Source organism: Lycium ferocissimum, chromosome 3, assembly GCF_029784015.1.
Source record: "Lycium ferocissimum isolate CSIRO_LF1 chromosome 3, AGI_CSIRO_Lferr_CH_V1, whole genome shotgun sequence".
Lineage (NCBI taxonomy): Eukaryota > Viridiplantae > Streptophyta > Magnoliopsida > Solanales > Solanaceae > Lycium > Lycium ferocissimum.
In genome coordinates this window covers 23,964,884-24,036,972 of record NC_081344.1, presented here as the reverse complement: position 1 = coordinate 24,036,972, position 72,089 = coordinate 23,964,884, and the positions used below count along the sequence as shown (strand labels likewise).

The window sequence follows — 72,089 nt, the reverse complement described above, 5'->3', positions numbered from 1 at the left end:
CTTATGGTTAGAACCTTAAATTGTCCCAAGCGGAGTCGCCATCTGTAGCAGGTCGATATTTTTTTCGATTCGCATTTGCACTTGCCTCATTTAAAAAGGAAAGTGTCCCGGGGAAGTACGGTTGTCAATCGTACCGGGAAAAGGGAAAAATAGACCTCTACGTGATGGTGCTCTAAATGGATATTGTTTAGAGTCGCCCAAAATTAGGAAAACCAATTCGAAAAGGGTTCATTTAAAACGGCTAAGTTTTAAAAGAAACCCAATCTAACCAAAGTACGGGTAAGGGTTCTGGTGATCCCCCGGGGAAGGTGTTAGGCACCCGGTATTAAGGATCCGTAAAATACAGTTGACCTACTGGTTCTAATAGTATGCCTTGTGAATATAAATTGTTTTTTGATAAAAACTGCTTTTGTTTTAGATTCCTGCAATAAAAAGGTTAGTCATTCATGCAAAAATACAACACTTTCAAGAAATAAAAGTGGTAGGGTTTTGCCCAAAATTGGGTGTTTTGGACTTCGGACTAGAACACCTAGGCTAAAACCCGAAGGCGTTAACCTAAGTAGAACACTACGTAAGCCCACCCGAGTTTAGAAAAAGAGTTTTTAGTTTAAGTTTTTCAAAGAGTTTTTATTTAAGTGTAGAAAATAGTTTAAGGCATACTATTATTGTCCATTTGTCAACTATATTTATATTTTTTAGATTTTTTAGCCATTTCTTAGTTTAAGATAGTCCAAGTTATTAAAATAGTCAAGCAGTCCCATAAAGTCTCAAATATGTTCGCCTATCAGTCCATCATGTAACTAATAGTAGTCTATAGGTTTTAAAATGTCCAAATCAGTCCTCCAATTTTATAAAATCAATCGGTTTTCACCCAAGTTATCGAAACGATCTTAATTTTTTGAGAAGAAATTATACAAGCTACAACAATTTCCAAAATTAGTTTGCAAGGTTTATAAAAATCAAGTTTTAGCAACTCTAATTACGTGACAATCAATTGAGGGTTCCAATAAACACATTTCATCAATTTTTGCCAAATAGAAAATAAGAGATAGGGAGTTGGGCATACCAAGCCCAACAGAATAAATGCATATAAAATTTATCCGCTCCAAATGCTTAGTCCATCCATGGTTGAGGTCCCACCAACGGGTTTGGGTGGACAAGGATGCAAATGGTTATACATGATATTAGTATACGTTCACAAATTAAACTAAGTACAAAATTAAGGAGCTATAATAATTATTACAATGCCAAAAAATGAATTACATCAGATTTGGGCCAAGCCTATATGATAATGAATTGCTGAGACAGAACCTAAACAAATATTGATGGCGGTTTTAAAAGTGCGGATAATAGGCCCAATTACAAATAACAAGCCCAAGCTATCTTCTTCTCCAATTTTCTAAGTGTCAAGCTGTGGTATACATAGTATACCACTGATATACTTACTAAGATAGAGAACAAAACCCATGAAAGGCATACCCTCTATACACCTCAATATACACCATATACCCAACACATATAAATCCTCCAATACCAACTCAGATCACACAGGAAATTTCAATTCTACCCAAAGAAATCCCATAATTCCCAAACTTAGATATTTAGCTACTAATTAAGGCTAAACAAACAACTAAAGCAATCTATAACAAACAGTTTCAAGACTAATGAACAACAGACTCAAAACATGAATGTCATAGAGTAATTCAGCTAGCATAGGAAGAAAAACCAAGCAATTTTAAACCAAATAAGTTATGCAGGATCCAAGTTTAAAACAATGTTTATCTTGCAGGACAATGACATAGAAGTGAATTATCACCTAGGACTATGACTAGCAGAGGGCAGATTTAGGCAAAAGTGAGACAAAACCAGTTTAGTCTCAATATGCTTTTCAGTTTTCAAATTTGTTCAAGTTACACTCAACAGGTTTTGAAGGTTCACTTAGACAGTTAACAGGTTAAACCAGTGGTAGGAGACAAGATGTCACAGAAGCAAGTTAAAGGTCTAAGGCTATTTTCTAAGTCAATTTTAACTCAACAGGTCCAGGTATCAAGAAACATAGGTCACATGTTTACAAATACTCCCCAGGTTCTCAAACTCTAGTTTAGGTTCAATCATAGGTCACAAAAGTCTCAACTAAGCACAAGAATTATCTTAGCATATGAACAGTCTCATAGAAGACATTAACAGGACCTAATAGGTTATACTTAGTCTTATTCTCAGAATTTAAATAAACAGGTTCAATACAACTATAGGATCAAACAGGGTCCCATTAGGATATAAAAAGCAATCAAGGCAGGATCTCCAAGTCCACAAGAAAGTAGGAGGGAACATGAAAACTATCCTAGGTGTAAACATGAATTAACTATGGCCATAGCAAGTCACAAATCATAGGAAAACTCATATGGTAGCAATTACAGGTCCCAAAAGGGCCTAAACCATGACTAGGAGAGGTTCATGACACTGTCCTAAGTTCAACACATCCCATCAGACATGTCTTGGTTCAAATAAAGCAAGCAAGGGTGGGAATCATACAAGCAAATAGCACATAGACAGTCTATAGTAAGCACACAACTAAGGATAATGCACATAAATGGCCAAGTGCCCATATGATAAACAAAGAAAGTACATGCTAGCCTTTTTTAGTTTAATTTTAGTTTTTCAAAGCATAGAATAGTTCAAACAATAAGGAGGGGACAAAGAAAACAAGTTTCAAAATTCAAACACATAGAAAGGAAGGGAAAGAAAGTCCTGAGCTATCACTAGATTTAGTTTCAGACTCCCTTTGAGGTTCAATTTTAGCTTTCCTTGTATGATTAACTTCTAATAATCTGGCAGTCAAGGGATATTTAAAGCCTACCTAATCAAAGGAACCTCACAGAGCATACTACACAGCAGCCTAGACAACAAACAAGCTTGAAAGAGAGTACAAGTCACAGTGGGATCACAAACAACACACCACAATCCCAAAGACACTAGCCTAGGCCTCTGGTTCTCAGTTTTAAACAAAGAAAACAAGTTCTCCCATTCCCTATTATTTGCTTCCTATAACAGTTCCTAAAACAAGTGGTTAAACACACACACAAGACCAAACAGGACTCAAACTATTCTAAAACCAACATGACAAGCTATAAATCCATCAAGTTCCTATTTTTTAAACAGATTCTTAGTTTTAGAGGCTTCCAGCCACACTTAGCAATTTCAGAATCTACAAAGCAAGTTAAGAGATTCATTCTCTGCTTTTCTAAGGCTTAACAAGATTCAAAGATGACAAAATGTATACAAGTGAAACAAAACAGTCACAAAAGCACATAAGTCCTTCTTTATTATAGCTTTAATAGTCATTTAGTCAAAAAGAGAAAATCAGAGGTTCAGGTTTTAAAGGTTCACAAGGTTTTATAGCTAGTTGATCTTTTGAAAGCTATTTTTTGCAAATTTTGAAAAGATTCAATCTTTAAAGGGTAGGAGAATAAGTCTAACATAGATAAAACAAGCAAACAGAGATTCAAATACCTTCTAGTCCAAATATATATGAAGAATATACAGAAACAAACAACCAGTTTTTAAAGTTATTTTTAGCTCAGAATCAATCCATAAGGACCATACAGGATCAGAACATATGACATTCTTCTAAGACTCCAAAAATGTGCACAAATAGGCTAACCCAGAGAAAAATCATAGACTCAAGTTCCATTTTTAACCAGTTCTGATTTGAAAGTTTTTTAACCATTTCAACAGGTATTTACATCATTATTTAGACTAGGTTTTAGCTTATTAACAATAAAGACAAGAATACAGATTCAACTTATCAGGTTTCCAAAACTGTTTTAGGCAAAGAACATTTGGCAATCAACCATAAATCAAACTTAATACCTATACTTTTGTCTAAGGATCATTATACCTTGGATTAATGATCTAATTTTAACTTAAAACAAATCAACACAAGACCAAAAGAACACAGAATTCTTAAACAGTAGTAAAACAACACAAAAATGTAAAAATGTGCCTCAGAACCCTCAAACAGGCCAATGTAACGGTAACTAATGATCAAACAAACAAATGTACTTCATTTTAAGCCAGTCTTAACCTTAATAACTACTAGTCAACAAAATCTTTTGAAACTTCATTATATTGTCATCATAACAAGGTAATCTTAATAGTTCTATAAAACAGTAACCAAGATAATTTTAAAATTAAAACAACCATAAACACATCAATACATGTAAATAAGCTAGGACAGAAATGAAATAGGATAGAATAGGGATATTACCTTTTTGTGGGGCAACCTAAAGATCAAAATGGAGGGATTGGATCACTATGCTTCAATACCAACACTCGACCTTTGAAAACAGCCCTTGCTTTTTTTCTTTTTTTTGGTTTTTTTTTTTTGGTAGTATAATGTAGTGTATTTTTTTTTTTTTTAGTATTCTTTATAGTATATCTATATATCTTCTAGTATTTCTATAGTAGTAATGTCTTTATAGTAGGAAAAACTTGGATTCTTAGAATTTAGGTTTCTAAAAATCCTCTTAAATTCTCTCAAAACTCTCCCTTAAAAATGTCACAAAACCCTTCTATTTATAGCACAAAATGATGTTAAGGATCAAAAATGGAAGGCTCTAGGTTCCCCCTTAACCGAATTTCCCCCCAATTCCAAAACCTTATCCAAACAAATTCAAATTCTGTGAAAGACAAAACAAATCGTACTAAATCATGCCTTATCCACCAAATTCTATCAATAATTGAATAGAACAACAAAAAATGCCAACTAATTGTACCTTAAAATCCAAATAAAATCAGAAAATACTAGGATAGTACACCTGGCCAATTATATGACGGATTTTATCCTATTCCAACGGTATAATTGCACCAACTTGTACAAACAAGATAGAATCCCCAAAAAACGACACCTAGGTCCTCTCATTGAGTGTATATAGCGCACAAGTTGGCTAAGGGCTCGAGGCCCCGCCCATGGCAACCATATACATGAGAAAAACCCGAATAATATCCCAAAACGATTCAAATTTTAGACCAACAACTAAAATTTATACGAAATTGAACCTGGGAACCATGAAAGCTCGTAATAGGGCACAAAAGCCCTCTCAAATCTGGCCGTAAATTGCCATTAAAGGCGTAACCTTAGTCGCCTGAAATCACCTCTCATCAGAGGTGAGGGGAAGGGTCGGGGAGAGAATGAAAAATGGGGTGGGGGGGGGGGGGGGGGTTGGGGATGGAAGTTATTTTAATAAACGCCCCCGCCCTCTTTTTTTTAATAAATCCCCCCCCCCCCCCCCCCCCCTCCTATTTTAAAAAAATGCTAAATGAGCCCCTCTTTAAAACATTATACCCATTTTTTAAAATAAACTACATACTCTTAAAAAATAAAATAAAAACGTATTCGTCCAAAACTCCTTCGCAAAAATAACTTTGACAAAATCAAGATTTATAATACATAGTTTTAAAATACGAGCTTTAATATGAGCCCAATATTGACATAGTTCCAAGCAATATTTAAAAATATGAAAATGAGCCGTAATTCATACATCGTCTTAATTAACAATTTTCCCGAGTTAGACGGAGTGGGATACATATCTTCTTTTTAAATCAAATTTGTGAAAGTAAATAACTCGTAATTTTCTTGTAATTGTCAATTTTTTATGAAATAATAATTAAATGTCAATTTTTGCAATTTTCTCGGGATTTTTAAAATTTTGATTTTTAAGGGTGCACCCTTACTCCGTCTTGGACTTGGGAATTTTGCAAATTAAAATACGCATCTTATGAGGTGAAAATTAGGTGTCAACATGTCCCCCCTTATTCTAGACATGCTATGGTACCCTGGTACAAAATTGAGTAATAACCCCACTAGAACTAGTATGATTCAATTCAACATTTTGTTCGTTCGGGTTTGATTATGTCGTAGCTCTATAATTTCGAATTAAATTTTTGGTTGGATGATCTGCATTGGTGATATTCTGGACGAAGTTATTTCATTGTCCCTTTTTTACCTAAAGGATGAACATTATTTTTTTTCATTAAATGCCTCTAAGGTATATACTTAGATTTATTCACCAATGGTGCCTCTTCATCCTTTTAAACCTTTTCTCTTAATTACTGAAATTCTGCTATCAATGTCGTCTGAGACCCAGTTGCCCCAACTTGACTTAACCATTTAACTTCTGATAATAAGAGGAAGACCATCCTTCTTGAGTAAGGGCAGATACTATAAATATTCTGAAATAAGCTATATTGACTGAATGAACTACATCCTTTAAAAATTCATTGATTTTATTTATTATGTTTGCATTTACGGAAAAATCCTAGTTGAAAATGTTACAAAATAGATAGAAACTTTCTCAAATTGCTGAACTGTTTTTTTAATGTACTTGCACTTTGAGTTATGTTTTTCTTAAATTATTCTTTTCTATTCATTATTCTTTCTATTACCAAAGTAACTAACCATAGCAAATGCATATAGCGAAAGAGATCAATCTGTTGTGAAGACCCAATCAATTTCTATACTCTTGATGGAATGGACTCTTGTTCAGGGGCGGAGCCAAGCAATCACTAGGGGTTCATCCGAACCTCCTTCGGCAAAAAATTATCTTGTATGTACAAGGTTAAAATTATTTTTATGCATATATAGTAGACGCGGAACCCCCTTAGCTTATTTGTTTGTTTATTACTTTATATTTTTGAACCCCCTTAGTGTAAATTCTGGCTCGGCCACTGCTCTTGTTCATGTACCAATAGAAGATGCAGCAGCTACTGCGGCCCTACTTTGAGGTGAACTAGCACTGACTGCTAAAAAAATTGAAATTAGCAACGTACTTCGTCGCTAATCGGCAGCTAAATTTCTCGTACCTAATAAAATTTTCTGATAATCCGTTACTAAATAGAATTAGCGACGCATTTTGCTGTTTAGATACAGAATTTGTCCGTTGCTAATTCCTATTTTTTTTTTTGTTAGTGACTAGTTTGATGTCAACCTTAGTCAGTTTGATAATAATTAAGTGACATTGTTAGGCCCAAACTGAGTAATCTCAAGAAGCTTTGTACCTTATGACGGAAACTCCGCTCAATGACGTCTAGACCAGCAACCCCAATCCATATCTTTCTGACCTTCAATCTATCTTTGTCCAGCCAGCTCACAACAAACCGTAAAACCAATCTCAGGGCTAACACACTACTCTGTAAATCCCATTTTCCTTTAACATATAGTAACATACATGTACACAGTGACATACAAGTGATTTATATTGTGTATGTCCTTATATGTTATTATATATCGTGCATATGTCAAGTGTATTCTCTATCAATAAGTGTACATAAAGATAAGAAGTTGTAGAAGAAACGGGAAAGTTTTCCAGCGAATAAGAAAACGTCGATGAAGTAAAAAAGCAAAAGAATATAGTCATTAGATTTTCGGTGAACTATCAAACAGTCCAACAACATGTTTTTTCAGTGATTCTCGATTTTTCATCTCAAATCTTCAAGGCCGAGCACTGAATCGTTGTTTTAAATCATGCCTTAAGCTCTGTACAACAATTCCCACAGGGACTCTCACCTTAAAAAACCACGGCTTCAGAATGTTAAGCTGCAACCTCAAACGTTAAGAACTGCAACAACCTGACCTTAAATTTTGAAATTTAGTACTTTGTATTGTTTGAGGGTTCGGGTTGGGATCCAAGGGCTTAAGGTGAGTTTTGGTAGCTAAACCCTCAACAGGCTGCACCACATTATTCTAGTGCAGCAACATGCATCGTGTTCACTGGGAGGGGATTGTGTTCGTGAGGGTTTAGGGAGTTGGTCAACACGGTAGCGCGAGGTTGACCGCGATCACGACTGGTCCATGTAAGGTTGCTCATCGCGATAGGGTTAGACCTGGTCGCGGTCGCCAAGGAATATGGTGCTGGGTATAAGCTAAATCTTGGGATTATTATTTCATTTTGAGACTTATGTTTTTGGAGCTCGGCCTTGGCAATTTTCAGTGGAAATTTTGACATTTTGAATTGGAGTAAGCCTATTAACTTAATTTTGGTTTTTTTTTTTTTTTTTTTTTTTTTTAAATTTTCATTTGACTTAGATGCTAGATTCGTTTTTTGAAGAGTAAAAGTTGGGATTTCAAAATCTAGGTTAAGGGACTATAAATTGGCAATTTGATTACGAATGAGGTTGTATTGAGATATAGAGCCCATAAGAAATATTCCTTGTGATGAATTTAAGTTGTTAGATGTTGGAAAAACATGTTGCATCTCTATATTTGTAAAAATTCTATTTTACATTGATATGCCTTATACTGTATTGTCTCTTCATTTGCTCCTTGTTTGTGATTTGTTATTGTTGTGGAGCTAAGATGTGAGTATTGGGGATCTGAGAGTCTGATTTTGAAATGATAAGCGAATCGTGTGAGTTCGGATGTTGAGATATTTATATGGACCATACTCCACTTGTTGCACTTCTCTGCAGGTTTGGATCTCAGTTGTAGCATATTTTTGTAGTGAGTTCCAACCATGTGGTAAGACACATGCCTTCCTTTGCAGTGGCCAAAGCGGGCACCAAACACCAGAAACTTACTCAAGTTTCACCATTTGATCCGATTTTCTGACTAGTTCCCGAAGCCATCTACTCACATACCATACACATAGACACACATAAAAATATGCTACGAACGCGCCCGTCGCCTCGGAATTCCCAACGGAAGTCTCGATGACCGAGCTAACCCCCGATGCCTTAATTTCAATTTCCCAACCCAAGTCCCAACATGCATCCGAGTGCATTGGGAACTGAAACAAATACACACACAAGTTCTAAACGACCATCCGGACCTCTCAGGATCGACGGGATTCCGAAAAAGGTCCGTTTACCCAAAAGTCAACTTTGGGTCAACCATTTTTCACTTCAAGCCTATAATTCACAAAAGTTGCCCGAATCAGGTCTAGACGCATCGATAAGTGTGCCAATGGTCCCCTCAGGTCAAAATGAGCTAATCAATGCTCGGGAAAGGGCGAAAATGCCGAAAAGACTATAACGACCAAACGGGTTGTTACACTCAAACACCACAATAGGCTTTGATGGGATTTTTCTCGTTCTGGCCATCTGTTGCACGGTATTGCACTCCTGAATCGGGACCATGATCAACTACTTAGCCAAATGTGAAACCAACATATATGAATCAGAAGGTTAATTGTTCAAAAAAAAAAAAAATCAATTAACCATAGCAATTTAGAAGATACGATAGTCACTAGCACATAGTATATTAACATACTAGAATGGAACAAGTTCACTTAATATTGAAAAGCATATACTCATTATCACTGCCCACCCTCCTCATCGACGCCCTCATTGTTGATGCCCTCCGCATCAATGTTGTCGTCGTCATTGGCTCATTGCCCTACTCCACAAGCTCCTCGTCGTCGCGGCCTCATTGCCCTCAGTAACCTCAAAAAGATCATAATCAAATTGAAATGGAAAATATGCCAATGGATCACGAGAAGACAGAAAATTCTAAAGCCCTCTAAACCTTCCAGCCAAGTCACCCTCGAGACGAATATTGGCACACCCTCGCAAGTCGAGCGACTAGAGGCTGTGGCAGAGTGTTTGGTGTTTCATAGCACTCATACAACCTGACCTCCTCGAGCAATGACAATTTTCGAATGGCTTGAGTAAACTCGACACCTTCCAGATACAAATTTCCCTTAAGCCAAAATCTTCTTAGCCTTTTGACCGCGTTGCAAGGAGATGAAATATCGGTTGTCTATGTGACCGGAGAAGTTAATCCGAGAAACTTCACCTTTGGCTGTGATCAATAGCCAAAATCAGAAATCTTTTCCTAGTTTGGAGTGAGAGGTTATGGGTATTTTTCACATCTATAGTTCTCTACATTGAAGATTGAGTTTTACCAAAAAAATTCCATGCAGGCCATATTCATTGGGCCAGAAACGTGATCTTTTCAATAGTGTCGAATTGATCGAAAATCTCAAACCCACATTTCAATGGGGAGTCCCTTAGGTCCTCCCAAGGATGCAGCTCTGATAGTCCGTAATTTCTTACTCGTTTAAATATGTTTGCAGTTTCTTGATAGGAACAACTTGGTTAATTTAGATATATGTTGTTTATTGTATAATATATTTCAAAAAATTAGGCAAAGAAAATTGAAAGTCACAATATCACTATCTTTGCACAATTAACATCGAATATAGCTTATGCGTTATCTTAGTATAATTAAAAAAATTAAAGCTTGAACCCTTTAGTCATGAATTGCTATATAATAAAAAAAATTGCTCTCTTTCCCCTAAATCAAACAATTACCTTTTAATAGTTGTGGTTGTCTTCTATTTTCACATCATCACATTTAGGAAACACTAAAGGGAATCTTCTTATTCACTAACAAATGAAGTTCAGAACAAAATGTTCTTGCGTTACCAAAATCTGTTATATTTTTTGTTTGAGCTTAAACCTAAACCACACATAGATATGATTCATATGAAGAAGCAAAAAGATTTAACTTCGTGCACACTTTGTCAAAAACCCTCAAGCTAGAGGGTAGGTCTGGGCTTGGCAACCTTAAGAATCACAGGGTTTGGTCGGGCCCATTAGAGGAGAGAAGTGAAACTATTGAGGAGTTTATGTTAGACAACATCAAATTTCTTTAATTTTATAGAGTCAGTAAGATCGAGATGACCAAAGTGACCTTATTTTTGTTGATGTCATGGTCCTTAAAGATATGGATGTGTCGGGCTTAGTGGGCCTATTAATAGGCTTTTTTCTAGCTCAAATGTGAAGGATGCGACGACATTATTGATAAAAATGTTACTATATAAGTGGCATACTTTGCAATAAAAGAAAAGAAGTCAATCATGTAGCAAAGGTAATATATCATGGCTGAAAATGACGATTGACGTGCGATGTGTGTTGTAGGAAAGGAATACTTAAGCTAATTCTTAGATATGGCTCTAACTTCACTGTTAATGATGCTATAGAATGGGTCATACCCTTATGATCATATTTGATTATACATATTTATTGTCTATCTTTTCAATGGAAGTTGGATGCTTGTCATTGTAAAGTCAGTATTCAATTTCTTGAATTCCTCTCTCCATTACTTAATTAAAAAAAACAAAAACAAAAAAACTGTAGAAACATGTCTGCCCAAAAAATCAAGATAAATTTGGTAGGAGACAAGTTTAAGGGGATTTTATTATTTTTTTAAGCAACCATTAAGTAACCTTAGTGGAGGGATATTTATTAATAAGTAGAAAAAAGAAAACAAATAGTCTACAAGAAAACATACATTTGGAAATCATTTTTAGGGCCTGTTTGGAAAGCCACCTGGTAATTGGAATTGGTGTAATTACTAGGGTAGTAATTACCTGTTTGTTTGTCATAACGTAATTACAGTGTAATTACAAGCGTGTTGTTTGGTTGCACAAGTGTAATTACACAGTTAGTTTAATTTAAAAATAAAATTTAATTATAAAAAATTTAAAATTAATATTTAAAATTAATATTTGCCTTATAAATGATATTGAATTAGTTATTTAATAACACATTATTTGTTGAAAATATATTAATTAATAATCATATATTTGTAACTAATATTGTAAAAAAATAATGGATATATATATTTTTCAAATTAATATTATTTAATTTTAATTAATTATAAAACTTAAAAGAAGACTTTTTTTTAGAACGTCATGGATTGGATGTTTGACAAAAATATAATATTTATAAATATAATATCATAATGTTATTCAAATGTTTGACACAAAAAATCCATCAAATACAAGTGAAAAATAAACAAAAAGCAAATAACTTAAAATTGAAAATATAACCTAAATTCAAAATCCAAAAGAAAAAGTTTAACATAATACTCTTATGTCAAATTCCAACATTACATAAGTAAGTTCATTCAAAAGAAAGGGAAAATACAAGTCTATAACCTTATTCACAACGAAATTCTACTTTAATAACGTCACTCGTTATATGCCAAGTTTATTAATGATTCATTCTTTCCAATATTAAGAGGTGTAGTTTTCAAAATTAGAATAATAACATGGTTATGCTAAATGAATAAAATAAAAAAAATACGATCAATTACATGGAACCACAAGAAGTAAAGGTTGGGAATGGAAGAAAGGAAATGAGAAACACATAATATTAAAAAAATACATTTTAAAAATAAAATAATTAAAAAGTAAAAATAAAAAAGAAAATAAAATAATAGAAATAAAAATAAAAATAAATTAAAAACAAAAAGAAATTAAAATAAACAAAAAAGAAACAAATTAAAAAGTAACCATGTAATTACACTCAATTCTCAACCCCCTTGAGAATTGGAGAGTGTAATTACACCCTCTCAATTACACTCAATTCCCACCTAACTGTGTAACTACTTGGTCAAACAAACAGGTCAAACTGGGTAATTACACCCAATTACACCTAATTCCAATTACCTGGGTGGCTTTCCAAACAGGCCCTTAGGAAAGTCGAGAGACATAGGGTTTTCCATCTTCTATGGCAACGCCTCGGAGGTCAACTTCACCACCACCTCAGTTGCTAGCTTCTCTGCTTTGGACACACTTAATCGCACCTGATGCTCACGCCAGGTGCTGTAAATCCATCGCCTTGGAGTTGAATATCTAAGAAAGCTAACACTTGATGTTACGGGTAAAGTTTCTTCCCAGGGCTCCCAATCTCTCCGAAATTCCTACCCGATGTTGTCTTGCTGTAGAAAAATAATCGATGTTCATCCTTTTGCAACTAAAATCCATGTTTGTGCCTTAAGAATGATTCGATCTGATATTCCTTAGCTTGTTGTTGTTCTAGTTGCTTCCGCCCCATACCATGCTATTGTGTTGGTGCCGAAAGGGACTCTATTCTGAAGGAGGTCGTATGAAGATTTAAACTATAACGAGCATGATCGTTTTCTGTTGTGATATGAAATGTCAATATCAGGAGTTTACCTAACTTTATTTTTTCTTTTATCAATTTTCTAACTAGATGCAAGTGGTGTTGTTGAGTGGACTGGGATGTATCATCTTGTTAGACAAGTATAACAGAAAAAGGAGAAAGTGTATAACGAAATATATTATTATCGACCTCAATATATTGATTGATTCTTATTTTAAACATTTATTCTTTGCAATGCGAGTATATGCAAGAGATGATAAGACTAAAACAAGAACCTTACTTATTATTCAACAGATCAGGATGACACACTTTGTCAAAGCCCCTCGTGAGAATCGGTCGATCTGCCAGACCACCTTAAGGATCCTGAATTTGTATCAGGCTTACTTTATTTTTGGGTGTTGGGTTTAGTGGGCCTTTTAATGGATTGATTTTTAAAAATATTATCAATTAAAATTTTCTTTAAAAAGTCATTGTTTTATCGTCTTTATACTTATGCTTTATCTTTAATGAGATAGGGCGGGTTTTTGTTGACAAAGGTGCTAGTTGTTGTTGTTGCAGGATTGCATGTGTGGAAACTGGTAATCATGTTTTTGCACAAAGTGAACTTGCAAGACAAACATGGCAAATCATTACCAGACCTCTGGGGATTAACATTACTGGCTCAACAGTTCAAACAATTCTTTGGCAATGGTGGAGACAAAAACCAAGAAATATTGTTCACAAATTCCTCCTACTTATCACACCAATGATAGTATGTTGGGAAATTTGGAGAGCAAGGTGCACCAAGAAATTTGAATTAAAAAATATTACTGCTTCTAATATATGTTTTCAATCTTTATTTCAGATCAAGGTGGCAATCAGAAAGAAATTCAAATCCATAGACTACACCTGGAACTGGAGCAAGGTTTGTTTACAAGCAGAAAATTTCAAAGCAGTGATAACAAGTAAGATGATCAAGTGGAGCAAACCAACTGGTAACACGTGGAAGCTCAACACGGATGGAAGCTACATGGAAAATCAAAACAAAGCAGGAGCCGGCGGTATTGTTAGGAACAGAAATGGGGATATGGTCATGGCCTTTGCACATCCATCCCAATTCTGCACTAACAATTATAGTGAAGCATATGCAGCTCTAGTCGGTATTTCTTGGTGCGTCAATCATCCCTTCGATGCCCTCGAAGTTGAATTGGATTCCAAGATGGTAGTACAAATGATCGAGGGTTCCATTAAACCTCCTTGGAGGTTACATGGCATCATAGAAAGCATTAAGTCAAAGATGGCTCATAGAAACATCTCGATACAACATTGCTATAGAGAAGGAAATGAGGTGGCAGATGCCCTAGCTAAATACGCAACAAGAATACAAGTCCCTAGAATTTTTTTGATTGAAGGTGACTTGCCGATGGAAGTTAGAGGACCACTCAGAATGAAAAAGCTCAACCTTCCTTCCTTTAGGAGGAGAGTTAAAAAGAATGCAGGTTGGTACTTTGAACCTCCGTGAGGTAACTTAGGCAAAATGCATTAACTTTCTCAAAGTTTCAATGCATTAGTATATCTTTTGTATAGTATTTAATGTAATCTTGTGTAAGGAGGTAATTAAGGTGCCATGTCCCCCTCCAATGTACCTGTATTTTGGACTCAATGTACATGGTAGGGGTCTTGCCAAAGCCCCCATCACTACGATGGTGATGGATTTTGGAAAAAAAAAAAGAGATAGGGCGGGTTGACATGCGAGACTTCAAACAATTCTAGTCCAATACGATCTAATGGGTGGGGAAAAAACCTAGCCAGACCCCCTTTGTTAGGGGGGCGGACTGGTCCATATTAATTGTATGTGTTGGAATAATGGAAAAACTATTAATATATGGACATTTTCTTAATAATTAAAATTTTCATCTCAGACCTCTCTTTTATGTATTTTTGTGGTCATCGAATGATCTAATTAATTTGCTATAACTAAGAGACTTCTTTTAATATGTAACACAGTACAAAGAAAGAAGTAATGTATTGAAACCACTATAAGAAACATAAGAGAGATATTCAAACACAAAGTCTAGGCATGCATTAAAGTACCATCCAATATTTTGAACAGGCAAGTTAATTTTTTATAAACGCACAAGATTGAAACATCTTAAATCATGCTTGGTGAATCATAATTTTTTCCTTGGTATTCTCCATCGTAGGCTTATTGTCATAGTCATCAAGGTTGCCATGAAAGTAGTCTTTCACTAAGTTTACATTATTGATAACTTTATCCATGTTAGGGTTTCCCCTGAATTTCCTACCTTATTTGAATTTTATCATAATTGTGTTTTACTTCAAAAATGATTTCTTGGTAGAAAGGGTTTTCTTTGTGGAAAAGGACTCTACCATATTTATCCCTTTTCTTGGAGGAGAAGTTTTAAACTTTTATAAATAGAAGATTTATTCTTCTCATTCACAACACAGTAGCATCCACAGTGTAATCTCTAAAGGAGTCTTGTTTAGGAGGAGATTTTTCTCTCAATGGTTTTTATGCTTTCTTATTAGTCTTATCATATGTAGTTCAATTGATCAAACCATACAAGAATATTATACTTATTATAGTGTAGTTCTTTTTGTCGCCTGATTTATCGTTGTTCATGGTTTGCAATTATTAACTTCCGCATAACGCCCTGTTATTTCGATCCCAACAACCCAAGCCTACATGCAAAGCTAAAAAAGAACATAAATTACTTTTTAACTTATATAGAAGCATGAGTTTGGAGGTGGTATCGTCGTCCACCTCCAACTCATGTTAAAAAAAAAAAAAAAAAAGGTGGTCCCCATATTAAAAAATCTTGCCTCATAGGATTAGTAAGGTAAGGCCTAGTCCCCCTTGTACTCTCCCTTTGGGGTTTTCCTGCTTTTTAGAAAATTTATAAAACTAGCCCTAGGCCCAAAAAGCCTAGTGGAAGTGCTTAAAAAAAAACAAGCAATATCAAAAAAAAAAAAAAAAAAAAATCCGTGGACCCCATATTAAAAAATCAAGCAATATTCATGTAATTCCCAAAGTATCCCCATTAAGTCAATAATGATGGATTCATTACCACATGCGTATCAATCCATTCGTGGGAGCAAATGAAATCATTGTACAGCAAAAAACGTGGACCCCATCTTATTGCTTTTCTTCAAAAGGTTAAGTAGTCAAACCATATAATTTCCTTTCTTTTTTTATATTAGCCTGAAATCTAATCTAGATATTTAACTGTTGTATTTGCTATTCCACCATGTCATTTATTTGTTATGTTTACTAAAATAAATATACTTAAAATATCTATATTTTAAAATAAGATAGAATTTAATTCCTTTTTCATTTTTATTCTTCCTCTAATAAATGTGAAAAGAGATTAATGTTGTAAAAGAAAAAATAATATTAAATGGAGATCAAATAATAAATAAGGTAAATTAGTCAAATTATAATTTTAATTGACCTTTCCTTAAAAAAATGTGCAAAAGACAACACGAAAGTAAAATGAGCTAAATCAAGAATATTCACCAAAAATTAAAAAATAGTAATTCTTTGTTAAAATAGAAAAATCAAATTTTTACTTTGTTTCGTTTTAAACATATCAAATTAATTTAATAATTTGAACTAATGTAAATTTGATTTAATTTTAGAATTATCCAAATCAAAATTTGATAAAAAATAATGAGTATTGTTGAAGTCCAATCAACATACATTAACAACAGAATATTTTACATCTTTAATTTAATCGAATTAAAATTCAAGTTATCAACTGATGCTTAAATATTGCTATTGTTTTGTCTCAAAGAGAGGAAAATAGTTTCCTTTTAAACAAGTCTTCTCTTTTAAAAAGCATTAATAAATTTTTGCAAACTTTGTATTCGTAGCAAACACTAATATAATAAAGTTTTGGATACGGAACACAAACTACAGTGTTATATTAATCGTGTTTTGAACATACAACTTATTAGTAATATCAGTAAAAATATTCAAGCGAATTTTTATTTTAAAAAGCTAACAAAATAATGAATAAAATAATTGCAATTTCAAAAATTATATAACCAATTAACATTAATAAGAACAAATTTTGAAATAAAAGAAAAATACATGGGTCAAAAAATTAATTTGATGTGTAACTATATAACATAAACTTTAGTAGATTTTAAATTAAATTTTAAAGAAAATACATTTATGATGTGAGGCTACACGATAATATTTTCACTAAATTGATATAAATGATAAAAGTACTTATTAACAATAGATCATTGTAATTATGAAAGAAGAACATAAGCAAATATTGTATTATGCTAACAACTTTTCTGCTATCTGTCGAGATAAATTACGCATTTGAATTATGCACCGAACTTTCTAATTTTTATTTTTGAATGGTAAATAAGAAATGATTGATCTTCGGAGAATAACGTATATGACTCACAAATATTGATAAAATACAATTCAATCTAAGAAGCAAATATATATCTTTGCAAACTGATAAATTTATAGCATTAGCGATAGTAAAAAGCAGATAGAATGTTAGATTCTTAGTGCTTTACAACTTAAGAAATGAATGTTCTCATAATTAAAAAATAATAAGTTATGTTACTTTATTAAATTATACTACTAAAATTTTGGTTAGGACCAATAGAATGTAAAGATTTAAACGGAACAAAAACTTTGAGATGAAATGAAACCAAATAATTTTCTGTACATACTTCTTCGAACGAAAATGTTGTCATACTAATATTATGTTTGTCGTTAGCTCATATTACGCCTATTGGCATCAACATCTAGTAGTGAAAATAAAGTTATAACGAAATTGAAGGAGGAACTTACCGCAGTAAGACTCTTGCGACCATTGAATTTTTAGCATTCAGGGACCAACCAATCAGTATATGCGAAAGATCATAAGTGGATAATAAGCTCTGCTCACTGAATCAACAGCAGTGAATAACCCACCCTTAGCCGGAAACCAACTCAGCCTACATAGGTGGATTTTTTGAATTGAAACTATAATTCTAATTTTATGAATATTCATTGTATCCTAAGGAAGGAATTTTCACTAAACCATTTACACTATGTCAAAAAATTACTATCCCTAAGATAACTTTCTAGAAACGTCTTCCCAAGTATGTTCCTTCATATTTTTCGTTAGAATTCTCTTGCATGATTTACTCCATTAAAGGATATAATCCTTCAGATTAGTTATTTATATTCAGAATAATTTTTACTAACGATCATTTTCTTATTTGATTTGTTTTCAATTGTTGTTGCCTTTTCAAATAAGTAACAGATCTAGATACTATTGGCCACTTTTTATTTTTAAGATGAGAACAAAATCTTATCGTGATCAGTGTATAGAAAGTAATTATAACGCATTATAAAGCCTTAGAGTTGTTTGATAAAGGAATCTTGGCCACGAGGAAACGGATGAAAGGAACAAACACTAGTAATATTAATTTATATAAGAAAGCAATAAGTGAGATATACTTCATTACGTGTTTGTACCTGATAATCAATCAAAATAAGTGAAAATTGCATGTATCTTCTTTGATTGTTAATCATTGTAGCTTGAGACGATATTCAATCATCTTTACCTCGACAAACAAATTATTATATTATATGACACCCATATTGATTACTCGTAGAAACTTATGTTGGGATATATATTATTAACCATGTGTTTGGATATAGTATTTATTATAGAACTATTATTTATTCATTGTTTAATAAAGAGTTAAATAGATCATGTACTAGTATGTGTGTCCTTTACTTATATAGTAAATGATTTAGTGTATAGAGTTTAGCTTATACACGGAAGATTAAATCGTCGGTTCTTATAAGTATAAAATTTATGTTCACAATATAAGATGGAAATTGGACAAAGCCATCGGTATGATTGTAGCACAAGATTAATATAATGTATCTTCATTATGGGAACGGTATAGTTCCGTCTTCTTGTGCTAGTACATTTTGTATGTATTGAACGGACCAAGTAGAGATAAGTGTTTTTGTACTGAATCTATAAAACAAATTCTCTACTTCATTAATTGTACTTATACTCTTAATCTTGATATGATTATTATGATCAATGTGATTTGTTCATTATTTTGATTTATTAAAAGGTACGACTCAATTGCGAGTCTATGTATTCCTGGTAAATTAGATAATGGCAAAATACATTTGTGAAATAATAATCAGTTGATAGAATCCATGTCTCGCCTTTGAGATTGATGATACCCCTTTATGGATGCTTATAAGTCTCATGTGAAAACCCTGCAGGTGGATTTTGTATCCGTCACATGATATAGGTTAAGCGAAAATATAAAGGATTTAATTAGTCAATAAATTAAATTGTCGGTAATTTAATTTAATTGATTGGTATTTGTAATCTTAACATGGGGAGTTAAATAAGATTTAATGAAAGATTTCGAAATTAAACTGAGGAGTGCAGTTATGATTTTTTAATGGAATAATTCGTAATTTATTATGGTAGGATTAATTCAGATATTTTGAATTAATTCCATAATAGGAAGCCTCGTTAATTAAATTCTGTGGTCCCTGATGTGCTCGAATAATAAAGAATTAAATGGAATATTATTTCTTTGTGGAAAATAAAGACCCAACAGGTTTTGGAAAAGGGTAAAAATAAAAAAAATAAAAAATAAAATAAAAAAAAAAAACTAAACCTGTAGTTATAAAAATTGGGGTCTTATTCCACAAGGAGGTGAGGGGTTTTTAGAAGTTTCTTCAACTTTTCCATAGAAATTCGCCCACACGAATTTCATAAATTCTGGTATTATTCGGGTTACACAGCAGAAGACTGTGGAACTGAAGGATGACGATCTCGTGGATGGTGTGTGTTCATGGTTGAAAATTCAATTCTTGGTCGCGATCACGCTTCAAGAGATAAGTATCAATTTTATGTTTGATTAATATCATTGATTATGTGTTGTTTATATTACATGCAAGTTCGATCCTGGCTATTTGCTTTCGCTGCGTATGTCTGATTTCCATCAACTTATACTTTATTCTTTTATGTATAATAATTTATTTAAAACTTTGTATCAATAATATTGATATTATTTACAAAATCGTGTATCACATAAGTGGGTAATATATTCATTTTACATTTTCTACTTAATTCCACGTAAAATATGAAAATGACTTTTCAAATTATAATTTATTTGGTCAAACTTTTCTTGAAGGTTAAAACTTTTTTTTTTAACCTAGATGAAGTAGTTTGGTGTACAAAACATGTATCACGGTTTGGAAGTATGGAAAATATTACGAGAGTAGGAATAAAATTATATCACAGATATTAGAGATGGAAAAAGATAGATTCTCCTTATACTTTGGCTGGCCTTTTCCTCCGTATAACGATATGAATTGGGCAATTCGCAAGAATGCCCTTATTTTGGGGTGGTCTTTAATTTTTGTCCATTAAATTGGTGATTTTTAATTTTTATTCTTCGTTAGAACTTCTTGGCTGGCCTTGACCGTTGGTAAATAATACCGAGGGACACTCTCGGCAAATACCGATGGAGACCCTCACACATCCCTCGGGTACTTCCCTTCCATCATATTGAAGCAAAATTAAATATACCGAGGGACGACTCTCGATACTTAAAAAATATATATAATATTGATATATCATTTAGGCCGAGGGACAAACCGAATCGGTATATTAATTTTAATCAAATTAAATTTTTAAATACACCGAGGGACAACCCTCGATAAATATAAATATTTCACAATTAGATTTTTCATTTTACCGAGGAATGTCCATCGGTAAGCTAAATGAAAAGCACTTTGATAGTTGAAAAATAATGAGGGACGTCCCTCAGTCACCTGAAAATCTGAGATTTACAATTACACATGTTACCGAGGGACTGTATCGGTAAGTCCCTCAATATTTCTGGTAATATTTTGGCAAGCATTGCCTATTTTTCACTGTAGCACCTGTTATAAAAAACATCTCAATAGCTGATTCAATAAGAATCAGAAACGCATCCAACAACAGCCATCAAAACAATAATAAAAACACATCAAAATAATTCAAACATTAAAATTAAGCCAACAAAAAACGTACGAATCCAACCAACGTCAATGTTATCCAAACATATACCATCCCACTAGACTTCAAACAATCCAAAATAACATAAGTTAGAACAAAAATAACAACGGACACCTAATACTCCATTTCAGCCTCTCCATGCTCCTGATCCTCCTCATCCTCTACATCCTCACCATCATCATGATCGGGGCTGGGGGCGGAGAGCGAGGCAACTTGATGAGGTTACACACCTGATTCTTGAGTTCTTTGACATCTGACTCAAGATTTATCCTACGTCGCTCCTCCTCCAACCTTTTCTTACGTTCCTCCTCATAATTCCTAGCAAGTTCCCGAAGTTCGTGTCGCATCTCCTCAAGCTGCTCATTTGACACAGTGGCAGAACTTCCTATACCTTGCAATCCACAAATGGAGGCGGTGAAAGTTCTTCTCGGAGCAAAGGCCGTATGCTCTTCCCTTCGTCACGCCGCCGACCACGTCCAACCAACAGAGATAGTTTGTTCCTCCGATGGCATGATTGTATTGCCTTGATCATCGGTCGACTGACTCCTAGTGAGCTCCTCCATCGCTTGAATATACCGATTCTACATAAAAAGTAAACTTTAGTATATAAATAAACAGTATGCCAAAATGGATCTTTATACTTTACATTGCAATACAGGGAAAAATATACACAACAGATAGGCTTCATATTTGGGGTTAGGGCTGAACACGAAAAACCGAAAAACCGAACCAAACCGATAACCAAACCGAACCGGAAAAAAAAACCGACATTTATTTGGTTTGATTTGGTTTGGTTTTTAAATTTAAAAACCGACTATATTTGGTTTGGTTTTGGTTTCAAGTCTTAAAAAACCGAAAAAAACCGAACCAAACCGACTTTATATATTATGTTAAAAATTAAATTTGTATATATATGTGTATGTATTTTAATTTTTTTATGAAAACATTACAATTTATATTATGTTTTTATACTCTTGGGCCATGCTTTTGAATTAAACGGGCAATTCGCAGAATTGCCCTTCGTTTGGGGTGGTCTTTAAATTTTGCCCTCATATTTGAAATCTTTAAATTTTGCCCTTCGGCTAAAACCCATAGGTTCCAGGTTCGAACCCACACGCAGTCAAAAATTTAAAAAAAATTCGCAAGGCAGAGTTAAATTTCGCTATGCCCCCAACGGCATACACTTGTGAAGGAATTACCAAAGTTATGCCGGACCCGGCATACTTATGCCTTATGGGCAGACTTGGCATAAGTATGCCGGGTCCGGCATAACTTTGATAATTCCTTCACAAAGTTATGCCGGGTCCGGCATAAAAGTTTGCCTATTAAATTTTGCCTTATAAGGCAAACTTTTAGTTATACCTTAAGGAAAACTTACGCCTTATGGGGCATACTTTTAGTTATGTTTTATGGGACACACTTTTAGCTAAGGCATTACTAAAAGTTTCCCTTAAAAAGTTAAAAAAATATATATATATATGCTTCAAGGGAAAGTCTGCCCCCTCCGGCAGACTTTTAGTTATGTTCAACTAAAAGTCTGCCGGAGGGGGCAGACTTTTAGTTGTGTTAAGTAAAAGTCTGCCGGAGGGGGCAGACTTTTAGTTGTGTTTAAGTAAAAGTCTGCCGGAGGGGGCAGACTTTTAGTTGTGTTTAAGTAAAAGTCTGCCGAAGGGGGCCAGGACAATTAGTGTTCATTCAGTTGAGAAAAATTGGAGGCCAGGACAATCTCATATTTGAAAAAGGAAGATGGATACTAAAAATCTTCCTCGTTAATCAAATGGATATCTCCTTGGCCATATATATATATATATATTACATGTTAAGCTACCGAAGATAACGTTTTACAACTCTCCTTGGCCAATACATAAATAATAATGTGATAGGTAAGATTAACCTCTACTTTTCTTACTTGTCTTCCTGTTCATCCTAGCTATAACAAAAATATTTTGTCTATGTAATATTATAGTTGAAATTCCACCTATAGTAAAAAAAAAAAAAAAAAAAATGGAAAAAATACTCAAGAAGTTATATCCGGAACGAAGATTACAATAATAAGTGTGTTCTTGAGGAGCTATCCACTTCTTTCTAAACTAAACTAGATTCAAAAAACAAGATGGAGAAAACAAAGAAGACTAAGACGATGATATCGGGCAACACACTTTTAGCTAAGGCATTAAAAAGGCCAAGAAGTTAAAAGAATATATATATATATACTTCAAGGGAAAGTACTTTCATGAAGAAAATATTTATATAAAAGTCTTTTCCATTGGAAAGGAGAAAGAGCTTTATTATTTCTTCCTCGTTAAAGGAAAATGCTCAAGCATAAGGTCATAAATAATAATGTGATTAAGATTACTTCATTACTTGTCTTCCCAACAAAAAACTACGGATTCAAAGCTCCTAGAGCTATGATTTCAGCTTAATATCATTTTGTCTATGTAAAAAGTGCTATCAATAGTTGAAATTCCACCTACTTTACTAAGCAAAAAAAAAAAAAAAAAAGTAGACATCGCAAAAAATACTCAAATTGCCTTGTGTCTAATCGCTAATATATCGACTTCTAAGGAAGTTCGATTTTATAACCCCGAATCCAAAGATCTCCATTTTGTGTCCATAGAATAAACCAAAGTGGAAAACAAAAACTCATTTTGTAAACTAACAAATGAGACATAAAATGCTTACGACTATCTTTCTAAACTAAACTATACTTCCAAAAAACACAACTAATAGAAAGCTCTACCATATTTTACATTACTTGAATATTTTAGTGTATTTGACAAAAGACTAAGCTTTGTCGATGATATCAGCATTAAGTGCTTTTCTTAACTTACATACGATATTGACATTGACAATCCATAATAATTCATAATGAAACACATTTTATAGTTCATGAATAAGCATTAAATGTTTTATTTGCGTATTTAAGTGATCAGGTGTCTTATGTCTTACCAATAACCATAAAAACAATATTACTAGTCAAATATATTTCACATAAGTTTAGAGCTTACATAGGTATCCTCTGCCCGTGGCTCGACCCAAACTTCTTTTCCGTCTTCAATTTTCGTATGTGTCTTCTTCCATACCTCATGACGATTGGGTGGTCTACCAAGAGTAACTTGCTGCAAATGAAATAAACAAAGTTAATGTTTTTTGTCATTATTTGTAATTGTATTTGCTACCATCCAAATGGTTAAACAATTACCAATTTCCTCCTAGCAAATTCCCATGGACACCGAACCACAAGTGTGCAATGAGCCACCCTTCTCGGACTTTCGAGCCGCCTTTGTCCGGGCGCTCTTCTTTTGAAACTCCGGCGTAGCCCAAAGATTGATTAAGCTCCTCCCAGTAATCTGTCCCAAGCCAGCCAGGTTTTTGACCTTTTTTCCGAGCTTCGGAAAAAATGTTTGACAACCGAGAACTCGCCTTCTTTGTAAAATTACTTCTAATAACATTATCCTCGACAGGGTTCCACGTACACTTTTTCTGCAAACAAATATGTAACAAACATCAGAGAAACAGATGTCCGGAAGTGCCTACACTAAGAACACAAAATTAGACGATGAAATCTGTATGATCTCTGTAATTAAGTATTAAAGATCATCCTGTCAGGTTGATCTGGTTTTGATGAGTAGATAACACTATGAAAATCACAGTAACCTGATACGTTCATTTTCTATTTTCCCAAGTTCAGTGTAATTCTCATTCAGACACGAATCCGATAGTCTTTGTCGATAGCACAGCACATTAGAATCTACAAAAACTCTTAATGCTTGTTGCTAAGTTCATCGACAACTTCTTTGGGTTCAGATTTTCTAATAAGCAATCTGTTTACATAGAAGTAGTGTCTAGTTTGGAAAACTCGGTCACAGTTTAAACATGAAAGATTTCCCTTTTGCTGTGATTTTTCTTTATCAACTCTACCAAATACATACCATAAACTCATTAAGGATCGCCTGCTGCGTATGACACGGCACTTCACCCCACGTCGCGAAGGCACCACTATAAAGTTTTTGTATTGCTGTTGAGATTGCATTTGCAGCTGGCCTAGAAGGATAAAACCTGCAAAACAACAATTTTAAAACATTTAAAATTGTTAACTCAATAATTAGAAAATAATAGAGGAATTAGAATGTAATAAAGAATAAACTTACCCTTCTCCATCAGCGATGATGCGCACCCTCCGTAGATGATCTAACTTTGCAATTCTCTAAATCTGCATTATCCCTATAATACAACATGCAACCTTTTTCACAACAATCAATTTTCATAGACGAGAGACCTAATTTGGAAACCAATTTTTTTGCTTTATAGTAATCATCGGGTATGTCTAAGTTCGGATTAAGTTCTTTCATAAGCTCAATCATAGCGTTCATGCCCGCTATAGAAATATTCGCATCCGATTTAATACTTAGCAATCTAACGGCAACAGACAATGCAGAGTGTGACATGCCTTCGCAAAATGGACGACTAGCAGACTCTAATTGTGCATAAAAACGTTGTGCCTCTTCATTAGGAGGTTGATCAACAGGGTTGTTGGTTGTTACCCTCATTGTACATCCCAAGAGCATCCATAACCATTTCATGCAATCTAGGATCTTCACTACTTTCACCAAAGAACAAAACTATGATTGCAAATATTACTGGCACTACCCTCAATTTCTCCATGACTAGTCCAAACATAATAGTCGTCCATAAAACCCTTACTACAAAGATCAGCCCTAACATCCTCAGGTTTTAACCACTTTATACAATTGCAATCTGCACAAGGACACCTAATTGTCCCATCCTTTTGACAAAATAAATTTGCCTGATTAATAAACCCCTCAACGCCTTGCTTAAATTCATCCCTCAACCCCCGTCGATTAGGTAACACCCTATCATACATCCATCTGCGATGTTCATTGTCCATCTATATATACAAATAACAAATCCATATGAATAGTTTAAGATGCATAGAGTAATTCTACATCTAGTACACAGCTTTAGTGATGTAGTAAATAAACCAAATTCGATATACAATTTCATGCATACTTAATATTTAAAAGATTACATGATGAAGAGTTGACATCTTTTTTTTCAAAATAGATGATCATTCCATTTCAAAATAAATAGTGTTTTAGGCTTTTCATTTTGTTTAAAAATAAGTTGTTCTTTAGAATTTCAAAGAGGAAATTGATCTTATTCTTCCAAATTAAAAACAAGGGGCTTGGGGGAAGATCTCATAGAAAAGCTTCTAAATACCACAAGACACAAACAACAAATGCTTCAATCAAAACTAGTCCGATAAATAATATGAATCCTAGCTATCCTTTTCCCTCTATTTGGACCTTCTAGAAAGAAAACTAAACCCTATGGCAATTTAAAGCTAAGCCAAAAAAAAAAAAAAAAAAAAAAAAAAAAATCTGAAAATACTCTCACAAAAAAACCCCAAATCAGAATTCATTTAGCATAAGCCTAAAATGTTTGAAAATTATATCTTTGCACATAAAAAAGAGGAAATTTAAGCAACATATGAAATCAAGATATTTCCTATTAAAATCTAGAAAGATGACAAATTTTAAGCTGAGAATACTTCAAATTCCTTCAAAATAATTGCAGTAATTAATGACTTCAAATAATAAACCTTACCTCTTCAAGAATATAGAAAAAACCGTAACTTTGTCTCCACTTTGAAATTGCAAAGTCAATTTTTTTGCTTTGTGTTCAGTGTTGCTTCCAATTCCACAAATTGGGTATCTTCTCGCCCGTATTCTCAAACTAATTCATGTCTCTTAGCTTTCCTCTCGTTCGTGATTGAAGTGGCGCCATTGAGAATTTTGCCCGTGATTGAAGTGGCGCCGTTGAGAAGAGAGCAAAGACAAATGATTCTACGTAGTCCTCATTCTCTCGTAGTCCCGTGAATGAATTTTGCCTCCGAATGTTTGTTTGGGGAAATGGAATGATTAGGTTAAAAGTGCTCTATTTTTCTTTTAGCTAAAATAAATGGCGCCTAAGTTCCCGCCGTTGTTTTTTTCCCCCAACTTTTTCGCTCTAGCGCCTAAGTTTCTTTTATTCTAGCTTTAGTTTTTTAATTTTTTTTTTTAACACAAATAGGGATGGGTAATGGAATGTATATACTCTCTCCGTTTCAATTTATGTGAACCATTTGATTTTATATGAAATTTTAAAAAATAGAGAAAGCTTTTAAACTTGTGATGTTAAATGAGTCACATATATTTTATGTGGCTATAAATCATTGCATAAAGGTAAATTGTTTCTAATTATACAACGAGATCATTCTTTTTAGCATGGACTAATAAAAAAATAAGTTCACATAAATTGAAACGGAGGGGGTATTAAACTATTTATAATCTTTGAGATAATAAGTAAATAAAAATATTAAATTTAGATAATAACCATCAAATTTTGTAGAAAACTTGCAAAACAATTTACTTTAAACAAATTGATAACTCAAATTAGCCTATTTTAGATCGAATCACCGGTTGAATAAAATTTTAACTTAACAAAAGATATATTATATATTTGTGAAGACAAAATTGAGATTGTTTTAATAAAAGATGAATTTATTATAAAAGAGTGAAAATAAAATTTTGTTTGGGAATGTCAAACCAAATTATCTCCAAACAAATCAAGAATGACTAAACTTATACAATTTTTTTCATAATATTGTTTTCTCAAAATAACTAAGGCCTCATTTGTTTATATGAAAATTAAGACGTCAAAATCTAAACGCATATCTTAATATTTAAGATATGCATTAAGAATTATATGTCTGAATCTAAATACACATATGAATACTAAGATATTGTGTTAAGGTCTGAATACTACATTATTAAGAGTTAAGACAGTTTGCTTTACAATATCTGAATGTGTAAAATATGTCTTTATTTTAAAAAAAATTAGTATGAAATTTAATACAATACAAAATGAATCTAATATGTTATCAATAAAATATTTTTTAAAATATTATATGAAGGCTGGTGTGGTGGCAATACTAGAGGTGGTCTTGTAGGTGTCAACTGAAGATGGTGTCGGCTAATGGTGGTATTGTAGGTAGTAGCTAGTGGTAATGAATGCTGGTAGTAGTTGGTGGTGGTGATTGATAGTGATAGCTAATAATGTTGGTAAATGACGACGGTGATTGACGATACATAGTGGTGAAGGATGACGGTGATAGACGATATATAGTGGTGACTGATTGTGGTGATTGCAGTAGTCATGAACGATGGTGTGTTGTAAAAATGGTGGTTGGTGGTGATGATTGTAAATAGTGACTAGTGGCATTGTACGTTGATTATAGTAATTGATAATGGCGGTGGTTGTGAGTAGTGACGCTAATAATGGTAGGCGGTGACAATAATTGATAATGATGGGAGATGTCGTAATGGTAGCGATAATTAAATAGAGGAAACGATGAGCCGCCATCTTTGTATAATTTTTTTAATCGACATTTTAATGATATTAAGACTTTGTTACAGATCTTTAATAATCATTCGGACACATTAAGTAGTTGTAACATAATAGATTAATATCACAAATACAATTTCACGTACTGTAATTATTGACGTATAGGCTAATCAATCAATGATATTTCTTAAAAATACCACTCATGCACTATAGACTACTTAGTGTAATTATCGATTTATAAGTTAATCAATCAGTATTACTTAAGAATACCACTAATATACTTCTACTTACTAGAATTATTATATAATAGACTTATCAATCACTAACATTACTAAACAATACTTCTAATACAACACACTTTAACCATTGTCAATTTATAAGCTAAACAATCATTAACTTTTATTAAGGATGCCACTAAGAACACTTCTATTTATACTATCACTTTTTAAACTTATCACTTATAACATTCTTTAGAGTGCTATCACTATACACTTTTACTCGGTACAATAAATAAGTGGTACTAGTTAATTTTCTTATGATAAGTCTAGAAATGTAATATAACTGAAAAAAGAAAAAAAAACTTTAAACAATTGCCGAGGGACTTACCAATTGACACCATCGCTATTTTTTATTTAAAAAATATAAAATAATTATTTATTAAATAATCAATTTTACATATTTAATTTACCAAGAGACATCCCTCGGTAATTTCAAAAAGAAAACTCAAAATAATTATATCTACTCTATCGAGAGACTCCCTCGGTACATTTTATTTAATTTTCATTTATTTTTTATTAACATACTGATGGTGTCCCTCGGTACAGGAAAAAAGAAATTCAAAATATTTATATTTATATTACCGAGGGTCTCTCTCGGAAATTTTAATTTGTTTTTTATTATGTACCGATAGAGTCCCTCGTCCCCAAGTATAGTCAATTAAATGTTGACTTTAAAAAAGTCAAATAATTTACCGAGTCTCCGTCCCTCGGTATCTTTAAAAAATAATTAAAAATTAAAATATTTGACTTTTCCGAGGGACGCCGTGGCAAAGTAACTCGGAATAGTGACATCAAATTTGTCCCTCGGTAACCCGTGTAGGTAAATAGATGTTATCTACCTCCATGAGTTGAATAGTGTATCGAGACATCTTGTATGTGATTTTCGATCAATCTTCAAAAATCATGATTTAAAGTTCAGTATTTGTCATATTAGATCATACTCTAGGTCTTGGATACTTTGTTTGATTCAGTATGGTCAAGAGCGCAAATCATATGCTTGAATAAGGCTTTAGATACCATGAATATAGGTTTCTTTTGTTATTTTTACCACATTTTAGAAGTTATGTTTACTTGATAACGCTACTCGTTTCTTTGTCCAAAACAGTGAGTTAGACTTTCTTTCCTATTTTTAAAGCATATGTGTGAAGTTCTGTTTGTGGTTTCCATATTTTAAACAAGTATCAAAGTAGTGAATCTATGTGTATTGTCTTCTGCATGCTACTAAAAATGCATGTTTTCATTTTCTTTCCTTACAGTCACTTTAAAAAGACTGTCATTTGGGTCTTATAGTCTGTTAAAACTTAGTTTCCGAACATGTTTAAATGTAAACGAGAGTCTAGACTATTTTAAAAACAAAGTACATGATGTTAGCATATCAACTAGGGGTGTCAATGCTTTTCAAAAAACCAACGTAACCGACCGAACCGTACCGTACCGTACCGAACCGATTTTAGGTTTCCTTTAATAAAACTGACGGTTTTTATAAAAATTTATAACCGTACCGAATACTTGGGTTGGTTTTAAATTTTATAAAAATAAACCGAAAAAATATCGAACCGTACCGAATACATTTATATGTGTAAAATATATTCTATATATTAGATTTAAATATAATAAATATTAAAATTTTCGTCTTGAGTTCGGTATGATGAAATAATTAACACCTAAAGTTCCAACTCTAAAACCTATAATACTATTCCTATTGAAATTAAATTAGTTCTAGCATCTCGAATAGTAACTAGCTACTCTTATTGGATACTTAATCTTAGTAGTCTCAATTCTTGAGTCCCATCTTGATTGATTTTTGCCCCCTCGTGCGATATAAATTATACTTTTTGTCTTTGCTTAATATTGTTTTACACTACCGTAAAATAGTGAGATCAACCTTTATTCTTGTTGTCTTTCATGTTTTCTTGATTCATCACCTTTTAAACAGTAAAAATGTTTAGAACTTTAGCCAAAGTCCTTTTGAAGTATGCATGATATCGGGTCTTTAACTTTTACTAGTGACTATGACATGATGTTGCTTTGTTTTAAAAAAAAAAACGAAAATTAACCGAACCATACCGATACCGAAGAAGAACCGAGATGATGGGACGGTTTCGATTTGGTTCCACAAAGTGAAATAACCGAAAAATTGGTATGGTATAAATTTTATAAAATAACTGCCCGAACGGTACCATTGACACCCCTAATATCAACCATGCTTATAATATCTTGGTTGTGACTGAATGTTAATGTATCTCATGGATTGTTATGATTTTCATGGTTGCTTATTATTTCCCTTTAGACATTGGTAAGGATGGTTAATCTCCTATACTAATTCTGCTGTTATTTCTCTTTGTTTTACATGTACACCGGAGCCGAAGAGTTTCACTTTGAGACTCAACGACACCGCTTACGAAATCCGCACATCATTCATTGTCTACGCTCCTACTTTGCTTGAGCGGAAAAACCACAGAATATCCCTTCCCTTGCGAAAGCCAAAAATGGCTTTTATCATTTTATAACTTTTGCTTGCTAATTAGTGTGTTTAAGATCTCTGGTATGATTGAACTCTTATTTCCGTTTTTGTGTTATTAACTGTTAAGACCTAAGTTACTATATAATTTGTTGTCCATCCGTTTCTTGAATCTGGGAACGTTCTTTTTTTAATTAAATCAGATTTTAGTTCTTTGAGTTCCAGTTAGACAATGATAAGTTGAAATGTTTTATTTAGATGCTAAATAATCAATCTTCTTCTTAAACATAAACTGGATGCTTGCAGTTTAGGTCCATTTAAGTCATAAGGAGTATGAATTATTTCAACACTCAGGTCGTGGAGGTCTGCAATTATTTTAACCAACTTTAACTATTTCTTAAACTTACTTATGGACCTACGTTTTAAGTCTAAAACATGAGACTTTCGTTTACTTTGAGATTCTTAAATTAACCAAGTATTTTTACTTACTATATTATGTACAGTACTTTAATCAACTGTTTAAATGTTTAGATATTGTCCTTACTCACTTGGTCGTTTTACCCCTTATTGAGTTATTACGCATAGCCTTTTAATTAAACTTAAGTCCGGTCGGTTAACCATTATTAATGGATCTTAAAGGGTGCTTAATACCTTCTCTTTAGATTAATTAAGCCTTTACTTAGAATCTTTAAGTTAGTAGACCATAACGGAGTTAACTATAGACAATAACTTCAATTAACTTTAGGTGTCCTAATTTACCATAAATAATTAGGCGGTGATTCCTTAACTTTAATTAACCCCGGAATTACCGAAATGTTGTAAATCATTTTGACTCCGGTTAAAATAGGGTATAACAGTGAGCTGGGGTTCGAACCCAGAACCTCGGAGTATTAGGCGAAGGGCCAAAACTAAAGACCACCAATTTGAGGGACAAAAATTAAAGACCACCCCAGAAGAAGCACAATCCGCGCAAAAAAATGATATGAATTAAAGGTTTAATTATGGGTAAAGTACGTATATATACATATGAAGGAGAAATATTTACGAAACATAGATAGTTTTCTATTTACAAAACATAACATTACAAACCCTATACAAAATATACTTTTTAAGAAAAAAAATTTAAAAAATATTTTTTTTATTTGTTTAAAAAAATAAAAATATTTAAACTTTAAAAAAAAAAAAAAAAAAACCTCAAAAATTTATGTATGAAATGTGTATATCTCGCTCAAGGCTTAACAAATCTGCTCAAAATTTAGTGTATGAAAATGGCATGAAAAATGTATGAAATATGTATATCTCGCTCAAGGCTTAAAAAATCCGCTCAAAATTGTGTGTATGAAAACGGTATGAAATGCTCACATTTTCGTGTATAAAGTGCATGTTAGATTTCTCTAAAATTAATACAACTACAACAACATTGTACACAACTTTGATACAACATTCAAGACTTAAAATAATCGCTCAAATTTTTGTGTATGAAATGTGTATATCTTGCTCAAGGCTTAAAAAATTCGCTCAAATTTTGTGTATGAAAAACGTATGAAATGTGTATATCTCGATCAAGGCTTAAACATTACGCTCAAAATTTTATGTATGTGAATGGTATGATATGTGTATATCTCGCTCAAGATTTAGAATTTCATTCACATTTTTCGTATATAAAGTTCATATTAGGTTTCTGAAAAATTAATATAACTACAACAACATTGTAACAACTTTCATACAATATTCAAGGCTTAAAGTTTTCGCTCACAATTTTGTCTATGAAAACTATTTTAAAAATTTCACTCATACATACACATTTCATACATTTTCATACACAAAATTTGAGGTGATTTTTTAAGCCTTTGAGCCCAAAAAAAAAAAAATTAAAAATTTAAAAAATTATAATTTTTTTTAAAGTTTAAAATATTTTAAAAAAATTTAAAAAATAATTTTAATTTTTTTTAAAAAAAAATCTGGAAAAAAATAAAAAATATATAAAAATCCATCATGTTTCGTAAAATACCATTATGTTTTGTAAATAAGGAAAACTATCTATATATAGTCAAACCTCTCTATAACAACATCGTTGAGTCCGAAATTTTCAGCTATTATAGAGGATGGATGTTATACACCTATAACAACATTGATAATTAAATAATATTTCGTTGTTATAGGCAAAAAAGATGCATACAATCTAATTTTCATTTTTAATTGCCAAATTCTAGGCTTAATCACACTTCGTGTAACAAAGGAAAATCGTTTAATGATGAAAATATATACATTCATATAATACTTTTTATTGTAATAGTTTATTAAATGATCGAATATTTGGTCAAAATCTCTACACTTATTAGTGGTAATCATAGATATTCCATTTTTATAAAGATGGCTAATTATTATATTACCATAAAAAGAAGATAGTTGTTATATGGAGCAAGGGGAGGGGGGGTAATTATACAAAGAGCATACTGTTATAAAGTTGGTTGTTATTGTTATAAGAGAAATGTTGTTATGAAGAAGTAAAATATAACATAAAAAATCAGTTCCGAAAAAATTGGCTGTTATAGAGAGGTGTTATTATATGCGGATGCCATTATAGAGAGGTCTGACTGTATTTTGTAATAAAGAGTCTTAAGCCTTATATCATTTTTCCTTTAACTATTAATATCGTCTTTGAATTAGTGAGATATGCTAAAGTCTTCTTGCAGAGGTAATTAGACAAAACAAATCTATATATAATATAAAGCTAGGCATAGACAATCTTATGTGGCACCTTTCTATGGCCTCCATTGGCATTTATCTTTTTTCACCTTTTTTTGAATTTTTTTCATCAACTTCTCCCTTCAAATTTTATTTAAATTAAAGGCTTATTAATTAATTCAAAATTAACTGAAATCATAGGATAAGGCTTATAAACCATCGTTATTACTACTATTGGTTAGCCTCTTCAACTATCTACAATCAGTTACAAGACAATAACTACTCCATAATTATAATAATACCAACAAAGTCTAATTTGGAGAAAAAAGAGTAAAGGCTTATTAATATTTAATCTATATATAGTGCTAGGCAAAAGAAATATGAGGTGCACCACTCATAGGATTTTTTAAAAGACTTCATGAATTTTTAAAAATATTTTACCTTAAAATTTGTTGAATATTAAAGATGGCCTTATTTATTTATATCATACTACTTAACACTATTAATCTCTTTTCCTGAAACCTTTCCAATCTTTCCAATCCCTTCGTTGGTCTACCCTTTTCCCTCCCATTAACCTCATCATTAATGTTATTCATACCATTTCCTTAAATCACTCTTTTCCTTCTTCGTTTTTTTTATATGTACTTTCTTTTACGTATTGCATCCAGTCCAGGCAAGTAACAAGCCTTGCATTTTCTCTTCTTTTTTTTTTAAATTATTTTATCTTACAAGTTCAGAGCGTAAATCAAGCACCATCACCTTGAAGAAACGTTTGTTAATTGGAAGTTCCTCTTCCGTTGTAGAAGGAGAAGAAGATAGCATTGTTAAGGTTTGCAAATGATGACAATTTTCCCTATATTCGTGGACATGTTTATTATGAAACGCAAATATAATACTCGATGTAGAGGTGAAGTAACACTAACAATCTGTTTTTTTATTTTATCAGATTTTGCAAAGGGTCGGTTCCATCAGACTTGTCCAAATAAGTAATTTTGACCACTCTGATTTATTGGTTTCAATTTATTTTTTTTAAATATATGTGGTTTAAATTTCCAAATTTGAGTTAGAGGTTCTCGATTCATAACTTTCTTTTTATTTTTTTGCAGGACAAAATTATCATAAAGCATAGAATAGATCCTAAAAGAAAATTAAATCCTTGAAGAGGTACCTTTTTATTGATTTCTTCAGAAAACTTCCTCAACATATTCTACATAGATATGTAATTAAATAAAAAATCTTCTTTAATAAAGACAATCAAGAATCTATTATCTCTCATAGATTTACTGTAAATTTCATTACCAATGGCTTATTAAGTGCAAAAATTATGTTCTAAGACTAAAGAGGTCGGTCAAGGAGATTGACTGATCAATGGATTATGAGGAACGATCTCAGGTGGCTTTTGTTAGATTCATTTAAGTTGATGTAATGTTTGTAATTCTTTTAATTTACTTTCATTGTTGTTCTTAAATCTTATCATGTGTTGTGGCATGTATCATGCAGTTATATATATGTAGATCGTTTTTTTTTTTTTTTTGCGCCTACCTACCGAATTTTAAGTATTTGTAGTGACAATATCTAAAGAATGACTATGTATTGTTTACCTCGAACGGTGGAATAATATATTGCGACACATTTAATTGAGCAAAAAAAGATAAAAAGAAGTATGGGTAAAGTTTCTTTTATCCAAATTTTAAGTCGGATAATGTATAACATAATATTGAATAGAACTTTGGTTGAGAAAGTTGATTCATGTTACTTATTATTGGTAAAAAAAAATGGTCCATATTTTCTTTTGTTTTTTTGCATGTTCATTGATAGCTTTACTACATCCAGTTATTGTTACTGTATGTAACTATTTGCATAGAGTTGCATATAAAAAGATATTCTTAACACTACTTCTATTTTAAGGCATTTGAGAAAGCTATCTTTATAGACGACGAGTCAGTAATTTGTGCACTTTCCATAACATATCATCAATATATTTAGTGTACTTGAAATGTAGATAGCTAATTTATGATCTTCTTATGAGATTCCACAAAGAATTATAATGAACATATTGGTATTTGTGACTTAATTCAATTATAGAGAATTCAGTTTTATGTGTGTAACAAGATTTTTTTTTTTTTTTTTTACCTTTTCTATAAATTTATAACATTATTATTTCGTTAGTTTACTCATATCTTTTCTATCGCGCGAAGCGCGGTTAAATTCACTAGTATTCAACATATCTCTCTCAAAACACATCATTATTATTTGAAAATGTAATCCTAAATTCCAATATGTATTTGAGTCATTGTATAGCTTTTCAAACAAAGATGAGGCAAAAATGTGTCTTTCTAACTTTGACTCTTAATATTCTGACATACAAGAAAACTAGACAAATTAAGACAACTTAAAAGTGAAAAAAGCAGAGTGAAAAAAAAAAAAAAAATAGTGATTCCAACAGTCTCTCCAAGTTATATAGACTCATAGAGGCTATAGTTTAGCGATTAAATCAACAAAAAAACTAAACACAATACACAACAAACGTCTTTCTTTTATTCAAAGATTTAGCGTCACAATGTAATCGAGTCGTTTATTTTGAGTTTTGATGGATCAAACTACGTATAAATATATCGTATACTAATTAATTTTTGTTGGTACTTTAACCTTCGCCGCATCGCCTTTATAACTTTCCATCTTTATTTAACTACCATCTTATTTCATTTTCATATCAAATTATTAAAAATTAGAACCAACTAAAACTATGAAAAGTTGTTTCGAGTTGATATCATATTTCTCTTGAAAATAATCACTGTATTAGCTTAGTTCTGAAAAGCTTTATCTCTTCTATTTTGACTATATTTACAAAAACTTATTTTATAAATTCAATAATGTCTTTTACAACTGCGCCAAACGAGGAAAAATTAACTAGTATATATATAATACATTTACCCTATCAGTTACGAAACTTTTGGTTTCTAACCATTATTTGCCGTTTTCTAGGCAAGAGCAATTTAAATACTTAGAAACAGGGAGTATCAATCTCAACAACAACATAGTGGTAAGAACATGATGGGTACTCGAATTCAAAGAAAGGCTGAGCAGAAAACCCAAGCAGGCGTTTAGAGGTGTTGCGGATGCGATGAAGGTAAAATAATATAGATGAATACGTTCTTAGTTTAATTTTTTCTTTTATTGTTATTGTCACAATTGTTTTTTAAAGTTTCAATAAAGCTCAATAACGTGATACCCACAAGGTCGGTGGCCAGGATTTTTTTAAATCCAGTGGGGTTCAAAAATATGAAGTTAAGAAATACACGTAAAGGAGTGGTTGGTTAACATCTACTATATATACATAAAAAAATAATTTTAACCTCGTATATACACTGTAATTTTTCGAACCCCTGGAGCCTACCTACCTCCGCCCCTAATACCGGCAGAGGCGAATGTAAATTATTGGTAGCGAGTTCATTTGAACCAGTACACTTTTGGGGCGGAGCATAAATTTATGTGTAAAAATTTACGAAAATTGAAACAAATTAGTAATAGATATGAAGCCACAAACATACAATGGGTTCAATGCTAAAACCTTAAAGGATGTTATTGAATCCATATTGCTTAAATCCTGGATCCGCATCTAGATATCGATATCAATAAACTATGTTATATATAATATAAATTATGTTAGGGTTATAAATGTTGTTATTGTGATTATTGGTGTTGTTATAAGTATCGGGATGTACTCTTTATTTTCTCAACCATGCACGTTTTCTGTCTTGCAAGATTAAAAGTTGTAATGAGCCGACCAAGAGGATTATTCTCTTTTTTCCTATCTTAGGTTTGAATTGAGATACTTTGGCCCTTTTCCTGTGTTTTGGATGAGTTTTCAGGTAAGTTTCTCCCCTTCTCTCTTCTTTGGTATGATACGTATTAAATTTGATGGCATTTTTCCAAAGGAAATAATTAATTGTTCTTTTAATGGAATAATTATTGTTTTCCTCTGAATTCGAATATAGTGATGAGACAATATATATTTTGAAGGCTCCTTTTAGAAATAATGAGAAAGAGATGCTTAAAGAAAGAAATAGCATGCAAGATTTATCAAGTTCAAGTCCCCACACGTCAATATTTCTTGGTTGCCACTTTTCACGGTTCAAGAAAATCTTTAATTTATGTCTGAAATATGTGCATTTTGGTGGGAATGGATATGGTTATCAAAATTCCATATATCGGTCCCAAGATATGGCAGATTTATAACGTCACAATGCATGATATATTGTTTGCAATAGAAATCTCATCTGTATGGACATGGAGGAGTTGATAACATTTTTTCCGGTAGATGGTTGTACTGCATATTAATTACGTCATTTGTGGATTTCTACTATGCTTTTTTAGTATTGTATCTATATTATTAGTGATTGTTGGGTTAATGGCCTTCTATAGAGCTGTTCATTTTGATGTGTAGCACCAGTAGGGTGTGCAACTTTTTTATTATTATTATACATTTTTCAAAAAGTGGAGGGTATTCGCAAGATCTTCTTCTCATATAATAAAGATAAAAATTGAAGAATACTTGCAAAATAACAAATTAAATTAGGGACAGGACATGCAATGGCCAACAGGTCAAAGTAAACCCACATTTGGGCCTAATACCATGAACTACTGTAAGACAAACTATTCCCAAGTCACTGTCAATACCCGAACGCCTCAAATGCCTTTGGAAAAAAAGGACTTTCTGTGGCAACTTTGTCGCCACCAAAGATCAACTTCTTCCTTCTTCTTTTTTTAAGTGGCAATTCAAAAGGTCTCCACTAAAGGTTAAAATTCATATTAAGCCTTCAACAACTGTTTCAAAACATGTATAATATGTGTATACTTATACAGTGATTGAACTTTCAAAAAATATTCCAAAACATGTATAGTATGTGTATATTTATACGTTGATTGAGCCTTCAGGAAATATCTCAAAACACTTTTGTGGCGACTTTAAAAGTCGCCACTAAAGATTCGCTACAAACTTCCGTTTATTTTTCTATCTTCTGCTAGGGATTAAAAAAGAAGAACTAAATAAATAAACTAAAGTAACCATCATCAAAACTTAACAAACTAAAATATATCATCTACAAACTAATAAAATTAGTAAGTATACATTTATTAAACATAAATTATACGTTAATTATACATAAATTATATGTTAATTATACATTTATTATACACATGTTATACAATAATGATACAGTTTCTATACGCATGATACATTTTTTATATATATACAATAGTAATACATATTCTATACAACAATGATACGGTTTCTATACGTATATGTATGATATATTTTTTTATACGTATGCTGTATAATGATACAGTTTATATGCACTTTCTATAAAGAATGATACAGTTTACATACATATGCTGGAATTATATATACACTTTCTATACAAGAATGATACAATTTATATACACTTTCTACACAAGAATGATACAGTTTATATACACTTTCTATACAAGAATGATACAGTTTATATACACTTTCTATACAAGAATGATACATTTTATATACATATGCTGGAATTATATATACACTTTCTATACAAGAATGATACAGTTTATATACACTTTCTATACAAGAATGATACAGTTTATATACATATGTTGGAATTATATATACACTTTCTATACAAGAATGATACAGTTTATATATTGTATATGTATGATATATTATCTAGACGTATAATACACTTTCTATACAAGAATGATACAGTTTATACATAAATTATAGGATACATTTTCTATATTATGTATGGAATATGTATAATATGTGAATCATTAGTGTATAATCAATGTATTACTAATGTATAATAAACGTATGATTAGTGAGTATACGTTGATGATACATTTATGGCAAAAGTCATAGACAGTCCCCTAAACTTTATCACATTTCCTCATAGCTACCTAAACCTAAGCTTGTTCTAATTGGATACCTAAACTAGTACACATTTGAACCACTTGGATACTTTTTCCTGAGGTGGCCAAAAACGTGTTCTTCATCCTCTTGAAGCGCGTAAAACGAATTCAAATAATATTTTTTCTTTTTTTTTTCCCCATCTTATACACCTAATAATAGCCAACATAACCTAAATAATAATAAAAAAATATATTAAAAGATAAAGAGACTCCTCAATCCTCCCCCTCATCTTTCTCTCTCCCTCCAATTCTTTTCCTCTTCTCTCTCCAATTATACTTTTAAACTCAACCCATTTCCCTTGTTTTCTCTCCAAGTAAAAGAAACATTAGATTTGGGTAATATAATTTTCCCGGTGAAATTTGATTTTTTCCGGCGTGACTCCATCTTCTACTGAGTTGCAAAAGGACTTTTTAAGCGAAGTTCAGCTGGTAATGCTCAATGCAAATGTCATTTCTGATTCGTAATTATTACCCATCAAGTGCCCAAACTAAGTTTGGCATTCAGAATTATTTGCAATGCAATGTCAGACATCTGTTTTAAGCCATCATCAATCTGGATAACCACTTGATATTTAATCTGTTTGAGAAAGACCAAAAAAAAAAAAAAAACATGGAAGGAGGAAGGGTGGTTCCTACAGTGGGATTGCTACAGCTGATAGTAAAGGGAGAGGGAGGGGTTTGGGTGGGGTGGGTTTGATGGAATAGTAGGGGAAGGGTTTGGGTGGGTGGCGGCCACTGTGGTTGGTTAGGTCAGAATAAGGTGTTTAATTTTTTTTAACTCAATTCTTTTTTTAATAATTTTTTGGACTAATCTGCCACATGTCGTCATTTAATTGGTCATTTTGCCACGTCATCGCGAGTGTAGTACAAACATATTATATTTTTTGCTGATTGTAAAAAAGGTGCCTATATGGTACAAATTCGGAGTAGTTTAGGTATCAAATTGGAACAAGCTTAGGTTTAGGTAGCCATGAGGAAAATGTGGTAAAGTTTAGGGGGCTATCTATGACTTTTGCCTACATTTATTATACACAAATTACACAACAATGATACAAACCTATGATACATTTTCGATACATATGTGAATCATTAGTGTATAATCAATGTATAATGTACATACTAATGTATAATATATGTACAATTAGTGATTATACGTTGATGATACATATTATGTATGGAATATGTATAATATGTGAATCATTAGTGCATAATCAATGTATAATGTACGAACTAATGCATAATATATGTATGATTAACGAGTATACGTTGATGATACATTTATTATACACAAATTACACAACAATTATAAAAACCTATGATACATTTTCTATACATATACGGTAGGGATACATATTCTTACAACAATGATACATTTTTTATACGTGTGATACATTTCCTATACATAGTTGATCTTCGGTGGCTTTTACAAAAAAAAAAAAAAAAAATTGATCTTTAGTGGCGACTAAAGCTGCCACAAATAGTCCATTGTTTTGCAGCGGACTTTTTTAGTCGCCACAAAAGGTCGTGCTGGCTACACTTTGGGTTTGGAGAAACATGGGCCATTCGGGGGGGAATAGTTTGGGCCGGACGGCCCTTTATGTCCTTTTCCCATTAAATTAACCATTGATATATTGGGCCATATATAAAATCAAAATAGCCCTAAGTTTTTGTATTTGTGCGTAACTAAATAGGATTTTCACGATCGCGCGGGCGTAATTGAGGATTGATTGAATTATAACATAAAACATAAACAATCACTCCTTTGTTTTGCTATTATAAGTTAAATCTTGATTAAGTTCCAGATCAGTTATCTAGTTAATCATTTAATTGCTTGATTGGATTAAGACAAATTACAACATGACCAACAAATAGAAAACTACGGTTTCATTGTTATTTTCTCTCAAAACAGATCAGGAACCTAGTATGGGAAGCTAGTTTGATAAAATAAAAAAAACATCATACCAAATCTTAAAGTCAACTGCCTCTAAATTTAAGGTAGTCGAGTAATATTACAAATATTCACTAAATGATGACAAGACTATTATGATATTGAAACAATGAAGAGAGGCATATAAATTGAAGGTATTGTTTTATACAATTCAGACTTGTCACTTGATACTTGCATTTGCACTTTTTCTCTTTCAAAAACTTGCATTTTTAATTAATTGAACTAGTGATTATACTATTTAAAACAATGGCCTTCGTTTATCTGTTTACCCTATGTCATACATAATTTGTTTATTTGGAAAAGAAAATGAAAATGGCATAACAATGGCATCCCATATGATGAGTAATATTAGTTAACATGCTATGGAGCTATAACTCATGCGGTAATTACGAACAGTAAAAGCAAAACAGCTGTAATTCGACTTTTGAGATAGAAAGTTCAGAGAGAGCTAATCAATCAATGCCAGAAAGTTTCATAGGCTAACATGTTTACAAGCTAGTGAAATAGAGATGGAGAACAGGCAATTATCTAATTATCTAAGGAATATCAGACTCAAACCACTATCTACGAACCTTTGCTCTATTCAAAGCTCGAACTCCTACTCCCACGAATTAATTGCATGAGTGCATACAGAAAAAACCAAAAATGGAACACAAATGTCTCCATGTACAGAACTACACGAACTTTCACCAAACTGGTGAGAAAAAGCTTTACTGCTGACTTCACTTTCTACTGCTGGTTCCAATTCTTGGCTTGCCTTTAACCTCAGACTCCTGTATGGAAAAAAGCATACATAGATTGTTTACAGCTGTAAACACGAATATACTTTCTTTTTCTTTCGTTTGGGGATTGATGAGTATATATGGTTCAAACATTAAGTAACGATAAAGAAACCAAGGGTTCAGTTCTTGATCGAAAAAGAAACCAAGGGTTCAGTTGTTGATGGAATATACCTGTGGGAAGTGCAAGAAAATGTTTGTTTTTGCAGTTGATGGATTATGATTTTCTGCACCCTTGCTCCAATCATAACAAACCTATACACAAAATCGGATAAACAAATTGAAAACTGAAGTAAATTTGCATGCAAGACAGAAAATCAGAAACTTCGGTGACAATAAGACATTAGCAGATTCAAGAATTATGGGAAAAGGAGAAACAAAAGGGGGGCATTCTGCATTTATGCTGGCAAGGAAAAAGCTACACTGGAACTGGGGTAAGTATCCTATAATGGTTTTCTTAGTGTCACAGAGAACACACCCTTGTGAAAGGGTGAGCGTGCACAACAAAATATATTCATAGTAAAGGCTCTACTGAACAAAAGTAACAAAAAACATACCGCATATGCATAGATTGAGCCATCATGGTTGAACGCGCTGCAAGGTATGGGCTGGCTGCATCTTGACATTGCCTAAAGGAAACACACAGAAAAGTCACAATGGGAGATGCCAAAAGTTGGGGCTGTTATAAATGTTAAATATAAAATATTCTTGTCTTGACATGCTATGAAGAATAATCTAGTGTCAAAAACATAATAGCGTTCCTAGCGTTATTGAAAAGCATGCTAGTGTTCCATTTGATATCACTATTTGATTAACACAGATTTTTGTTGTTAAACTTGATAATGACATGTATTTGTAGTAATGATTGAAAAGCAGTTCGATAGAGAAAATATATATCCAAGGTTAAAAATACAGAGAGAAAGAGGGGGTCGCAAACAAACAACTGTCTTAACATGTTCTAATTTGTTGTTCTTTTTGACTCCATACATAACCAATTTGGAGAATGCCATAGAAGTTTCTTCAAGAGGAACACAGTTTGGATCTTAAGCAATAAAAGGTACCTGAGGACTTAACATAATTGTTTTCTCATAGATAAAAAACCCAGAAGTAGTATTTCCTTCACGAATCACTGTCTGCTAAAGTTTATGGGTCACCCGCCACCCTGATGGAAACTTTAAAGTAATAAATTTGCAATCTGGCGTGCATTAAAGAAAGTGGTACAGTTGATGTGTACCAAATAATCGGAAGATTCGAGAAATCCTAGAAACTCCTACACTGAAAAACCTAATATTCAGAAAGGTCTATGCCGGCCAAGTAAGGTCTTATAGAGCAATCCTCTTTTGCAACATGACAGTTTTTATTTTATCATAATCAAATGAATGAATATACAACAAATGAAAAGAGATATTTGGTTTTTAATGTTCAGAAACTAGGATACTCTAAACAAAGAAAGATGCTTTATCAATTCATGCATTTAATGCTTTATCAATTACATGCATTTAAATGCATGCCAATTTCATTCATAAAGAATACATGCTAGAAATCATATAACGCAAAGAAAATGACTGAAGTTTTTAGAGATTAGCACATAAAAAGGATCAAGGGCACCTTAAGCCTCTGTTTGCTATCTTTGTCCCAAAAGTTGAAGGAACCATCAGATCCGGCAGTTGCAAATGTTCCATGTGTCTGGGTGAGGCAGAAGTAACACATGACAAATGAGTTGAAGTAGCAATATTAGTAGCATTTAGCAATAGTATAAAGTCTATTTGACAATGACAACTTCCGCGAAGACCAACTTTAAGAAGCTAGTCCCAGTGTAGTATTTATCAACACAAGCTTACTATAAACTTTCAGGTCTCTTGCTCTTACACTTAGCAGTTCACCCTGCTCCACCTAAACTAAGAATACCAGTCTAAGGTAAGGACAACTGAAATGGCACAATCATAAAGCTTATAGATTTTAATTACCCAAGACCAGAAATGTATATGCACCATATATTGGTTCTTCTGACAAAAACTTGCTAAAAATGGTCAACACAGCAGTTAACTGGCAATTTCTCTGTCAACACTATATCCACCAGACATTATTAAGAAAAAAAAAGATATGAGAGACAGCTACACATCCTCTACCTCCCAAAAGATGCAGCATTAGAAGACAGAGAGCAAAGTTTATAGAGAATGCGGACTGCAATGAATAAAAATATCTTACAGGATGGAAATTCAGAGAGTTGACTGAGTAAATTTCGTTGCCCTCCCTGTGGCATTTGAATGTGAAGTTTTTACTTTGTTGCGAATCATCAAGATGGTGCACACCAACCCGTCCTTCAATAGAGCCAACCTAAATATAGGATGCATAATATTAAAAAATGATACGTGTCTCAATGAATCTAGAACCTCGATGCATCTGATATGTGTTCAGAACATCAGAATATAAGGAATTATCGACAGACCACATGTAAGATGTAAATAAGCTATAACCATAGGGAAACAGTCAAGAATGCCTAGGACAGTAAAACCCAAATGCAACATAGAGCTCCTTTTCAGAAAATAACTAAAGCAGATTCAATATTTTAAGTATCTTTCTTAAGGAGGAAGATTCAGTAGAAGTGTCTTTAAACATCACAATGCATAAGTGAAGGTGGGAATTGGTCCTCTTTCCATTATCTCGATTACAACATTGGATCAGCCTGTAACATTTATTACTTTTTGCTTTCTTGGACTTTGTAATGTAACGCTTTACAAACAACAGATCTACAAGAGTTCAGTTCACTGTTGATAGAAAGCTTCCTTGGTTGCGTCCCTCAGACTGTAATTCAAGAAAGTCCAATCATTTCCTCCAACACCCGCTCCCCCAAAACAAAATACCACTGGAAAAGACAGAAAAGGTGAAATGGGAAAAAGAAATTTATTAGAGAGAGGTCAAAGCAGTTTGAAGAACTGGGACTGTCTCATAATAGCTGGCCATTGAAAAAAGAAAGCCCAAGTAAGGATGAAGTGCTTGGGCAGATAAAGAAACTATAGCAAGCATCACAGAGAGAGACTTTGCAATATCAGCTTGCATCTCCCAATTTAGTAGAACTCCACTAAGAGATTTACCTCCTTCTCGAGGCAGCACAAGTGGACTAAAACTTTGAGGAACAGTCTGATTTTGTTGATTTGAGTATGTTAACAATTATTCAAACACGACGCAAGCCTCATGTAATAAATGGTATCTTATGCAGATCAATTCTAGTCTCTGGCAGAAGAAATTATGTAAGAACACTGTCATCATAAGGAAAGGACCTTGACTCTCTAAGTCTAAGTCTTGGCAAAACTTGCCAAAACAAAGGTAATAACACTCTTTTAGACAGTCTCTTTATTTGTTCATCTTTAGTTTGATATAAGAAGGAATTTGTATCAGCTCAAAATATTAAGCTCTGAGATCATTCTCCAAATACTCTGGCAGTTGTATAAGGTGGGAAAAAAGTAAGAGACTGAGCAATTTAACATAGCATACGAAAGAAGGTATTAGATCATGCAACAACAAAACTACACTATAAAATAGCTACTCACCAGGAACCCTTGTTGATCAGGGAAGGCAGCTAAACACCGAGTTTGATACTTTAAGGGTGAGAGTATTCTCTTGAACTCAGTCTGTAACAAGTTTAAGGAAATATAAGCTTTTAGCAATCAGAAGGAAATGCTAGTAATATGTGGATGCTGCAGAATGATTAATACTTGAATATCCAACAACAACAAAAATTCTGCATGTACAAACTTGGCTTTCCCACCTTTTCTCTAAAATCTAATCTAATAAAAAATATATGTAGCATGCTTAAGTTTTCTCGATCTTTCCCTTTTTTGATTAGTGATTAGTGAGAGTAAAAAGAAAATCATGGACCAAAACCTATGAAATTGACGTTATTAACATTCTAAATCTTTATTTTTGGTTAACATGCAAGCCTTCAACTTTAAATTTTCTGAACTAAAAATGCACTCTCAAAAGGTTTTACTAATATGAGAACCTTTCATCAAATGTAGAAGGTCTGGATAATTAACAATTGGTTTAATATTATACTATATATTACCAGTTTTATCACTCTATCCATAGATTGACCAGGCACCTACAACTCCTTAAGCCCACGAAATAAAGAAAATAGTTGGCTGCCAAAATTGTAGAAACACCAAGACTTGACAAACTAGTCTCTCCAGTAAAATCATAAAGAACAGACGAAAAACTGTAGCAATAAACCGCAAGTGCTGGACTGTACATTTAGTGCAGGTAGTATCTTCGGATAGGGCAGACTCCCCTAAAAATGTTTGCCTCTTGTCCTTATTCTACAATTTGCAGGTTGAAGTAGTGGAAGCTGGAAGATTTGTGAAGGAATTGCCAAGATTGGAGGGGGAAAGATAAATGGCATTGACAAGCAGTTTGCAGGAGGTAAAACGATGCACTCCGACAGTTGATAAAATGGGATTGATTGGTGAAAAAAAAGGCCTTTTTGCTGCTCAAGCTTATCAACAAAACTGGATTAATTCTGGGAAACAAAGTAGCTTGCTTCAGTCGGACAGCTTTGCTGGGGCTTGCTTTACCCAAGAGAATCTAAAAAGAAGAGGGGGATTTCTGTTGAATAGGTGTTACACATGTAAAGCAGAGATGAGACTCCAAGAATCTACTTTCATTGTGTATTGTCGAAAAGAATGTCTTGTATATCTTCTCGAGTCTATATGCCTAGAGTGTATGATACCTTACACTCATAGAGATGCATATGTAGTTGGTGCGGGTGGAAGGTGAGCAAATCGATTAGAAGAATATGTATCATACTATTCCAGGCAGCATTCTGTGGACCTCCCCGAAGGACAATCACAGATCTCACGAAGGAGTAATTTACCCCCACTCCCTCTTTGAAAACCAAATTTTTAATGTATGTATTTTTGGTGTAAATCCACATATGCAAATGGTATAGATGGTCTTTTGGATTTGATTAGCTCTGTAAGCTTAACCATTGCATATTCAGGATGCATCGTTTTTAAAAATAAATCTTGATTTCTACTTCCAAAGAAAACATGACATTAATGCACAAAAACATTTGCACAAAAGCACTTAATCTTTATTAAAGAAACTTCATAAAGCTGTCTTATAAACAACAAATTGCTTATTTAGGAGTTGAGGACAAATAAAAAGGCAATAACATCAGAAAAATATCTACTACGCTATAAAATATATTTATAATGAAGACATCACATAATAATAGTACAGTATGTATTGCCAGCCAACAACAACATACCCAGTGTAACCTCACAAGTGGGGAACAATACCAATTAGCTAAAATAATGATTAACCTAATTACTCACAGGTACAAAATCTAGCTGCAAAAATCTGTTGAATGACCTGAATAATTCCATCAAACATGAGGAGTAATACCTGAGGATTCTGCAAATTGAATACTATAACATTTCTATCAGCTGTGCCAGCAACCATCAGAGGATGTTTCACTGTAAGTGCATAGCAGCGGTCAGGAAGTTGTTGGACATGTGCTGGATTTGGCTGTCTCAAATCCCAATACCTGGAAGAAAATTGTGCCCAAGATTACAATGCTAAATACCACGTTCATTACAGAATCCAAAGGAAATATTAGCATGTGAACCCCAAAAAAGAACCTTACAAAAAGCGGACACTTGATTGACTACATATAGAGAGTAATGACCTAGAATGCAGGAAGTGAAATGAAATCCCCACCCTAGAAAGATGCACTAAAAAGGGCAGCCCGGTGCACAAAGCATCCCACGTTCTCTAAGCTTATGCTTACTATTTTGAGTAAATTAACGCCAAAAGCTTATGATTTACTACATGAATCATCTTTTCGACTAACAAAACAATATTATGAAACTCCAATTCTCCAGTCACCCACAGAAATAATAAAGTTAGTTGTACTAAGGCTTCACTTGTTTTTACTTAATAAGGATATGAATCTGAATCATTCAGGTCTCAGTCCGTTAAGTGCATTTATTAAACATCTTAGTAGATCTGAATAAATCAGATATGTACCAAAGTTTTAACACCATTTAGACCTTAAAAATACACATTTTTTTCGCTCTCAAAAGTCTCCGTCTTTTTCTTATCGCAGAATTCACACTTTGCCATCTCTCTCTTCCAACTATCAACCAGCCAACCAATCTTCTCCTCTTGAACTGGCAGGATATCAATTCCTGGCTGGCTATTTGAGATTCTCCAGTCATGATTCTGTATTTTAGTGGCAGTTTTCAGTTTTGAGGTTAGGGTTTAACAAGAACCCTTCTGAAATATGATTTGAGAAGACCAGTGGCTAAAATAGGAGACATCAGTAAAAATAGCAGGTTTGGATGGGGTGGGTTAATTTCAATACAAAGAAGAGTTACTTCTTTGGTGGTGGCAGCAGCTAAACATTTCTCCAATCTATTGTTGCAGAATTGTTTAATTTTTCCATCACCTCATATCTTCCGAGTTCCGACTATGTTGCAATTGTAATTGTGAGTATTTCGGGTTTGTTGAGAAGTCTTATGTTACCTGGTGACTGAGGAGTGACATATGCCCAGTATAACTATCTATATAGGTGATAATTTTCAAACCAGATTTGGGTTACTGCATTTCTAAGCAGTGAAATTCATCTGTTCAAATGATAAACTTTTTCTATTTCAAGTTATGATTTGCCCGATTATTGATATAATATTTAATTTCCTTTTTATTTGAATTGTATATTTATTATGTTTAAATATAGACAATTTACACAAATTCAGTCATCAGATGCTGAAAAAACAAAGGGAGACTTAATAGATATACCCTTCGGCCATCTAGTTTGCCAAACATGGCCGAAGTATACATTACCTCTACACTTCGGCTGTATAGGTAGGTATATATATATTATATATGTATAGGTATGTTATGTACAGGTATGTACAGTATATGTATATTTAGTATAAACTATACACTACCTATACACATGTACATATTTTGTAAACTAGATGGCTGAATGGTATTTGGCTGTAATTTTCCCAAAAACAACACTCTTAATCATTTGGTGTTCTGATCTAATCTAAAAACAACATCTTAACATTCAGATGTATATTAAGATTCAGCCATCTTAATTTTAATAAAAACAATGGCCCCTAAGACGGATATTTTTGAGAAATGCGATATGCAGCAAATTCTACTTACCTCAAAGTCTTATCCCAGCTTCCTGTGACCAAGAGACTCATCTCTGGGATCCAAGCCAAGTCCCTGATGGGAAGGTCATGCATGCCTACTGTTATGGGTTGACTACCAGATAACGGCCACATTTTCACTTGCTTGTCACAACCTCCAGAGAAGACAGTCGTCCCATCATCCTTCCAAGCTGAGCACAAAACCTGCCAGAAATAGATTGTACAGCTAATAAATCCAAGGCATACAGCAAGATCAGTAAATTTACCAGCAAAATGCCAATATATTACCGGTTGTTCATGTGATATAGCGGCCTTGGGTACAGTTCCAACGTTGGTTCCACTTCCCATTACTTCCCAACATCGTACCTAGAAAAGCTCACAGAATAAGATTGATTTCCAGTTCCATTTAACCAAAAAAACCATCTAGAAATAGAAGAGAGGCAGTTGTACCTGAATATTATTTCCCCCCTCTTCCCAGTCCTAAAATCGTACTAAGTATTAATGGGCCAATATGTAGTGTAACTACCTCGGTAATTCCTCCATGTCTACGACCCATTCAACAGACAAAAAGAAAACTTCTAAGAAAAAACTTCAAAACGTCTTTGTCTCTGTACAGTACCCTACTCCACCTTTTAGCCCATTACCTCATATTTTGATTGAAAAATCATTTAGAGTATTATCCCACTTCGAGGTTTTAGCAACTACACTAATGAGCAATTAAAAATTATTTAATTATCACATACATATTAGATCCAAAATTGGAGTTATCTACACAAGTAAGAGATTAAAAAGTTCTATTAACTTTTCTAATAATATGTAAACAAACTATTTGGGCAGAATACAAACATGAATTGCTGATTGGAGAGCCTTGAATGCTTATCAAACGTTTTTCATGCTCAAAAACTAATATCAATCAACTACACCTCAATCCCAGTTAGTTCAGTTCAGCTATATGAATCATTTATATATTTTCCGGTCTATTCAAATCCATTTATTTCCAGTACCAAATCATTTATCTTTCAAGGCAAATTCGGGTTATTTAAATTTCACAGTTATCTCTACTCGAAAAGTACTAAGACACAAAAAAAATTCTAGAGATGGGGAAAATAATAACGGAAAGCAAACCTGGTTATCCCATGAACTAGCAACCAGAAGATTAGCCTTCGGACTGAAGCAGAGGCTTGATACAGAATCAGCAGGAGGTTGTTGAACCTTTTGGAATACATTACCCAAAATGTTAGATACAAATTTCATGCATGACAAACAACAACAACATACCCAGTGTAATCCCACAAGTGGGGTCTGGGGAGGGTAGGATGTACGTAGACCTTACCCCTACCTTTGTGGGGTAGAGAGGTTGTTTCCGATAGACCCTCGGCTCAAAATAAGTGTAATCAAAGCAGGATAGAAAGAAATAACAAAGCAAACTAGGTAACCCGGTAGTAGTAAAATCGAAGAATAAGATACTATGCGTATACTAGGTAAGGCTACTAAACAAGGAGAAGATGAGAAGAGGAGACTAGCACCCTCTGTCAAAATTTATGTGATACAGTTCGGATTTCGAGAGTCAAACTTCTTTAGTTTGAAAGTGGATTAGGACATGCAATCTTTAAGTTTTTTGAAAAATAATTTACATATTAGAAACTACATAAAAGTACTATAAGTCACGATAATTAACAATTTAAAATATTTAGAGGGCATATGAATAAATCAAAGTCAATGATTTTCTTGTTTGACTCTCAGAATACAAAGAATATCACATCAATTGAGACAGAGGGAGTATGCAACACTCAGCTACCTACTATCCTTCTACCCTAATCCTTGACCTCTATACACAAATTTCAAATTTTAAGCATGCGAAAAAAAAAAAATATCCTCAAAATTAAAACAACCAAGATATCACTAGTTTCTACAACAGGAAATTTCTCATTTAACTTCAACAACTAAAAATTCGTACACAACTGATTTTCAGTACTAATCCGAATATACATTCCAATTTATATACACATATCATGAAACTTTACACAAAACAAACCTATAAATAGCAATTATACAACAAACTGGGACAAAGAAACTTTAAAAAGCAGATAAAAAAATTGGAATAAATTAAACAAAAATTGACGAAACAATACCTCAGTAGACTTGTTAGGATTTGTATTTGCAGCAGTAGCGCCACCAAATATCGACATTGAATTTTCTTATGCTAGCTACAATGAACAAACAAAACCCAAAAGTTTAAAAAAAAAAAAAATGGATGAAGAATTCAGAATAAAAATACCACAAATCCACTTGAAATAACAATGTCTTACTGATAAAGAAAAACTCTAGTATTTGACTGAGACTCGTATAGTTTTTACAGAGGATTAAAAGCTAGCTTATATAATGAAAGATTTGAGCGTACAGTATACGCAGGCTTTAGTGTTTTTGCCGACTGTTGCCTCCGCTTCTACTTTTGCTCTCTCCTATAAATTCAAGGTATACGTCCAGACACGGAAAAATATTTACGGGGGCGTTTGGTAGTGAGGAGTTCTTTTAGAAAATAAGTGGTATTTTTACTTATTTTTTATTATTTAGTACTCCCTCTGTTTCAATTTATGTGAATCTATTTTCTTTTTAGTTCATATCAAAATGAATGACCTCTTTCCTAATTTAGAAATAAATTCACTTTATGAAATAATTTACAGCCACACAAATATTCAAGACTTATTTTGAACCACAAGTTTCAAAAGTCTTCACTCTTTTTTAAATATCGTGCCCAGTCAAATGGGTTCACATAAATTAAAACGGAGGGAGTGAGTAAGTAAAAAAAAAAATATTACTTCCGCTGGTTCAAAATAAATGTGCACTTAGTATAACACTTTGTGCTTTCGGGCTATGGTTTGACTTGTAAAATAAATCAAAATGGGAAGTGTAGGAAGCGCTTTGAGAACCTACAAAACGTAAACGATGAGTTTTTGGGCATATTAAAGTTGGAATTTACGCAACAGACCATGCTTTCAAGTGAACTTTCGCAAGGCCTCACTTCAAGCGGGCATAACCCCCTCATTCGTTGAAAATTTGGGAAAACTTCCTTGAAATGAAAGTTGTAGCCCTTTGAAATGCCTTTTCATCTATACAAAGACCGGGCCAAACGGATCTCTATACAAAAAGTTATGCCCATTTTACTGAAGACAGTATAGCAGGTGCGGCACCTTTGCAATTTCGTATTTTATAAGTATCCAACGTTGAGGTTTATTTTTCCAACTTTTTCAAGTACGAAAAACGTTCTAGAGAGAGGTAGAACTTGCCCAAGGCATCAAGAACCCTTCAAGGTGAGTTTGAATGGTGTTTTAAAGTTGATTCTAACACTCCAATACTCTTATTAACAAGATTAAACCTTGAGAATTCATAGATTATTGCTTGAATCTTCATCTTGGACAAGAAACCCTAGAATCTGAAATTCAAGATTTGGGTATAAATGTCACGACCCAATTTCACTAAGTCATGTGGGCACCTACCTTTCCCACCTCAGCATGCGAACCCTTAACTCAACACTCACAATTTATAAAAAATAGCGGAAGAAAGAAAAATAACGAAGTCTCACAAATATAATATAAATAAGCGCGGAAGTAAAAGATTTCCACCCCAGTATCTGGTCTGGTCATAGAAGAGCATCTAACTAAATACTACAAGTCTGGAAATAGTCTCAAAATCATGTCTTAGAACAGAAAACAAGACATAATAATAGAAAAACTCTTCGAGCAGCGACCGTCCTCATGCTCACCCTAAAGAGATTCGAATCAGCAATCCTCAAATATCAGCCACGAGGGGTAGGAGTAGATTTATCCAGGTACTCTGCATTCGTAAAAGAATGCAGCAACTACAGGTCAGTACAAACAACAAATACTAACCCCAGTTCCACAACACAATAACAATCCAATCACAATGATGATAACAAGTGTAATGCAATGCAATGATATGGATGATATGAATGCAAGGCCATATATCAACACCCTGTACACACGTGCCTCGAGCGAAACCTCGTGTCTCAATGGTCATGACCTATGGGGACCCGTAAAGTCCATGTACTATGTCGCTCCGCAACACATAGCCTAGAGACGACCTTTCCACCCTTCACTCCTGCCGACCATCCCGTATCACACAGCATAGAATGGTCGCGCAATTAGTATAAAACCTCCCAAGTATTTCAAAAACAACACAGGCCACATTGTCTCCCCCGGTCAAATATATATATATATATATATGCAAGATGAGTGTTCAATGTATGATTCAAGTATGCAGATGACAACAGCAAGATCTTTTATCAACACTCATTCTGCTCCGGTAAATGACCTTAGATCACGGACTCTCATCTCTCTTTCACGCTCTCTGACAAAGACCTCGGAGGCTACACTCGCTCACTTATCATCATCAGTATCATAACCATGCAATATCAATGTATCATGGAAATGAGTATGAATACGATGCAATGTAATATCAACAACCAATCCAATCCCAAGCAGTACCACAGAGGGCACACAAGTAATGTCAATAATAAGGCTACATAATAAGCCACAATGGAATCACAATTCTCATCCCTAGTCTCAATCAAGTATAGCACCGCAAAATCATAGTCATGATATATCACTAGTCACAAATACCCAATGTCTCAACGTGGCAGTAAGCCAGTAAGTAAATAGATCAAGGCAAGTCAACAACACAACGAGGTGGCTAGCCCCCAAATTATACAACAAGGCCCAACCTAAGTCAATATCCAACCCAACTTCATACTCTAAGGTTTACATGTTTTTCTCCAACTCAAACTAACTATACATATGCTTCGCTAACCGAATTCTAACCAGAAGGTAAGCCATAACCTACCTGGAAGGCGGAATAGCAAATTCGAAGTGTCAATCGTGCGCCTTGACCTTTCATTGCGCCTCAAGGTAATGAAAGTCTGGCTATATCCGAATTTAGAATTAGAATTAAGAAGAATCATCATTCAAATCTTACTTCTATTCAAGTCCCAAATCCTAACCCATGTAGTGGGGTTTATGAACTAGAAAGGAGAAATTGGGGATTCTAGGCGTAAACATGAAATTCATACTCTAGGTGATCAATTCCCATCAATTAGAAGCTATATTAACTCATGAAATACTCAAATTCGTATTCTAGATGAAACCCCCAATTTTGGGTATAAACCCTAACTTTAAATCTCACAACTTGCCACTAATAATGAAGGAATCATGTTTATGTAGTTACTACTCAACAATTCCTTGCTTAATCAAGCTTAATCCACCAACAAATCAAGGTTTTATGATTAATAACTTATTCTAGAAAGATACCCCAAACCCTCTCTTATTCTCCAAATTCTATGGGGTTACTAGCATGGATTCTTCCTTAGGAAAGATAATGGAAGGGATTGAGATTAGAGAACTTACCCTTAAGAGAAATCTGACCAAACCCTCCTCAAATCGCCTCCAAGATGCTAAGAAAATATAATATAAGGAATGGGAGGAAATAAGGGTTTCCAAAGGCATTTAAATTAGAAAACTGCCCGTCGGCCACTTTTGCGGTCAACAGGCCACTATAGCGCAGCCACTAGAGCGGTCACCCTATAGCTATAGCGCCCACTGCTATAGCGGTCACCCAACCTCTATAGCACCACCGCTATAGCGCTCACCCCACCGCTATAGCGCTCACCAAACACCAGAACTTCCAAACTTGAAATCGACACCCGGAACCACCCCAGAAACTTCCGGACACAAACCAAATATGCAAATATACATAAAAAGGTGTTACGAACGCACTTGTAAGCTCAGAATTTCCAACGGAGGTCTCATTTTCTAAGTTAACTCCCCAACGGCCTAAAATTAACTTTCCAACACTAGCCCAAAACACACCGGAATGCATTGGGAACCTAACCGGGCCCACCAATCAGTCACAAATGATCATCCGGACCTCTTGGAATTGACGAATTTCCAAAAAAGGTCCGTTTACCCAAACGTCAACTGTGAGTCAAACGGTTTTCACTTAAAAGCCAAATTTTCCAAAAACTACATCAAAGCCCAAACTAAAGCCTAGGCAACCATGCCACATGTCCCCTCGGGTCAAAATAGTACTAATAAGGCTCGGGGACGTGTCAATGGGGGGAAAAATGGTCAAAAACGCAATAACGACCGAACAAATTGTTACAATCAAAAGGTAAGATCTTCCTCCTACACTCAAATATAGTTATTTATTTGGTATTTAAAGACTGTAAGTTCTTGAATTAGTTGGTGAATATGATAGAAAATCATGAATGGTTATATTATTAGAATGTTGGTTAAGGGTTGTTGTTGATCTCATGGGTGATGGTATTTATATCTATATGAGGGTGTAGTATCATCTAATGGCAAGAAGATAGGTTGTTGGATGAAGAAACACCATTGACGAAGGTTGTGGAGCTTCATGCCCACTAGGTGTTTGATAAAATGTTTAGATGACCAAACCATGAATGTTCTCGCTAATATTGATTCCCTTTGAGGTATATTGTTATAGATTACAATCGAAAGAGGTGATTGAACATCGTAGTACACTTAAAGGATGAAATCGAGGTATGTAACGCTAACTCTCTACGTGTGGGAGTGTTATTGATCTTCCCCACGCCACGTTCTTTCACGATTACTATGAGTTGCTTTAGATATAGAGTTATGCTATAGTCTAATGAAAATCTTCAGAATTTCTCTTTAAACGATATAGTTTCGTAGTTCGTTCATGTATGTTATTTCGAATAGCATGAACTCAATACGTTGTCAGTGTATACTCATGTTTGACATCCCATGAGTCTATGTCTTGAAAACCCAGAATGCTTATGTACAATTAATACTCTAATCCTAGAAAATTAAATGTTCATTGACGTAATGAATAGTGATTTTGTCAGATTCCTCTCTTTTACCCCTTTGTCTTATTTATATATTTTTATGATTGTCTTGTACATAACTAAGAGTGGCAAGCGGATGTCAGATATGGGTAGGTCGAAAATAGGTTAAACAAAAACAAATAAGCATAAAAATTACTAGTAAATTTTTTTAAATAAGGAAATAAAAAATTTAAAAAAATTTAAAAAATGAATAAAAATAAAATAAAAATATTTTTTTCCAATTTTTTAAAAAAATAATTACAAAAATAAATTTAAATAATATTAGAAAAAGAAGCTACTCCTGTTTTGTAGCTTTTATTCTTATGAATGGAGGGCAATTGATTAGTCAGTTTAGGCTCATATGATGGGCCAATTTGGGTTGATGATTTGTGATGGGTCAACTTGGGCTAGCCCAAATCAGCCCATCTTCAAAATCACTTTAGCCCAAACCCATTAAAGCTTGGGCGGATCAAATGGGTTTGGGCTAGTTTTGCCACCCCTAGGACAAGAGGGTGTGACACTTTATTTTTTTCGACAAAACAAGGGGTCATTTTGTATTATTGAAAGAGGGAGGGGTTCATTTTACACATATAAAATTTCAGATCCCTTCTCTACCCTAACCCTCCTCTCTCACGACTTTTAGCCTTGTGTTGAGAGCTCTTAGCTCTTCTCTGTTTCTTCTCCGACCAACCAACTCCGGAGCTCCGGTCAAACAACGAACCACGATTCCAAATCACCACTGCTTCATCTCTAAAGCACCAACGAACAGCTAACCCGCTTTTTTTGCTTCTCCTTTGTCCTCTTCTCCCGTCCAAGCAAACACGAAATTCGGCGAAGCTCATCGTAGTGACCACGCACTACCACCGCTCTCATTTCCCTCTTTCTCTACTGCTACTTCATCTCTAAGATAACTCACCAGATCTGGCTGAAGATTGAAAGCTCCGGTGAACACAAAACAACTACCACCAACAAAAAATGCCACAGCCCGCACTCCCTTTTCTCTCTCCTTCTCTCTTCCTTTGATTTCGTACAGGTAGACCACCAGATCTACCATCACCAATCGCTAGTTGCCGAGACGTTTAACTACAGAAGTCATTCATCTTTTAAGGATATTAGTGAAGCAGTATATGGAGAGGAAGAGGGACTTACACATGGTGTTCATCGGCCTAGAAAAGGCATATGATAAAATTTCGAAGGAGGTTTTATGAAGATGTATAAAGGATAGAGGTGTACCTGTGACGTACACTAGGGCGGTTAAAGACACGTATGATGGAGCCAAGACACGGGTAAGGATAGTAGGAGGTGACTCGGAGCCCTTTCAAATTATGATGGAGATGCACCAGGGATCAACTTTTTACCCATTTTTGTTTACCTTGATGACGGATGAATTGACGCAACAAATTCAAATTAAGGTTTTATAGTGTATGTTATTTGCATATGACACAGTTCTGATAGACAAGAATCATGGAGAAGTCAACGCTAAGCTAGAGGTTTGGAGATAAACCTTAGATTCTAAAAGGTTCAGGTTGAGTAGGACCAAGACAAAATACTTGGATTGCAAGCTCAGTGACGATACGCTTGAGGCTGGCATGGAAGTGAAACTTGATACCTAGGCCATCCAAAAGAGAGGAAGTTTCAAGTATGTTGCGTCTATTATCCAAGGTGATAAGGAGATTGACGATAATTTCACACATCGTATTAGTGCAGGACGGAAGAAAATGAAGGCTTGCATCGGGAGTCTTGTGTGATAAGAAAGTGTCACCAAAACTTAAAAGCAATTTCTATAGAGTGGTGGTAAGACCATCTATGTTGCAGGGCGGTGTGTTGGTCAGTCAAGAACTTTTACGTTCAGAAGATGAAAGTTGCGGAAATAAGAATGCTGAAATGGATGCGTGGGCATAATAGGAGAGATAGGACTAGAATTAAAGATATTCGGGACAAGGTGGAGAACAAGATGCGAGAAGCAAGACTGAGGTCATTCAGTCATGTGTAAATGATGCGCGAATGCCCCAGTACGGACGTATGAGAGGTTGACTATGGGGAAGAAGTATTGGCAAGAGGTGATTGTACAAAGACATGACGTAACTTTAATTTACCGAGGTATGGAGGACACAAATTAGGGCAGAAGGCTAGTAGGCAGTTTAGCATTGTCTAGCTTATCCTTCAATACTAGTATTTGTAGTACTATTCAGACTTGTATTCATACTTAGCAGTTCTTGTACTAGTGACACCGGATTTTGAGATGGTTGTACTTATGATTTCGCAATTTTATGATTTAAAGACTTAAAAATTGACTTGTATATTTATTCTGCACTATTTCTTACATTATTCGTTGGGAGTTGGGTTGTGGATGGCTTACTGACTCGGGAGAGTTAGTGGCTTCACGGCTTTGTAAATTGGGTCGTGACAGTAGCTTATCCTTCAATGCTAGTATTTATAGTATTACTCTTGCAGTTTCTTATTGTTCGATATTTGTTACTATCTGTTGTTGCTTGTACTTCGATTATCGTATTATTTTGTTGTAGTTATTGTCCTTTTTTTTTTCCAGAATGCTTTATAAGAAAATGACCAAATGAGCCCCTAACATTTGACCAAAATCCCAACTACACACCATACCTTTCCAGGGGTCCTATTACCCCTTTGAACCTTTTTAAAATGGAATATACTCACCCTTAGGTGCTGAGGTGGCACAGAGAGTGTGCACACCCTCTTGGAGGCATGTGAGAGGCAGCTAAATACTTTAAATCTAATTAACTTATACATGTCTCAATTTTTAATATGGTACTTCACATTTAATTACACCTAATTAATTATCATTATAACTTATCATGTTTACCCTTCTTCCTCACCTTTACAGACAAAGTTGAGCAAATAAAATTGATGATGATTTTGTCAACTCCTAGACATTCACGAACAAGGTGGAAAGAACACCATGATTGTTCTTTTAAGTTTTAACCATTCTCCGACTAAAGAGCCAGAACTCGGATAATCAATAGGAAATCTAGTCTCTAATTGACTTGAGTTTCTACATGCAGCAGAAGCTAGAACAAGAATCATATGATGTGCTAAGTTAAACAAAATCAGAAGCAACAGTGGAGTGGCCGGAATTAATGGAGTTCACGGGATTCCTTCTTTTTCCGCAAGAATCGTCAGATCCCGACCTTATTTAATTGGGCTTATTTCTCCCTGGAGAGTCCTAAATTCAGTGAATCAAATAGAAAATAACTGACAATTTGAGCATTATCATCACTGAATAATTATTGTTTCATATGAATGTGATTAGTGGGAAACATGAAAGCAATTATCTCATCAAAGATTCCTTGTTTGTGTGACAACACACAAGAGATGCACTAATCACGGGAACACAACAAAAATTCACAGGCTCCGGCGAGATCTGATGTCTGATGTCGTCGAATTTCGTTGACCAGCGGCTGCAGGGCATGCAAAATATAGAAGAGGACGAGAGAGTAAAATTGGGTTATTTATTATTATTAATGACTTTTTAGATTGTTCATTACCTTATGCAAGATATAGAATGTTATGATCCATTTGTTAAAAGTGTCCCATAACATGATTATTTGTGTAGAAACAGAGTTGTCACCTAATTATTTTGGAAATTAGGATTTAAAATCTTTTAGAAACCAGAGAAAGGGTAACGGTTCAAGTGATCTCCCGAGGAAGGTAGTTGCTAGGCACTTCGGAAAATCTGCGAATGTGATTATTGATGGGTTTAAACATTTTTATGGAAAAAGAATTTTATTTGTAAAAAAAAGGAGTTTAAAGGGGGTTTATTATGATACTCCCTCCGTCCGACTTGACACGAAGATTAAGACAGAAAGAAAGACTTGTTAAATTTGTGGTCCAAAACAAGCCTTAGATAATTGTGTGGCTGTAAATCATTTGACTTGCCACGAAGATTAAGACAGAAAGAAAGATTTGTTAAATTTGTGGTCCAAAACAAGCCTTAGATATTTGTATTACTGTAAATCATCACATAAAGTTAAATTGTTTTTCAATATAGAAAGTTAACATTCTTTTTTGATAGACTAAAAAGGAAAGTATGCCACATAAATTGAGACCGAGGGAGTATTAGTTATATAATTCTTAATTACTTTATTAATCCAATTTGTGAACATTTCGGTCATTTTTGTATTAAAAAACAGTTAACGTCGAAGTATATTCAGACTTCAGAGAATCTTAGACTTTGAATTAGACAAGTTAACTCAATTTCTAATCCATGAATTTCTTTATTAAGTGCTAAAAGGTGTAAATCCCACTGAGTCAAACAGATTATTGTCCCTCGTTCAAAATTGTTATTTGGGGCCTTGAGTTTGCTAAAGAACAACCCAAAATGCATTATTTACCCTTTTAAAAAGAAAGTAAACGGACCTTAAACTAATTTTCAAATTATCTTGAACGTTAAAAACATTTGAAGCAACTCCCAACCATTCAACTTTGTGTCTGAAAAATCAGTTTTGGGCCGTCCAACCCATTTGCAAAGAAACACTGGTAAAGGATCATTTTTTTGCACGGATTGCCCTTCTTTTGGGGTGGTCTTTAAATTTCTTTTCATATTGTGTTTTTAAGTTTTTGCCCTTCGTTGATACGAGGTTACGGGTTCGAACCCCCGCTCGCATAAAATAAAAAAATAAAAATTCGCAAGACAGGGCTGGGGGGAGTGTATGCCGGATCAAAGATACAATCCTTTAAAAAAACCAAAGTTATGCTTATGCGTACTTTGCCTCGAGACATTTTTTTTTTTTTTTTTTTTAACTTTTCAAGGCACACTTTTAGTTAAGGCATACTTTTTGGTTATGCCTTAATTAAAAGTATGCCCCATAAGACATAGTTCCTTAAGGAAAAATTTTGCCCCATAAGGCAAAACTAAATTATGCCTCGAGGAAAAGTTATGCCCTCCGGCATAACTTTAGTTTTCCTTAAGGAAGTTATGCGGAGGGGCGACTTTGCCTTGAGACATTTTTTTTTTTTTTTTTAAACTTTTCAAGGCACACTTTTAGTTAAGGCATACTTTTAGTTATGCCTTAATTAAAAGTATGCCCCATAAGGCGCAGTTCCTTAAGGAAAAATTTTGCCCCATAAGGCAAAACTAAATTATGCCGAGGAAAGTTATGCCCCTCCGGCATAACTTTAGTTTTTCCTGGAAGTTATGCTTTTTTGGAGTACTTTGCCTCGAGACATTTTTTTTTTTTTAAACTTTTCAAGGCACACTTTTAGTTAAGGCATACTTTTGTTATACCTTAATTAAAAATTTGCCCCATAAGGCATAATTCCTTAAGGAAAAGTTTTGCCCCATAAGGCAAAACTAAATTATGCCTTGAGGAAAAGTTATGCCCTCTCCGGCATAACTTTAGTTTTTCATAAGGAAGTTATGCGGAGGGCGACTTTGCCTCGAGACATTTTTTTTTTTTTAAACTTTTCAAGGCACACTTTTAGTTAAGGCATACTTTTGGTTATGCCTTAATTAAAAATCCGCCCCATGCATAGTTAAGCCCATGGAAAAGTTTTGCTCCATAAGGCATAACTAAACTATGTCTTGAGGAAAAGTTATGCCCCCCTCCGCATAACTTTAGTTTTCCTTATAAGTTATGCGGAGAGCGTACACTCCTCCACCCCCGCTCGCGAAATTATTTCTTTATTTTATCTTGAGCGGGGGTTCGAACCCAAAACTTCGTATCCAAGCTAAGGGCAAAGCCGAAAGACCACAAATAAAAGAAAATTTAAAGACCGCAAATATGAAAAAGAAAATTTAAAGACCACCCCAAAAGAAGGGCAATTCTGCGAATTGCCCGTAAAGGATTGGTTCGGGCCCAGCACATTTTTGAATGGGGTTTCTGAAAATTTTCTTTGTATACCATTTCAAAAGTTATTAATCTTACAACTTTATAAATATTTTTTGTCAAAAAGGTTTCAAAGGCATTTCGTTGTAGTCGAGTTTTTACGCTTTCCAACTTTGTAACACATCAAAATTTCAAGATAAAATTCCTACTTTTACTATTTAACTTTGAATAAAACTCATATTTTTAGAGACTACGTAAGCTATAATACTAAGTTATCATTGTTAAACTATACTCCGTCCACTTCAACTTACGTGATACTTTTCGCTTCTCGAAATTCAAATTTTATAAACTTTGACTAATATTTTAAGAAGTTATGTTTTTACAAAATTGATATGAGAAAAGATGTAACATAAAATAGTACTTTTTATATAGTTTTCAAATGTGTATATATATATTAATCTTAAAATATTAAAAGTACAATTTAGCTTTAAAATTTAGTCAAATTAACTTAAAAAAATGCAAAAAATATCACATAAATTGAGACGGAGAGAGTTAAAGTTAAGTATGTTACAAAAGTAAAAACCACGGCAGGGGGACGTGTTTCAACTGTTCCATATTCCAGGCAGCTGACAGGTCTCAGTTTATTCTCACGTGGACCAATGAAGTAACAAAAACAGATCAATTTTCAACCCTCTCCTCTTGTCCACGAATTTTGATACCCCTATAAACCCCCTAGATGCTTTAACGCCACAAATTTGATCTCACTGCCACGTGGCGGTCCACGTAGTATTTAAAATAACATTAAATATATCCGAGTAAATCTCAAAGCAAGCAAAAGCTGCTCGCTATGTATAGAGAACTCTAAGATCTGAATCAAATTAGGATTTAGGGGTTTACTGATAAGTTTCTGGAATTACAGTATTGATTTAAAGGTGAGTTAAACTGTTAATTTTGTTGTGTTTCATCGTTTTACTTGTAGTTTTCAGCTTGTGAGCTGATTTTTTGCTTAAAAGTAGCGATTCATTTGAAGATTATCGTTTTGAACTGATTAGTTGAACTTGATTTACTACTTTTTATTTTATTGATTCGTGAGCAGTGACAGATCCAGTCGATTTGAGATATATTGCTTTAATTCAATTTATATGTACAGCGTATTGGCTTTATTTTGTTGATTCGTTTTAATTCCTTCATCTTCTTTCCCTACAGCATATTGTCTTAGCCAAATTGGTTTAGAGTCCTTGTTGAAAATGTAACTTTATTGAATTTTAGCCTTGATGAACTCATTTTGGAAGTATTTTCTGCAGTTACTACAGCTAAAATTCTGTTATTACAGCTAGAAGCTACGATATTGATAATCGTATAGGGCAATATCCTAGTTGTGGATGTGTAAGTGAATTCCTCCAAAGAGTGATAACCTTGCAAGGAGGTAGTATTATCAAGTATTGTGGGAATACGATCTACAGTTAAATAGCAGAAGCAGCATAATGTTTGAAGTGGACTCATGGGTTGATGCACCTGATTATGTGTTTCCTAATACCTGTGACAAAAACTCAGTTTCAAGTTTAGCAGATGAAAATAATGGGATATTGCATCATTGCTTCAAACGTAAAAACATGGACTCCATTGACAGTGAATTCTGCCAAAATGGCTCATCTCTGCGTAACAAGAAAGCTGCAGTTGGAGAAAACTCGTGTAGCTTTCCACTTGGTCCCAGTTCTCTGGCAGATGATGATCTCAGTTTTTTTGACAACAATTGTGTGGAGGAAGACACGAATGATCTCTTGTGTTATAGCTGGTCTGAGATAGGGAACTTTGAGGATGTTGACATGATGTTCAGGTAATTGCTTTCTTCATATTCAGTGAGGTCAAACTTTACCATTGTTCTTTGATTTTTGTTCTGTGTTTGAAGGATGAATTTTATTTAACTATTACTCGATATTGTGTTATTTTCCGGCAGTTGTGATTCAACATTTGGACTTGGAGATGGAAATGAGAATGACCTTGGTTGGTTTTCATCATCAGATGCTATTAAAGGATTCGGAGAAGGATTTTCAGATTTTAAGTTTCATAACCCAGCATCCAATGCACTGGAAAATATCTCTGGCAGACTTGAAGTTTCAAAAACAAAGGAAACGGGCAGTTCAGTTAGTGATTCTGGCACTAAAAATCAATCAGCGAGCGATAACATGTGGCCCTCACAGAAAGATGAATCGGCCATTCTGAGCCATCTACCTTTTGTGAATGGATCAAGTAATTCAGAGTCTAATTTAGCGCCTCAAAAGAAAGTAAATACTATTCTGCCCTGTTGTACTTCAAATTCTTCTCTTACTTTGTGGTCTGCGTCGGGTTACTTCTAAGGTGGTGTCTTTGAAGAAAGTAAAATTTAATGATCAAGTACAAGTTGAGATTTCACTAAACAGTCAACCGACCATCATCAAAGGCTGATCCAGAATTTGAAACTTATGGTTTCCCAACAATCTCAAACTAATAATAATAATAACCAATTTTTTTGAGAAATTATATTACAATATAAAAAGAAAACAAAAAGAAGAAAAATGAGGCAAAAGAATGAAGGAGAAATTGTATTACAGAGAACTCTTTTTAGTTTGACTTACTATGGGGTTTTTAGAAGGAAAAAGTACAAAAAAGTATATTATAAAATGTAAACAAAGGGAATCGATCCCTGGTCAATGAGGTAACCAAGATTTCGCTGCTTACTTTCTCACCGGGGAACCAACATCAAGTTTTTGTACTGGTTCCCAGCTCAAAATTTTTATATTTTCACCGGGTTTTACAGTGTGAATATAAGATCCGAGCAAAGGTTATGGGTTCCCGGGAATCCCCACATAGTACTGTGGACCCGCCCCTGAGCATCATCAGTAGTGTAATGGTTAACTATAAAATGATGGTAGTTCCACATTATGTGAATTTCTCTCTCTCTCTCTGTGTGTGCATATGTGTGTGTGTGTTCATATATGTACGCGAGCATGTGTGCTTATTCAACTGATAACCATGGGCTTAACTCATCCTCAAAGTAGTTTACCAGTACTATTTTAAATTCTTCCTAGGGTGTGGTAACTTGTATTGGTAACTTATGATTATTCATCACTTAATTTGTGATATATGGACTTTCTAATTGTCCAAGATGTTGGGTTGAATCATCTTGCCAAAAGAATGCATTCATCTTAATTGCTACTTCATAAAGATGGTCTACCATGATTTCCCCGCTTTTTTAATTTTGCTTGCCTGGTTCTCCACAGATCAATATAAATACGAACAATGGAAAGCACCAGAATCAATTGGAAGGAAAGAGGAAAGGTACTTATATAGAAAAAGGTGATGCCTTGCATAAAATAGATGGCCTTTCTGCAGAGAAAAAATATTCTACTGAGGCCACTGAACCTATCGTCAATCTGATATCATCGGGTAGTCAGCAGAAAAATGAAGCTCATGAACCTGAGACTGATTACTTCAATAGTAGCTTTCCTTACATGTCTGATTACAGTAGTTCAGATCAGACTGCCCTTCACCCAACTTCATCGATTACTAAATCTGGAAATGATGGTTTCATGTCCCTTTCGCCCAAGGACATTTCTGCATCAAATCATCTGCATTCTATGCAGCACTTTCCTGATCCTTCTTTTCAGATGGATACAACAAGCGAAAAGAAGGCACAGAAGCTACTTCACCATTTTGGAAACAACAGTGATCTGGAAGGCATTAGCATGAGACTTCCAGCAGAATTAGATTCCTCGATTGTACTAGAGAGCACTTCCATTAGTTCTAGGTTGGATGAAGTTGCAGAAGAAGCTGCTGGTTTTCACCAGCTTCAATGCGTCACAGAACGGGTAAAGAGACCCCTATGAGTTCATGTGTTTTATCTTTTTTGGTGATGAATTTATTACTTTGAGCTGGAAAAATTTATTTAACCATGCACATCCAACAAACCTTAGATTTGATTCTAGTCTGAAGCTTATATATATATATATATATAAGTATGTTACATATTTTTGCTCTAGGATCATATTATATGCTAGAAATATTTTACATGCTGCTATAGTTTAGATGGATATAGTGTATTCAAGGTTTGCAGTTATTCACACTTACCTATATATATTCATAAGGGAAATGTTCCATTTGAGGTGTAATGAAGCATCTGCAGTGGGTTTTAGCGTTTGGCATACATCAGGGTGGTCTTTTCATTGCATGTCACTGTTGGAAAACTGCTAAAGCTAAACTGCTTCATTTCTCATCTTATTGCATGCACGTGTTACTTGTTTATTGGGTGACATCTCAAACACTTTGACATGCATTAATTCTGTCTCAGTTTTATCTTGTATTATCCTAATCTAAGTCCACTCCACTCTGGCTGAGGTGGAGCAGTTATCAGTTCTGCTGAAAATGGATTTTATTATACAAGGAGTTGAAAATTTACTGATTTTCAATATTTTCATTTCCAAAAAACTCATTATGTTTTACTTTGTTGGTTTAGTTGGATATAAGGACAAAGCTATGCATAAGGGATAGTTTGTACCGGTTGGCTCGGAGTGCTGAACTAAGGCACAGAGATGCTAGTAATGACTCTGGAGATGATAGAGATAGAAGCCAAGCGTTGATTAGCGAACGGACAAACAAGTATGAATATGAATATTTTCTTGAGCACTAAAGACATCATTCTTCTCAAAACAACTCATCATCTTGACTCTCGTATTACAATTGTGTTGATGTGTGTGGATAAATTATTTTAAAATAGCCCATCATCTTGGTATCACATTGCACACGTTTTGATGCATTACGTACTGCAAGCTTTCCCTGAGCAGCCAGTTTAGTTGATATTTTGGGTTCAAGCTTGAGCTTAAACTCTATTTTCTGGCAAAACACTCTCAATTTTGGGTGGGAGACACGCGACCTGCCATGTTACCATGGCATGTTCAATAGGCACACTTTCGACAAGTAAGGTGTTCAACAGGTTGAGCCCCTTGGATTACGTGTCTAATTTAAAAATTTGGCAAGTTTAAGTGGCAGCCTATGTATTATTCTAAAAAAGATTATCCAAAGTTTGGAAAGACAAGTTAAAAAAAAAAAAAAAAAGTTTGAGAATTCGATTTTTATTTTTAAAATTTTCAGAATGTTTGGTGATAGTGTTTGCAGTATTAAGTTCTTAAGTTAGATATTATCTCACATTGGCGAAATTTGTGACACCTACAAATAGATATGTTGTTCTAAATAGTGTTAATTTATTTTGGTTATAAAAAATAAATAGGTGTTCCTTATTCTTCATGGGTTGGGTTCATGGGTTGAGTCAGATTTAGGCAGATTATGAGTGTTGAGGCAATGTGCAGGTCAACCTGTACAAAGTTTGTATGGTAAAAGTGGATCATTCAAGATGTGCGGAATGGCTCGTTAACCCAACCGCACCAACTTAAGGACACTTTTCCAACTTTTTCTTAAAATTTCTGTCTATAGGATAGAATTGCTTAAAAACTGTTTTGTTTTATGATCCTATATTTAAAACTGTTCTTTTCTTTCTCTTTTTCTTTTTTCTTCTATCTGCAAAAACTTTTATAGATTTACTTGTGCTGATAATGTAGCTACAGTTGACCCAGTTTTTAAGATGAGTTGATTTGGGCCACACTCATTCTAACCCTTAATGTACTTCAAGTCATGTGCTCGTCACATTATCACGTCGCTTATCCATCTTTCCCTTATTTATTCTCATGCAGTGTCAGAGTCCCTACAATCCACACGCATTCTAACCCTTAAATGTACTTCAAGTCATGTGCTCCTCACATTATCACGTCGCTAATGCATCTTTCCCTTATTTATTCTCAAACAGTGTCAGAGTCCCTACTATTTAGAAGAAATTGAGTAGCTTCAGCCTATTGTAGGCTGGCTGGCCAATTTTTTCCCCTTTTTATTTTATAGTTTTACTATTCTCTCCTATATACGGTAACCGTTGCGAGAATACCGTATTTTCAATAATGTCTAGGCTATCATGCTTGTTTTTGACAAATATCACGTGTATACTGCTTAACAGCTATCAATAGGCGTGTCTTGTATTGGTCAAATTATCAAAGTTTTCAATATTTCTATTATTTTCTCTTGTTACCTCACAATTTTGATTATTTTTCATTTTGCTCGAGGTAGTGTCTTTCTAATTTAGAATGCAATTCCTATTCTTATTTGTTTCCTATCTCTTTTCAATTTTGAGTACTTAATGTTCACTAGTTTAGCGAGGTATCTCAATGGACAGGATGGTAGTATAGGAGCATGTGTTTTCCACCAAATAATAGCGGTAGGTGTTCATTTGTCCTTGTTTGGTTATAATCAAAGTTATTATGCTCAATCTTACCAGGCTATAGAATAGCAGTGTTAGGTCATGTTAGTGAAGATTGCAGAAATCAGATATTCCTCGTTTTCTAACTTTTGAGTTTCGGAAAGGAAAGGGGGAGGTAGGTGGATTAAGTTATTGAAAAAATAAGTCAGCTAGTTGGGGCTCTTCAATATTTTTCTTTTTGGTTGTGGGCGAGGTTGGTTTGAAGCATAGGTTGTAGATTCTACTTGCACTGTTTCATTTGTCAGAGATCACGTTATTCCTACGTTAGGAATGTCTAATGGCTTGTATTGCAGGGTAAAAGGGTATATGGACATGGAAAGAGACACAAACCCTATAGATCGATCAATTGCACATTTGCTCTTCCTCAGGTCTTCAGGCTCATATGTAACACCTGACTGTGATTCCTTGGCTTGAGAGGTCCCCTTCCATGGTAAGCTTTTATAGATTTTAACTACATTCAAGTTGATATTCTGGTGGATCAAAACTTATCCTGCCAAATCAATGAACAGATTCATCGCCTCTGAGTTGCCTGCTGGTGATGGCTGAAGACTTGATTTGTCTTGGAGAAACTGCAGCTAAATGAGAGAGAAAAGTTGCTGATAACAGATCATATATACTTTAAAAAGCTTCAAGAGAAATGGTGGTGTCTACACTAATCATCATGCTTCGTCGTATAGGGTTTATCAACAATATATTACGAGGTATCTTATTTTTTTGATGTTTTATCAGAGATTTTTCCCGTCCATTTTGTTGCATCTCCTTCAATGGGCTGTCACAACCAGTTCCTGTTTATCATCGCTTGCAATCACATCTTTGTGATTACCATGTTAACTACAGGATCCACGCACAATAATCCATTCACTCTGTATACAGATTTCAAAGAACTAATTTCATCTGGCAACTAAGCTTTAACTGCAGCCTGGAACTAGTTCATTTACCTGCCTTTTCTTTTTTCTACTGTGTTGGGAGTACATTTCTGTAAATGGTTCCTCACTTCTACTCCTCTTTTCTTTTTGTTTTCTTTTTAAGTTGGGAATTTGATCTGCTCACATGATAACAACAAACAGATTTGGACATTGTTTTTCTGAAATTTGTTGAAGTATTTGATTTGGCAAATTCAGAAACTTGCAAGTCAAATCCTAGGCTCTGCTTGTTTTCCCTTCCTCTTCTATCTTTCCTTTGACACCTATTGGTGGGCTTATATGATTTTCCAGGTAGATAGTGAAGTCTCTGGCTGTTTCATGAGGAAGAAGATAATGTAGCTGTGGTGAAGCTGCTTAACATGCTTTATCAGTTTTACGTTAATCTATCGTCCTAAAAGATGAAGGGTGCTTTCGGTAGTGAATAAGAGTATGGATATGCAGGGGCAATTGCCAACATATCTAAGAGTGACAGCATAGCGGAATCAACCTAACGTCCTAACCTGCAGTTCTATGTTTTTCCTTTGTGGGTCAGGTGGGGGTGAAAAAATAATGGGTGAATATCTGTAGCAACCCCGACTCAACAATTGCCAACTGCAATTTAAATTCTACTTAATCGAGCTTGTGATGGCTAGAATACTATGTTGATGCATAGGCACTGTTGCGCCTTAGCGCGCTTTCTTCCTCTATCCCTGGTTGAAGAGTGTGTCGAGTGTTGGGCATCTTGGAGGTTAGCATTGTCTTATGAGAAATATTGTCCTAATGTGTAAAAAGATATTATCAGTACATTTACCTGACAGGGCTTAGACGAATGTTTTTTGGTGATATGTGGCTATGTCACGTCATCATAAGAGAAGCATTGCTGTAATATTTAAAAGAATCTCCGTGACATCGTAAGAGAAGCATTGCTGTAATATTTATGTCACGTCTAATACTCCCATTTACCACATAAAACTTATTCAGTGGTGTGGTGGCTAGTTCTACTCCATCATTAATCAAAGTTTCGGGTTCGAGCCCCTTCGGTATGGAGTCACCATTGTTAGGGAGCACTTTGTCCCCCAAAGTGGAACTACACTAAGACGAATCCGGATTAGTCGGGCTCAATGTGGGTAGTGGATACCGGATGAGCAAAAAAAAAATTGCTTTTCGCTTATGTGGCTAATGGCTATGCGAAACATTGTTGTAATGTGTAAAAGAATTTTATTGTATACCATATGACTGAACTTGATAAGCAATTATAGGATAAACGGAGGAGGCAGAAAGAAGTTTTTTCACGATTGCCCTTCAAACGCGCTGGTCTTTAATTTTTGTCCTTCATATTGTGGTTTTTAATTTTTGGCCCTATTTACTCATTTAACGAAAATATACATATCTGCTTAAGTCTTGTAAAAATCAAGTTATGCGCTGTTTAGTTTTTTTTTTTTCAGAATTTGTTCTAGTGTTTAGAAGTTGGATTTATGTTTTTTGAAGCACATGTTATTTACTCTTTTTGAGTTGACTAACGTGTCTGTTTTATGGAGCATGAAGTGTTTTTGGTTATTTTTATATTGAGTATTGAATATTTGGTCATGTTCGGTATAACTTGTGGAATATTATGATACAAAAATATAAACTTATTCCGTGTAAAATTTAAACTTATGTTGCGCGAAAAGTATGGAATGCCAAAAATTAAAGACCACACATTTGAGGGGAAAAAACTATAGATGCGAATGACCCAGTAATTTGCTATCTTGTGAAAATATATTTTTATAATGACCCGTTAGTCGTTTTGAGAACCGATGCTCTGTTTTATGTGTCGTCTACTCCAGAAGCTCCGTAATAATTGTTTTGACTTTACTTGCCAAATTTGAAGTCAAACGGATATGATTTGATTCACTTTGAGAGAAGGTTTCATTTTAGAAATTGCAGTATTCAATTGTTTGGATGAATTATTTATTTTGGGAAAGCATACCCTGATTGGCGATATGAAGATTCTGTTAGATTTGAGATATTGTTTAAGGCCTGTAGAAATTGACGGAGCTAATTTCAGAGTTCGTTTGGTTGGTTTTTGACAATTAACTTGGTTTTAGTATTTAATATGCCTATTTATGGCCTCGGGCAATAAGGCCTCGGGATCACTCGCGAGGTTGAGATGTGGAACCAATAACAAACTTTGCACTCAAGAATAGTATGCGTACAAACACACGTAGGTATCATAAGCCGATAACGATCAGTTTACATATATAAAGGAAAGGAACTAATAGGTAGGCAGAAAAGCAATCAAGTACAGTCAATAAACAGTCTCAAGTATAAGATCAGTCAAATGTACAATATCAGTCATGTATAAGATCAGCCAAATGTATAAGATGCCCTATACACAGTCCGGTATAAATGAGTGAAATGTAAATGCAATGCAATGTACTGGGCAACTTTTCAATCGGTACACACATGCTAAGGGCATGCCTCATAGCCATGACCCATAGGAGACCCGCGAAGTTCATGTACCCTTCGTCCCGGCAGATGACCTCGGGCACGAGCA

The 72,089-nt window shown here is 34.0% G+C and overlaps 3 protein-coding genes and 2 long non-coding RNA genes across 8 annotated transcripts; 2 read left to right on the top strand and 3 right to left on the bottom strand.

The window, feature by feature from the left end:
* Nucleotides 1–20,838: 20,838 nt before the first annotated feature.
* Nucleotides 20,839–24,138, bottom strand: LOC132051056 (uncharacterized). Of its 2 annotated transcripts, XR_009413558.1 has the most exons (3): nucleotides 23,978–24,123; nucleotides 21,510–21,550; nucleotides 20,839–21,274 (listed from the first exon to the last, which is right to left on the bottom strand). It is a non-coding gene; the product is annotated as an uncharacterized LOC132051056 (long non-coding RNA). The 2 variants fall into 2 exon arrangements; XR_009413557.1 differs by having other exon boundaries at nucleotides 20,839–21,550; nucleotides 23,978–24,138.
* Nucleotides 24,139–24,183: 45 nt separating this feature from the next.
* LOC132051054 (uncharacterized) lies at nucleotides 24,184–25,171 on the bottom strand. Its single transcript, XM_059442355.1, has 2 exons — nucleotides 25,121–25,171; nucleotides 24,184–25,028 (listed from the first exon to the last, which is right to left on the bottom strand). Exons 1-2 carry the CDS (start codon nucleotides 25,128–25,130, stop codon nucleotides 24,733–24,735), a joined length of 306 nt encoding a protein of 101 aa, XP_059298338.1. The 5' UTR covers nucleotides 25,131–25,171; the 3' UTR covers nucleotides 24,184–24,732.
* Nucleotides 25,172–34,208: 9,037 nt separating this feature from the next.
* Nucleotides 34,209–35,335, top strand: LOC132051053 (uncharacterized). The gene is made up of 2 exons (XR_009413556.1): nucleotides 34,209–34,632; nucleotides 34,750–35,335. It is a non-coding gene; the product is annotated as an uncharacterized LOC132051053 (long non-coding RNA).
* A 6,760-nt stretch (nucleotides 35,336–42,095) lies between these two features.
* LOC132050072 (protein RAE1-like) lies at nucleotides 42,096–52,115 on the bottom strand. Of its 3 annotated transcripts, none has more exons than XM_059441114.1 (12): nucleotides 52,038–52,115; nucleotides 51,769–51,843; nucleotides 50,762–50,848; nucleotides 49,925–50,002; nucleotides 49,650–49,840; nucleotides 47,880–48,021; nucleotides 46,028–46,108; nucleotides 44,685–44,813; nucleotides 44,085–44,162; nucleotides 43,034–43,105; nucleotides 42,651–42,731; nucleotides 42,096–42,470 (listed from the first exon to the last, which is right to left on the bottom strand). In XM_059441114.1, exons 2-12 carry the CDS (start codon nucleotides 51,823–51,825, stop codon nucleotides 42,420–42,422), a joined length of 1,047 nt encoding a protein of 348 aa, XP_059297097.1. In that variant the 5' UTR covers nucleotides 51,826–51,843; nucleotides 52,038–52,115; the 3' UTR covers nucleotides 42,096–42,419. The 3 variants fall into 3 exon arrangements, with proteins under 3 accessions (XP_059297097.1, XP_059297096.1, XP_059297098.1); XM_059441113.1 differs by having other exon boundaries at nucleotides 51,946–52,108; XM_059441115.1 differs by lacking the exons at nucleotides 42,096–42,470; nucleotides 42,651–42,731; nucleotides 43,034–43,105; nucleotides 44,085–44,162 and adding an exon at nucleotides 44,523–44,543 and having other exon boundaries at nucleotides 44,589–44,813; nucleotides 51,946–52,110.
* Nucleotides 52,116–63,882: 11,767 nt separating this feature from the next.
* LOC132050071 (protein LNK1) lies at nucleotides 63,883–70,496 on the top strand. Its single transcript, XM_059441112.1, has 8 exons — nucleotides 63,883–64,151; nucleotides 64,272–64,599; nucleotides 65,575–66,162; nucleotides 66,807–66,951; nucleotides 67,210–67,267; nucleotides 68,945–69,081; nucleotides 69,161–69,352; nucleotides 69,866–70,496. The coding sequence occupies exons 1-6, from the start codon at nucleotides 63,928–63,930 to the stop codon at nucleotides 69,063–69,065; spliced, it is 1,464 nt and encodes a 487-aa protein (XP_059297095.1). The 5' UTR covers nucleotides 63,883–63,927; the 3' UTR covers nucleotides 69,066–69,081; nucleotides 69,161–69,352; nucleotides 69,866–70,496.
* Nucleotides 70,497–72,089: the final 1,593 nt, after the last annotated feature.

What these genes read in the sequence shown, in the direction of transcription:
- LOC132050071 (XM_059441112.1), top strand. Translation starts at nt 63,928, where the DNA reads ATGGACTCCATTGACAGTGAATTCTGCCAAAATGGCTCATCTCTGCGT. An exon ending in TTCAATGCGTCACAGAACGG is followed by an intron (nt 66,163 to 66,806) that starts GTAAAGAGACCC and finishes TTGTTGGTTTAG; the next exon opens with TTGGATATAAGGACAAAGCT. An exon ending in TAGCGAACGGACAAACAAGT is followed by an intron (nt 66,952 to 67,209) that starts ATGAATATGAAT and finishes TCAATTTTGGGT; the next exon opens with GGGAGACACGCGACCTGCCA.
- LOC132050072 (XM_059441114.1), bottom strand. Translation starts at nt 51,825, where the DNA reads ATGTCGATATTTGGTGGCGCTACTGCTGCAAATACAAATCCTAACAAG. An exon ending in ACTCTCTGAATTTCCATCCT is followed by an intron (nt 44,163 to 44,684) that starts GTAAGATATTTT and finishes TGCCTCACCCAG; the next exon opens with ACACATGGAACATTTGCAAC. An exon ending in TTTTCTTGCACTTCCCACAG is followed by an intron (nt 42,471 to 42,650) that starts GTATATTCCATC and finishes TTTTCCATACAG; the next exon opens with GAGTCTGAGGTTAAAGGCAA.